The 72,089-nt window shown below is 35.5% G+C and overlaps 1 protein-coding gene across 3 annotated transcripts; it reads right to left on the bottom strand.

Annotated features, from left to right (window-relative positions):
- Positions 1 to 18,217: 18,217 nt before the first annotated feature.
- LOC110711990 (DNA-directed RNA polymerase III subunit 1-like) lies at positions 18,218 to 59,889 on the bottom strand. Of its 3 annotated transcripts, XM_021890428.1 has the most exons (32): positions 59,758 to 59,889; positions 59,026 to 59,074; positions 58,753 to 58,905; positions 57,903 to 58,062; positions 57,662 to 57,791; positions 57,018 to 57,170; positions 54,205 to 54,370; positions 52,326 to 52,468; positions 52,014 to 52,126; positions 51,762 to 51,861; positions 49,185 to 49,400; positions 48,949 to 49,097; positions 48,719 to 48,860; positions 48,486 to 48,626; positions 47,587 to 47,775; positions 44,557 to 44,779; positions 42,948 to 43,041; positions 40,757 to 40,991; positions 39,493 to 39,684; positions 32,576 to 32,674; positions 31,601 to 31,804; positions 31,326 to 31,514; positions 29,620 to 29,767; positions 29,283 to 29,434; positions 28,229 to 28,387; positions 28,036 to 28,149; positions 27,855 to 27,931; positions 21,314 to 21,518; positions 21,008 to 21,210; positions 18,725 to 18,842; positions 18,503 to 18,613; positions 18,218 to 18,308 (listed from the first exon to the last, which is right to left on the bottom strand). In XM_021890428.1, the coding sequence occupies exons 4-30, from the start codon at positions 57,971 to 57,973 to the stop codon at positions 18,791 to 18,793; spliced, it is 4,059 nt and encodes a 1,352-aa protein (XP_021746120.1). In that variant the 5' UTR covers positions 57,974 to 58,062; positions 58,753 to 58,905; positions 59,026 to 59,074; positions 59,758 to 59,889; the 3' UTR covers positions 18,218 to 18,308; positions 18,503 to 18,613; positions 18,725 to 18,790. The 3 variants fall into 3 exon arrangements, with proteins under 3 accessions (XP_021746120.1, XP_021746118.1, XP_021746119.1); XM_021890426.1 differs by having other exon boundaries at positions 18,218 to 18,613; XM_021890427.1 differs by lacking the exon at positions 59,026 to 59,074 and having other exon boundaries at positions 18,218 to 18,613; positions 59,758 to 59,877.
- Positions 59,890 to 72,089: the final 12,200 nt, after the last annotated feature.

The raw sequence follows: 72,089 nt of genomic DNA, 5'->3' as shown, positions 1-72,089 counted from the left end.
GTAATTTCTTTTAGAATTAAATAATTCGAATGCCACATAAGCAAAATTGGCGAATGAGATTTTAAAGTTTAAATTAATTAAATATAATATATTATCTTTTGAAATTAAGAATTTTATCTAAATATATATAACGAATGAGAGGAAATTCACAATTTATATTAAAATAAAAATATTAAATGATATACTACGTACAACGAATAAAATAACAAATTTTATCACATAAATGCAAAAAATATTTGTTTTAAAAAATACAAATAAATCGTGCATCGCACCGGGCTTCATCTAGTAAATTTTTAATTTTATTTTTTTGTATTTTCTGTAAATAAAAATTTACTTTTATCTTTTTTCATGTATATAAAAAAATAGAAAATATCTATATATACATTCATTCTAAAGTTGTATTCGAAGAAGAAGGATCCTAATAAAATGACTGATCTAACACCTATTAGTTTATGCAATGTGGTGTATAAGTTGATTACTAAAGTCCTTGCTAATAGGTTGAAAGTTTTTCTCTCTGAAATTACTTCGATAAATCAGAGTGCTTTTATTCTGGGTAGGCTGATAACGGACAATATTTTAGTGGCTTTTGAATTGTTTCATCATTTGAAGAACTCGGCTAGTGAGAGTGGTTATACGGCATTGAAGCTTCACATGGCTAAGGCATATGATAGGGTGGAATGGAGTTTTCTTAGAGCTGTTATGAGTAAGATGGGATTTGCAGATAGGTGGGTGGATCTAGTTATGCATTGTGTTTCCACGGTTTCTTTCTCGGTTCTTATAAATGGGGCACCTTCTGGGGAGTTTACTCCAGCTCTGGGTTTACGTCAAGGTGATCCTATTTCCCCCTATTTGTTTATTATTTGTGCGGAGGCTCTTTCTGGGTTGTTGTCAAGGGCAGTGTCGACAGGGAAGATTCACGGGATTAGAGTTGCGCAGTCGGCTCCTTCTATTTCTCATCTCCTTTTAGCGGATGATAGTATTATTTTCTCTAGGGCTGCTATAGGGGAAGTAAATGCTATCAAACAGGTCTTGCACACTTATGAGATTGCTTCAGGGCAACAGGTGAATTTTGGGAAGACTACTATGTCTTTTAGCAAGGGTGTTTTGGTGGAAAGAAGGGTGGAGCTAGCTGATAGTCTCGGGGCAAATGTTGTTGACATTCATGATAAATATCTTGGTTTACCTACGGTTGTGTGTAGATCAAAGAGGGTTATTACAAAAGGTGTTCGTGAGAAGTTGTGGCAGAAACTTCAAGGGTGGAAAGGGGGTTTTTTTTTATCAAAGGCGGGTCGGGAAGTTTTGATTAAGGCAGTGACCTAATCTATTCCGACCTACGCGATGAGTGTGTTTAAATTCCCTTCCTCTTTCTGTGATGAGATGCGTTCTTTGGTGGCTAATTATTGGTGGGGTCAAAAGAAGGGTAAGCGAAAGATTCATTGGATTGCGTGGAAAAAGTTGTGTGAACCTAAGGCTAAAGGTGGGTTGGGGTTTCGAGACCTCAAATATTTTAATGCGACTCTACTTAGGAAGGCTGGAGCTAGTTGCTTCAATTTCCTGATAGTTTGGTGGCTAGAGTTTTAAAGGCTCGATATTATGCGCAGAGTAGTTTCTTAGAGTCAGAGTTGGGAAACTCTCCGAGCTACACTTGGAGAGGTATTTGGGGGCGAAGTGGGTGGTGTTGAGGGGGATTAGGTGGCAGGTTGGGGATGAATTAAACATTTTTGTTTGGAACAGCCCCTGGATTCCGAATACTCAATCAAGGAATTGAAGGTCATTTCGCCAAGAGGTGCGGCCCCTGCGGACTTGAATGTGTGTGATTTGATTAATCTTGCTTCTGCCTCGGGGAATGTCCCTTTGATCAATGCATTTTTCCTTCCTTTTGAGAGGGAGTGCATTCTTAGCATTCCTATTAGTTTTCGTTTGCCAGAGGATGCTTTGGGTTGGGACTTAGAAAAGGAATGTGATTGAAAGAGCGTCGGAAAAGCCTGTAAGACGAACAAAGACGTCAAAGGGCCCGGGTTTGTACCTCGAGGACCATCTCCGATGCTTAAGTCAGATCTCTGGAAGAAAGAGAAAATAAAGAGAGAATGTAGAGAGAGAAAGTGTTTAGTTTTTGTATTTACAAAGTGATTTTTAATGTCTGTACTTTTGAGAGTCAACCCCTTTTTATAGGGATACTCGATGGCAGTTTCGTAAATAACCAAAACTCCAAAATGCGGTGGCATTCTCATAAATAACCAGAATTCCCGCCTACAGTCCTATTTCGGGTTTATACTTCAATACCGGGCCCTTCAAGGGCGTATTCGTAATTTTATCATTGGGCCAGGTCCAATCCATATTGGCTGGAACAATGAGCCCCATGCTTGATACTTTAGTCGGATTCGACTCAAGACTAAGTGTCAAGCGGAAAATATCTAGAAACTTTCCTTCAAATAAAGGGGACGTGGGCGTGTGAGTGCATCTTGCAATTTGGCCCTTAGTACCTGATGGCGTGGGCGTGCCAATGCATTGTTCCGCCAAATAATAAGTGGGCTTCCTTTGTGTTTTCAAGCCACATGGGATTTCCATTAACTAATTGAAATAATACCCACTTAGCTAAACACTCAGTAGCTTTTTGCTTGAGCATATTATAATATAATGGCACTAATGAGTAGGCCACCTTTGACTTTAAAAACCCACGTATCACAGCCATTTCAATGCATGCCTTTCCTTGTATAATCATAATAAAATCATTCTCTAGCCATGCAAACTCATGCATTTGGGCATCTAATGCAGCAAATGTCACGGCCGTACATACTGAATTTACTCGCCCACGTCTGAGAGAAGCTAAGGATACTACAGCAGTCAGCAGCAGCACATGATACTATATTTTAGACACTAGTCTAAGCCCCATGTTTCTTCAGCCATCGAGTATTCGGCGAGGCGTGGCGTGCACATTCTTAACGTTGACTCCATTAATTCGGCGAGGCGTGTTGTGCATATTCTTAACGCTGACTCCATTGGACGTCCAAACTCACTACATCGACTTCATCCTATACTCTCTCTTGGCATTTTAGGCAAGGCTTTTCACCCTATGTTGTGATGAAGTAATGGCGAGAGTTTGCACAACAATACAATAGCTTAACTTCGGCGAAGGCTAGAATGCCGAAATCCTTTATAGTAGTCAATTAAGTTCATGCTCGCCCATGACAAGACGTATCGTAGCTATTGTTACAGCAAGATGAATGTAAGCCATGTATGTTGTTGGCATTGGCGAGTGGCGACTCATAGCATGCACTATATATTTTACAATGTTCCGTGCAATTTTAAAGTAACCCAATATAATATATGGATGTAAATGGCGAGTCTTGCATGAGTGTAGTCACTGTAGTTTTTTGTAAACAAGAGTATGAATAAAGTGATCTTGCTTGTCCATGCCCACGCTCGAGAGCCAGAATTGGCTGAGTACCGAGTATCCGACTTATACTTGAAGGGCGTGAGTAGTTTGCCAACAAAAAAGTTTATTGAGACTTCTTATTGTGAGGATGGTGAGTTTAAGAGAGTACGTACCCCTGTGTTTAAGACCATGCTCCAGATAATTGGCGCTCATTAGCAGTTTGAGTAAGAGCAATACTTGTCTTTTTATGCTTCTAAACGAAATTATCACTTATGATAATTTTAAGGACGACGGGTGCATGGCGACTATATATGCATGCGTACTCAATATTCCATGCATTAATAAAATATGGCGAGGGCGAGGTTTGTGGAGGTTATTGCCTTTTAATAATTTAGCAAATATTGCTTGAGATGATTGGAGAACACCTCAAACAGCCACTCAAAAGCCCTGACCCCGACCTGGCACTACCTCAAACACATCCAAACTCAATACGGCCACGACCGCCTCCGGAAAACCTTTGAAACGGTGTATCACAAGCCCTCATTTGAGGTTCTCACACCCTTCAAGAGCCTAAACAAAGGATAGCCTCCTCAAAAAGCTCAACATAGGCCTGGGGGCTACTGAAAATTCTTCGCAACGATATATGGCACGCCCAAATTCGAGGTCATTTACCCTAGTGTGGAAGCGAAAAACCAAACAGCCCTACCCGGCGGCTTCTCATGGAAATTCCGACTTACTGCAAGTCAAAGTTAAGAAATACTCTACCCCGGGACGTCCCCCTTGAAGAGAGCTTCACAACGATGTATGGCACGACCAATTCCGAGGTCGTTTGCTATAGAGTGGAAGTGAAAAAGCTGAGCCTAGAGGCCCGAAACCCTAGCTCGAAAACTCAAAGTCAAAGTCCGAGTGCATCTTCTAGAATCAGCTATCAACTACTTCCTTCATTTTTTATTAGATATTATACTTTTTTTTATATTGCGGATTCCAATGCAAATTAATGGTAAGAGAGAGATATAGAGAGAGAAAAAAAAATGAGGCCCATGTGATTAGAGAGAGATAGAGAGAAACAATTAACAAAAATAAAAAGTGTAACATTTTAATTTCAAATTTCCTTTTAAGAAAAGTGTAATACTTAATTCCAAAATAAAAAAACGGAGGAAGTATGTGATAAGCAAAACAGATTAATAATTAGTTGCTCACATTTATTCCCTAGAATAAGCTCAATACCAGTTGAAAATTGGTAAAAGATTTCAGATCACAATACAGAAACAAAATTCCGGACAACTGGCGTAATATAACAACAATCCTTAAATAGCAGCGAAGTATTCCTTGCTAAGCTTGGGGTCTGGCTTCATAAATTCCTCCCCTGGCTTCCACCCAGCAGGGCACACTTCATCAGGGTTTTCCTGCACATACTACAATGCCTGCAACGCCAATTTGAAAGAAAATAAGCAATCAAAACACTTGTGAACATTTTGCCATTTTAGGACTGCTAAGAATTTATGAATAGCATGCCTATTTAAGCCTTCTATTCCTGAAGTGTTCTTAGAGTCTCATCGACACGACGACCAATTGCAAGGTTGTTGATGGTTGAATGTTGAATAACACCTTCTTTGTCAATGATAAACAATCCTCTCAAGGTAATCCTTTGGTACAATTGAACATACATAATAGGGGTTCAATTACTATGTATAGTGGGAGGCCTGAGTTCATATTTGTAGTTCACAGAAACCAATGACTGAGGCCAAACATGTCCTGTAAATTACTATATACACTTTCAGGAATTTTAGGTATCAGTTGTTTTTACCAAAAGAGACTACTGCAAAAGACCCTATGATTATAAATTTATAATACAAAGATGTGTGAAAGACAACCAAAATACAAGGTCAAAGCAGTAAATTTGAATGTTCACATGTTATCAATCCAGAAGTAAAAGATAAATTTGCATACCTGGTCACAAAACATTGTAAGCCTTGGAGATAGACTTGGTGACATCGGAAACCAAAGGATACTTCAGATCACCCATACCACCAGACTTCCTATCTGTTTGGACCCATGCAAGGTGAGAGAACTGCAAAATAGACAAGTCCAAGGATCGTAAGATTCTACAAACATTGATAATCAAATACCATACGAGGGCGCCCCCATTACTCGCTGTGAGAAACATTTTTGTTTCTCACAGTGGCAGTTTCGTAAATAAAATACACCACTTTAGTCACGGTGGTACATTTTATTTACGAAATGGATGATAAAATTGTACCACTTTAGCCACAGTAGTACATTTTATTTACGAAACTGTCACTGTGAGAAACAAAAACGTTTCTCACAGTGGGTAACAGAGATTTACTAATACCATACACAACTTTTATTGATACAATTGATATTGTAAGTTAAAAATACTAATAAATGTTGAAAATACTTGTTTACCCACTACATAGGTAGCAACTGACATTATACAAGTATATCTATTATTAGTCTTGTGAGCATGGTTCAAATTTGTAAGGTTATTGCTAGTCATGAAAAATGTGTAAAATTGATTAGAATCATAAAATAAAGTTTTTAAGATTTATATCGTGATTACTATGGAGTATGGACAAGTCTATCAATCAATACATGAAATCTGCCACAGTATCGAGGAGAGCCAAGAATTTAAATATCAAAATGAACATCTGAAAGGAAACATGACATCATGACCACAAAACCTTTAATCTAAGTGGAGTTAGGAATTGTATTGAAGTTAGAAATTGTATTTAAGCTTATTTGGGCTCAATTAGGATTGAAGTTTCATACAAGTTGAGCTACAATATACTGGGTTAGAAGAATGTAGTAGTATTTAGTCCAAAATAAGGATAGTAAAATATAATTATTTTCTCATTGGGGTAACTTTCATAAAATATACTACCTCCGTAAACGGTTATTTGCAACGATGGGACATTTTTCCTCTCTACTTTATGTCCCATCGTTGCAAATAACCGTTTACGGAGGTAGTATATACAATCTTTAATTAAAATGTATGTATAAAGTATAAATACATAATTATAAAAATATTCGTATAGCTATAATCTAATATATATATAAATAAAGTAGGCATTTTTCAAGAGCATTCGGCGCGCCACGTAAGAAATATACTTATTTCGACCAATAAGAAAAAAGATTTGTATTTTATTTTTGAATTAAAAAATTATGTCGCCACCTAGATAAAAGTAACGAATTAGATTTGATATATCTAAAATTTTAATGCCACGTAGATTATAATCCACAAATTAAATTATTTTAATGAAAAAAATAAAGTAAAAATATAGGAAAAGATAAATTTATTATTTCAATACTACGAGTATAAGAAATCCAAAAAAAATATACTAAGAAATATTTATAAACGCTTATAATAAAGTTTGATACCTATCATTATAAGATAAATTTTGATAGTATTTATGATAAGAAATACAAATTGTTCGTTAATTATAATTAAATTAAAATTTGTGATACCTACTATTATAAATTGACACATCATACAACACAAACAGAAGTTCGTATCATTAAAAAATCCCATCAAGCGAATTTTGTAGTAATTTTGTGTTAATTTTTTGTCATCAATGACCGGATAATTTTTAGCTTAATTTTTAAAATCCTATGTTTAAATTACTCCGTTCCTAATTAGATGACACGTTTCTTTTATCACGTTTGCCAACGCACAATAATTTTAACGATTCATATCTCCCATTATAAAAATTATAAAAAGTGAATATTAAAAAAAATATACATTAAGACGATTCAAACAAGATCCCACATGATAATATTTTATCGTAGCTACAAATCACAAAAGATAGTCAAAGTGTTGTTTGTGAATAGTGCAAAAGTCAAACTGTGTCATCTAAAAAGGACGGAGGAAGTATTAATTTGGGATACTCAACGATTATATGTTTAAATTTTATTTACAAAATATTTATTTACATGCAGATCTAACACATCATACGACACAAATAAAATTTCGTATTAGATGTTGTATACTTAATATATGGATGGCTTTGGTTATTTTTGGAGATGATGAAAAAATCCCATTGCATAGATTTGATTTTATATCACAACAATTTTTCATTTATTGGTAAATATATTGATTTATTTTATATAAATGTAAAGATTTAATTTATATCAATTTTAGTTTGGCTAACATTTCATGGTTCAATTTTATCCATTGATGTAGTAGGTTGGTTGGGGACAAGGTTGGTGATTCTATCGAAATAAAAGATATGATAAAACAATGAATAATGATTTAGGATTTAAATTATTAATAATTTATCATTTCACATTAAAGATTTTATATAACAAAGGAAAAAAATATTATATTTACAATTTATTTATATTTAATAAATTCATTATAAATTATAGTAAAAAAAATAAATATTAAACTTTTGTAATTTTGTCTGAAATTATAAAATACAATAAATCAAATAATTAAAAATCTTAGATGAAAACACCGGGCATCGCACGGGCTTCCATTATATAATATTTTTAATCTAAGATTGGTGATGCACGGTTTAATAAAAATCTTAGATGAAAAAAATTATTTAATAAAGATTTTATATAACGGAAAAAATATCATATTTACAATTTATTTATATTTAATAAACTCATTATAAATTATAGTAATATATATATATATTAAACTTTATTTTGTCTGAAAATATTAAATACAATAAATCAAATAAATAAAAATCTTAGATGAAAAAACCGTACATCGCACGGGCTTCCATCTAGTAATATATAATTATAAATTTACATGAAATTATGGGGGATCGTGTGACATTATGATTAGCTAAGATTTTATTTTTATCTTACCATTTTTCTTTAATAATAATGATTTTAAAAAATTCCCCTCCCTTACCCAGCCCACTGTCGGCTGCTACTTGCCATTCCCTTTCTCCTTCCCCATCCTCGGTCGCCACTCCATATCCCTCCCCAACCCTGACCACCTCATCCAACCCCGTGACCACCACCCCAGTCTTGACACTCCACCCAACACCATTGAACGACCCCATCTCCTTTCCCCCTCCGTGAAACGAACCCCCCACCCCTTCCTCCTCCGTGATTCGACGCCCCACACCCAGAACCCAAACTTGAAACCAAATCCCCATATGCCGGAAAATGAAACCCACCTTGCATGAAGGGGAGATGGGGGTATGGGGTCGGAAACAAGGACGAAAAGGGGGTCGAAAACGGGGATCGATGGGAGGCTGGAGAGGGGGTGGTTTCCGGTGACGGAGGTGGTCTAGTGGGATGGGGTGCCTATCTAGGGGGACGTTTTCCCAAACTAAGCTTTGTTTGCAAAATATTTTGCAAACTAGACTCGTGGAAAAACTATTTCTCAAACTAAGCTTCCAGGGTAAAACGATGTCTCGGACAGCGTTTTATACCCAAGTTTTTTTTTAAAAAAAAAATCAAGGTGTAAATCGTTGTCTGGGACAGCGTTTTACCTGTTGACTTTTTTTTTAAATTTCGTAATTTATAGTTTTTTTTAAAAAAAAATCAAATACCCTAAAACACTGACTGAGGCAGTGTTTAAAGTTATTAATGAAACGCTGCCCGAGGCAGCGTTTAATGTTCTTAATAAAACGCTGCGTTTCTTGCGGTTATAACAGAGGGCGAGCTTCTCCCTTCTGCATTCCAACACTTCCATTCCCTCACTTAATCTCTCTCTCTCTCCAAGACCCTTTCCTTCAGGCCGCCACCTCCACCGCCGTCTCACTCCGACGACCGGCCGCCAAAAGCCCTGAAAACCTAGCCTCACTTCACCCTGAATTTGGTATTTACTCAATCTCTCTTTGGTTTTTAAAATCTAGGGATTATGTTATTGGTTTTTAATTTTTTGGAATTGTGGTTAAAATCTTTATAATGTTGAATTGTTAGTGTTGGTAATTGTTGAATTGTTAGTGTTGATAATAGTTTGGATAATGTTGAATTGTTAGTGTTGGTAATTGTTGATAATGTTGATAATGGTTGATAATCGTTGGTTTTTGAGTGATTGTGATAACCTACATTATTGTTTATTAATGGTGATTTAGTGATACTAAGTTGTTGTAAATTGAAAAGTATGTCTACATTGTTGTTTAATTATGGCGATTTAGGGATGATTTAGTGTCTTTAAGTAAAATGTGTTTTGGTTGTTATGTAGAATATAGCTGCACAAAATGTAGTTTTGTTATGACGGTGGAGATGTGAAATTGTGTTCGATGGACCCCGTGTCGAATATAGTGGAGGAAATATGGAACCATTAACACTTGAACCGAACATGACTTTCAATGATTTGATGAACGAGGTTCATAGTAGTATTGGTTCAAACCCAAGGAATGTTGAACTAAACATTAAAATGAGATTTGAGACTGGCAATGGGGTTCAAGTGTTACCTGTTTCTACGAATAAACACTTGAAATCTTTGAGGAGCGTTGTTGCAATGAAGGGTGTTCTAACTGAGATATATGTAGAAATGGTGCCTATATGAACCCAATAAAGTACTCGGCCAAAACAACAATCTACATATATTTCCGGTTACAACACAGAGTCCTTCCAAATGCCCTCACACGACATTCCATCAACTGAATATGGGATGGGATCTTTCAGTCGAATGATGTACGATGATCAATTTCACATGGCGTTTAGTTCTCATATAGCTTCACCTGTACATGGGGGGGCATATGTGGCAATGGCCGGCCAACCTAGTCCTTCGACATCAAACACCGTCACACCTTCACCGATGCAATTGCACGGTTATTCGCCTATGCAAGATGATGTTCAAGCATCACCGTCTCAACTTGTGCCAAATCATCTTGAAACTATTGTGAATAACGAATTGTCTGTATATGATGTGTATGCGGAAACAAATGATGAGGCCGAGAGCGGAGAGGAGGAAGATGGACTTCAGAACTTGGATGTTGAACCTGCACACATGGAAGTTGGCGAGCCCCTGGTTAGAAGTCTCGTACCTTGGTTCAGTCAGGTAAACAAGAACTATGAAGTTGATCAGTATTGGGCCGAATCGGGTAGCCATACATCGTTTGTTCCCGGGGGAGAATTTGAGAAGTATATGTATTTTGAAAGTAAGAAAATGCTTCAAGAAATGGTGAAGATGTATACTATACAGAGGAATCAATTCTACACCACAGTGACATCGAATGAGAGTGTCCTTCATCTGCAGTGCAAGAAGAAATGTGGCTGGATGCTACGGGGTACCAAATCAAGTGAACACTCGCGTGGATTTACCCTAGTCACGTACAAAGGCCCGCACCGGGAGAACTGTGTCACTGAAGTATTATCTACTGATCACCCACACTTGGATTCGTCCATAATATCAGAGTATGTGAAGTCCTTTGTGCAGAAAGATCCGTCCTTGAAAGTTGAATTCATACAGGAACTCATCTCCAAGCAATTTCATTTCAAAGTTCCGTATCGAAGAGCATGGTATGCCAGGAGAAAGTTATAGCTGAAATATTTGTGGATTGGGAGAGTTCTTACGGCAGACTTCTGCACTTCATGCAAGCACTGCAACAGTCAAACCCGGGAATCGTTGTCGTATGGAAACACAAAGCTCTGGTGGATGGTGTATACTACAGCAACATAAAAATGTTTGAACGAGTGTTTTGGGCCTTCGGTCCTTGTATCGACGGTTTTAAACATTGTATGCTTGTTATCTGTATCGATGGGACGCACTTGTACGGGAAGTATAAAGGAACACTATTGGTTGCTACAAGTGTGGATGCAAGCTTCCAAGTATTTCCGCTAGCATTTGCGTTGGTTGAAGGGGAAAACGCTTCCAGCTGGTCTTGGTTTCTGGGCTGCATTCAGGTTCATGTCACGCAATGAGATGGCCTCTGTGTTATATCTAATCGACATCTTGGGACCATTGCAGCAATGAATGATCCTAACGTTGGATTCACCGAGCCGCGAGCCATTCACAGGCTTTGTGTTCGCCACATAGCTTCTAACTTGAAGACTCACGTGCAAAGCAACGACATGAGAGATAGGTTCAAGGCTGCTGTGTACCAAAGGCAAGAAAGAAAACTTCAAGCTGATCTGTGTTTCATCGGTGAGGCATGTACCAAGGCCATGGAGTATATTGTTCAAGTCCCGTTTCCTATGTGGTCTCTCTTTCATGACGTTGGTCGCAAATATGGGATATGTACTACAAACTTCTCTGAAACATTTAACAATGTGTTGAAGGGAGCTCAGTTTCTACCGATCATGTCCCTTGTCGAGTTAACTTTCCACGGAGTTAACAGGTATTTCACTTTAAGAAGGGAGTCTTTTGAGGCTAGGTCTGAGCAGGGACTTGCATACCCCCCTAAGGTCACTGCCATTCTGGAGAAGAACACCGCAAAAGCTAGATATCATAGAGTGGATGCGTATAACCGCCTATTGCATATTTACAAAGTTACAACAGAAAGGGGAGAGCAACTCAGTAGAAAAGGAGGCCATAAACATATTGTTAACTTCAATTGAGAACGTGTACATACAACAAACCAAAGATATTCCATCTCCCATGTTCTCATGTTCTAGCAGTCTGCGCGACGTAGTCACTATCAGAGCGGCTGTGGATGGACCTTGTGCTATAATCGGAGGCCTATACAAACACCTATACACCACAGTTCTAGCCTATCCCCTGTGAGACGACCTGGACACAGTATGCCGGCCCTAAACTCATTCCGGACGGCAGCATGGTACGAGAAAAAGGTCGGCCAAAGTCAAAGCGCATACGCAATGAAATGGATGAGACTCACCGGCCCCCGAGTAAATCCAGCCGCTGTCACCAGCAGGGTCACAACCGGACAACGTGTCCGTCCAGACCGACTGGGACCTAAGTTTGTATCTGTAATTTGATGTAGTTGAATAGTAGATTTATTTTGTATCTGATTTTGTAACGTCTGTAACATTTGAAACATTTGGATCATTTCTATTTTGAATGCTGTCATTTGAAATTTTTCGTCGTTGCATTTAACTCGTCCAGCTCATGTTTAATTGATGATCTAGTAATTGTGTTGATAATTGGTGTATAACGTTGTCAATGAACAGATTACATGGACGGACAAGATAGGACACCCGGACCTATTGAACCTTCTGTTCTGACACTACAGGACACACATCGGAGCATTGACATATGGGACCAGTCGGTAATATTTCATCCGTCAGTTCATGTACTTATGCATCTTAAATTGATATACTATCTGATATTAATTACATTCGTACGGTTTTTTATCAGCTTGATCCAACGAGGATGTTGGTTTGCAGGCACTACAGTACCAGGGTTATGGCGGACTGGGTTGTCGATCAACGCGTTATTGCGTACGCCGAGTTGGCTGGCTTGGGTGGTATTCATCGGATGGCGTTCAGAGAGATCGATCTAGTGCTCATCACTGCGCTCGCGTAGAGGTGGAGACAGGGATGCACTCCTTCCATCTACCGGTTGGGGAGGCGACCGTTACGTTGCGGGACGTCACGATACTCATGTGCCTTCCTATACATGGGACTGCGGTGACAGGACATGCGTTAGTCGACCCCGTTGATTTGGTAGCTCGGGTTCTCGGGGTTCAGCCAGGTCCCGACGAGATCAAGGGTTCCGGGTTGAGGACCGGCTGGATACGCGAGACTTTCCGTGTGCTGCCTGCGGACGCTGATGACGCCACGGTTCAGAGACACGCTCGGGCATACTTGTTCCTGCTCATCTCGGGCGTGTTGTTCGGCAACAAGAGCGGGAGCCATCTACAACTTATTTACCTACAACCGTTAGACCACGACTAGGATCATATCCGTGGCTACAACTGGGGTAGTGCCTGTTTGGCGACGTTGTATCGCCAACTGTGTAGAGCATCCTACCGCGGTTCTGGCGAGATCGGAGGTCCTTTGATTGTGCTTCAGGTAACTCGCCTAATTATCAAGAATCTATTTTGTCTATTACTTACCTAGTTTATACATAACCTAGTTTTGTATTTTTATGTTCCAGTTATTGTTGGAATATATAGAGTGTATGTGGAGAGCCGGATAGCCGCGCCCGCAGCTTGGGCGCGACCCGACATCTCTAGTGAGTTGGGTGGAGATGGATGAAATTCATTTTCACCCTGTCCGCACCCGCAGGTGGGGCTGCCGCGCCCGCGTACCAGGCACCCGCGCCCGCGGCTCGGAATCTCCAGTAAGTTGGGTGAAATTCACTTTCACCCTGTCCGCGCCCGCGTGTAGGGCTACCGCGCCCGCGGCCCAAGCACCCGCGCTCGCGGCCCTCTGGCGGTTGCGATTTTCGTTCTTTTATTTCAAAAGAAACGAATGAAAGAAGGAGAGATAATATCAGTTTTCTTCTTGCTCTTCCTCTCCAAGTTTATTTCTCCACACTTTTCATAGAGAAAACTTGCTATCTTCTCTTTGAAAACACTTGAAATTTAATCAATCTTTGTGAATTATTCATTGCATTTCGATTCTAGTGCTAAGAACGAAATTTTTCTATCAATTATATCAAAGTAAGAGGATTTACTGTTTAACCCAAGCACCGTGTGGAGGAAATAAACCTCTTTAGGAAAGTGTTTACACACCTTTGACAGTGTATCAAGGTTCTAGTCTTACGGGACATTGGTTTTCTCATGTTCATGCTCTGTATTATCGGCTTGGAGGAAAGGCAAGTTTGATCATCTTCACACTAGTGTAATCTTTGTAATTTTCAGTATTTCTTTGATATATTTAATACTTGATTGTGATACATTCAATTGTATTTGACATTTACAATTATATTGTAATCATATTTTAGGATTTGTTCCCCACATTGTTTTAAGTGTTTTCTTGTTTGAAACCACTGTAATCCTAACAGTTATGGGCTTGGGAGCATATCCATGTAGGCAGACCAGGTAGGCCTGTTGTACGTCGTCAGGGGCAACAGGACCAGGACGACCAGTACCATTCGTACGATGCTCCACCGCTCCCAACACCTTACGAGGCGTACGGTTGTAGGTTTTTTACAGTTGTAATTATTGTAGACTTCATACGGTTTTATTTTGCTAGTTAACAAACTAAAACATTTTTTTGGTATTAGGTGGGTGGTCCCCAGACTGACACTCGCGCATGCAGCGAGGGGTCTTCCGTACTACCGAGATGCCCTTGACCGACTCACCGAGGATCAAGTGGTAACTTAAAAGGAATTTGTGAACATTTATTTAATATGATTCTTGTCAGTGCACTAACCTATTTACGGTATTACTTTTGATGTGTTTTTGCAGGTGACATAGGATCCGTATGTAGCTGACTTAGTTGATGCCATGCCTGCTCATCTGCTGGATCATCAGGCAGAGTGGCGTGCCAGGACCCCCATGATATGTTTCGAGGTTGTGGAGAGTCACCTACCCGACCGAGTCATGAGACAGTTTGTACTACGCCAGCCTGTCCCTTTGGAGTGTGACGCTAGTATCCTCCTGCACGGCATTGACCGTCGGGGAAAGGGGGAGACAAACTGGTCAGTTGAGCATAGGTTTTACATAAACCTATGGCAATGACGGTTGGAGTTCATCGTTGAAGGTGATCCGATGCAGGGCGTTATGGATCCTCATGTTCCGTACATGGTCTAGTACAGGCAGATTACACGGCGTTTCATCAACCCCAGCTACACACCACCATCCACACATTACCATCCAGCATATGACGTCATTAGCAGATATGTGAGTTTCTTTTATTCTACTTATTTTCATCAAATTTTTAATTTCTATATCATGCAACTCACTGATCGATGATTACTGCAGGCGGCGGATATGGTGGCGATGGTTGATGCACTATCAGACAGATCCACCAGAGCCGAGGTCAAGCGGGTGCGAGATATGGGCGTGGCTACCTTACAGAGATATGGTCACGGCTATCTTGTCCACCAGTGGGACGGTCATGATGGCCACTCCGTCCATTCACAGTTCGAGCTCAGCCAGAGTAGCGGTGGAGGAGATCCTACGTCACCCAGACACGCAAAGGATTACATCATCCACAGTTCTGCGCCCACCCCTACGCAGGAGGACACATCGTCCAGCCAGCAGACTCCCCCACCGCCCCGAGACCCATTCACCACCATTACTCATTACAGGCGGCGTAATGTCAGACGGAGGGCCGACAGACAGGATAGAGAACAGTTACCCCGAATAAATGAGTCGGGATAGTATTAGCTGATTTATTTGTTGTAGCCGGATTTTCTAGAATGATGTATATAACACTTACATTATTAATATAATAAATGTTTTTTGAATGAATCTGTGTGTGGTTTGAATTTTAATTTCCTTATTTGTCCAAATTGGACTTATGTCAGTCAAAATAGATCCTTCTAGGCCGATATATATCAAACAGCAGACATTTAGGCTCCATAATGAGAAATAGGGTAGAAGCGATAGCCCGTGGTGGTTAATGTGGTGGTTCATGGTGGTTGTAGTGCTGTTGGGGGTGGTTGGAGTGTTTTAAAGTGCTTAAGGGTGGACGAAAGTCCTAGGAGGTGGTGGTTGGTGGTGGTCGATGGTGGTGGTAAGGTTGGGGTTGGTGGTGGGGGTGGTTGTAGTGTTGCCGGGGGTGGTTGGAGTGTTTTGAAGTGCATAAGGGTGGTCGAAAGTGGCGGGAGGTGGTGGTTGGTGGTGGTCGACGGTGGTGGGACGGTAGGGGTTGGTGGTGGTGGTGGTGGTGGTTGAGGGTGGTGGCTGATTGAAGGCTAGGGGTAATGTATTAGAATAACATTAACAATTTAAGATTTCTATAAAATATCATTATTCTAATATTTGTTTGCTCTAACTTTACTATTTGGCAATAAAATTTATTTTATTATTGAAAAAAAAAAAATCAATTCGATAACATTGACCAACGTTGACAACCAACGACCAAGTCAATCAAGGAGAGAATGCATGTCAAGTTGTCAACACTAATAAGTCTTTGAAATTGTTTGATCGTCTGTGCACCTTAAATAAGTCTAAGGTCATCAGAAGATCAAGTAGAGAAGTCAATGACTAACTCATATTTACGTGCTACTGCTATCAAGAAACTTGCTTGTTGGACAACTTCAAAGGGAGTTAAGAAGATCAAGGAGGTGGTCGAGTAAATCAAGGAGCCATTAACTGATTCATTCCGGAGCAACGCTACATCAAAGAGGCTGTAAGGAGGACGCCATGATATACCTATGAATACCTTACGAAACTTTCACCTTATTCTCCATAATCCACATTACATTTCATCATCCAAACTACCATATATTGTAATCCCATCTTGCTCCTCAAATGCAAGTATGTAAGCATACTTTCATAAATTGTCATACTACATCAAAATACCCATCTGCTATAGCATAAAGTCTACGTCCAAGATGCTTACATTTATTTATACTCTTTATTTTAACAAATATCGAAACGCAATGTAATTGTAATTATTGGCTTTATGCCTGTTTTATAGTGCATTGGTAGATTCATAGCCACCCACGGTTTTTTCCTATTTTCACTGGGGTTTTTGTGTCATCATATCGTGTCTTTCTTCTCTCTTTATTTTCCGTCATTTACTTTACGCATTTTATTTCATTTAACCTAAATCTAATAGCATAACAAAGTCCCAACCAAGGGTTGTCTCCTTAAGCAATTTTTTACATAAACAATTATTACATGTATGAATGTATATACTCCACTTTATTATTCAACAACAAAATATCCCACTTCTTATAAATTTAAATAAAAACCCTACTACTCATTAATTTTACAAACATTTGATTTCTATGTTAGCAAAATAAAATGAAGATAAATTAAATTTTCATGTAACATTGTGTCGGTCTAACTATATCAACAAATAGGAACAGATAAGGTGTATAGCATGAGTTCCAAACAATCTATACTCCCTAAATCTTTTCAGATATATATATATATTTAGTCTAACGCATCAATAACCATAAACCTTAAACCCTAAACCTTTACATTATTAGAAAAGAAAAATAAAACCTTGACATCGGTATAGGTAAAATAATTCAATTTGTTTTGTTTTGTTTTGTTTAGTTATACTACTTCCGTAAATAGTAAATGTAATTCTTGTTAATATACTTTCATTAAAATAACATTGTATTTCGTTATATAGTTTAGAAATCCGAGCAACTTAGCTAGTTAACACATCATGTACCCATGCAAAACGGACCCAAAAGCCAAAATGACCCAATAAGGCCAAAACTTTAAAAGAACATATATTCAGCATGATAACGAGAAAATTTATTTATACTGAAATTAACAATAACCATTAAGTGGTGATAATATTTTTTTTTTTTGTCCTTTTTTTAGGTGGTTAAACCAATAATTTAAAATAAAAAAAAGGGATAAGATTCTCAAAGATGGCGAAATACAAATTTTCAAAAAAATAAATAAGTTAAAATATTGGGTAACATCATCATCATTCATTTTCTCAGATAACTCCAGTTTATTTATTACTTTACGTATCATACTCCCTCCGTATTTTATTACTAACTCCATTTCTCCATATATAGAGTTTTAGGAGGAACAGTACAGAGTAATAAAATATGATGGAAGTGGTATTGGTAGAAGAATAAAAATTAAAAATTAAAAAAATAAAAACTAAAAAAGCAAAAGTGAATAAAGTGGGAAGGAGATAGAATATGAAAAATGTTAAAATAAGGGACCACTGTGGAAAGGAAAATAGTAAAATATTGTTAAAAAAGTTTTCAAAATAAGAAATGGAGCAAGTAATAATAAAATGCTGCTGGAAAAGGAGAGTGGAGCAAGTAATAGAATATAAAGGGAGTACTTGAACTACAGTAGATAGGATAAAACAAAATATAAATAAAAATAAATTTTAAAAATAAAGGAGCCTATCTTCTTCAAAGTGTAGCCTCATCTTCTTCGGAACTGAACCAGTATAGAGCCTGTTTCCAAAAATAGTATCCAGAAGAGAATTGTGATGATCACTGTATAAATAAAAACTCCGATTAATCAGTACTTCAGTTCTCCTATCCTCAAACTATGAACACGCTCACTAAATTATTCGGTATAACTAATGTGACACTTACAGATGTATTATTAGTTTTGTGAACTCGAGCAATAATAAGTAAACAAGAGTTCTCCTGATTAATAACATTATTAGCTACGCTAAGTTATGTACCTCTCTGATTTGGAATGATTTTTTCAGCAACCCCAAATCAGGGTTGTATGCAATCAAATAGTTCCAGATAAGATCAGGCCAATTTCAGGTCACAGTTGCTATATAACCATCCTGCATAGTGGAGAAAAAGTTCATAAGTCCTGCGCAGATTAAAAAAAATGGCAAGAAAAGATCAAATTTGAGAGAGAAGTTGTAATGAATGAAAAACATCCAATACTTTACCTGGTCTTTGCATTTTAAACATTAAATTGATGTTGCTTGTTCTATCATTGGCTCTTACTTAATCAATCAAGAAACTATCGGTTCTGATGCGTATTTGAGTGCTGGCAGAAAATCATTTCTGTATAAGGGTGAAAAAATTGTAATTAAATTAGGTTTGGATCTAAAAACTTCTGATGTATGCACAGTGCAAGTTCAAGCCCATACATAAAACAAGTACATTATCTTTCACTGGACATCAATGGACATGATGCAAGGTGCTAATAAATTATGAAATTTCAGTAAAATTCATACGAAATATTAAAATTGGTTCACCAGCAAATATTTTTGATGTACTCCCTCTATTACTAAAAGTTTGAGTCACTTACTATAGACTTTTTTATATGTTAGGAAAAATTAGAGGCTAATAAAAAGGGGTGGGGGTGAGAAGGTGGGGTGTGGGGGAGGGATAAAGTAAGAGAATTGGAGTAAACAGCTGGGTAGGGTAAGATAAAAGGTGGATAAAGTAAAACAGATGAAGTTGGGGTAAGTAGGTAAATGGGGTTTGCTAAAAAATGAAACTAATTAAAAGTGAGTCAAATCTGAAATACCACGAAATTGTGTTATCTAACATCTTCGGTTTAAAAAGGCTGCAACTTTGTTAGATACAACTCTTTAGAGCTTTCCATTGACAGTTGTAGGACATAAATCTAAGCTCATGCTAAGAAGAAAAAAGTTCACAGTGAAGCAGCACTTTACCGAGTTTTACAATATTTCATTATGCCACTTCCATAGTCATTGTGCTTTGTCGATTGATTAATGATACCCAACAAAGGATTTCATTTAGCTAATTAAGTTTTATTAACCCAACAACATGGTCTGTTGGCTTCTCTTTAGGAAAAGAAGTTTGAGTTAATTAGCTTAGAAGGTGTTTCACAGAACCACCACATCGATTCAGTATTTATCATCCCCGTTATTACAGGTTGACAGTTGAGAATAAATTTCCGACATAAGATTTCATTTTTTATGTAATCAAAGATGCTGTCCCAAACAACATATTCCAAAGTCAGGATTCAATTTCACAGAACATCTGCATTAAGTTAGTATATGCAGTTGAAAAAAATAAAAACACTGACATGTTCCTAAGTCAAGATGAAACTTCACAGAACATCTGCATCAAGTTGGTATATGCAGTTGAAAAAATAAAAACATTGAGAGTTGTGTTTCAGATTTAAATTGAAAAAATAAAAACACTGAGAATCGTAACAGGAGGAGCATGGGTGTCTACATCCAACTTTCTTTAAACCTTGGGTGTGAGCCTCTTTAGAGGCAAATGGGATTGCTATATGTTTGGATATAGTGTTCAAAGGTTGGGATGGGAGAGTAGGAAGGTTTCATCTTCACAAACCTTGAAGATACTTGTTACACACAACCAAGTCTCTGAATGGCTACCATTAGAATAGGGAATTACTTCTCTATGGTTATTTTTTATAGAAAACTGGAATTAGAAAAATGTATTTGCCCAACAGGTAAATATAAAATCAAGAGTGAACTGATGAGTTTCCTATAAGTTAGGGACGCTTCCCTATTAATTCACCATAAAGGCAACCACAAACATGTTCCTGCATTTCCTTTCAAGGCTATCTGAACTTTAACCTATTTTAAATGTGAGTGGCTGGTGTAAGACCTTAGGAGTAAGAAAAAAGCCAATCTTCTAAGCATGACAGTTATGCAGAGAGAAAGGGGATAAGTCATTTAATCCTCACGATTCTCCCTTTTAAAATTTGTTTTATGCCTGCTTTCTCTTCGGTACAACCCTTAAGGTTAACACACTCGGATCAGGAAAAGTGCAGAAGCTGGTTCCTTTCGGTAGCCTTGAGATAAAATTGAAGGGAAAGAAAATTAGATTTCTCATTGGCAAAGTTTCTTCACACATACCATTTCTCTTTCTTCAGGATTCTTTGAGCAACAGCGCACTCGTCATTATTCACAGGGCAACATTGTCAACAACAATTGGAAAACAAGACTGTCTTTAACCACTCCTTTGACATTGGTAACCACTTGGTGCTATTCAATATTTTTCTTTACATCTTGTCAATTAAAACAAGACAAATTACTCAAATTATTTCTAGTAAACATGTCCTAAAGCCATCATATATACTTAAAATTGCAGATTTAGTAGCAACACGTCAAGACATCTACAATAACACAATATAATTGATGCATGTAACACATTTATAAACCCAAACAAGCAAGGCACTTGGAACAAAAAATAAAGCCCACCACAATAATATATTGTCAACGTACCTCTGCATAATCTTCAAAATTCCAGTGCCAATCTGCATTGGTACACCCATGATGATGCATTCACTAACTCCTTCAATTTTTTCTTCCCTCCCATTCACAGAACCATTAAAAAGATGATCAGCAGTTTTTTCAAAAGATGCCAACATCAGTATACTTTCTTTCATTTTAGCAATCCCAACTCTAGTAACTGCTAAAACCTCCCCCTGTTACATGAGCAATAAAGGCAACAAATATTTAATCTGTTTTCAGAAAATAAAAGGAACCATCCCTATCAATGTGAACAGAAATCATGAATAAAGATATAACCTTAAATGTCATCACATCAGCGAGCAGCATCATATGGCGTATGTCTACATCCATAGAATGACTTTGCATGACCTTGTTAATTTCTCTGATGATAGAACTCCTTGCAGCCTCTATTCCAAGAGTTTGTTGGACTTCAATAATATGATTGCTCTCTGTTTTGCATCCATCAACTCCTTGAATCCCCATGACCTCCCTAAGCCCCGTCCTATAAAAAACTCAGAATTACATAACAAATTAGAATTACAAAAAAACAGATTTTATGAGTATTTAGTAGCAAGACATTTACAATAGCACAATATAGTTGACACGTGTAGCACATTTATTTAAGTGTACATATTAATGAGGGTAAACATGTAAATACACATTTTGAAGGGTATAATTGGCAACACGCCAATCATAAGAGCAATCTTATACTTTTTATAAGGTGTCACAACTAATTTTGGTACTTAAAACTATCGCAACAGGACACGACAATTAGCTATCAATGCTTGTTAACATCCTCAATCCACTTCTACTTCTAACGAATCAGCCCGAAACTGGTTGCAGAATTGGCAATTAAACTTTTTCCGGAATCATCAAGTCAGTAATTTTTAACAAAAAGCAATTTATAAACCTGCATTGGGTCTAAACTCTAAGGAAACATTAAGACTAAATTATATGGAATTATATCTGTCATATGTTGAACATATTGGTGCTGAACATATTGGTGCTTCATCTTTCTGAGCTTGTCAGAAATGATTGTGCTCAACTAAAATCACATAAGACATACAAACATGATAAAATTGACAGATCAGTAATCTTGGAAAGATAATAGGTACAACCATATTAAAAATCATAGACATCAACCATGATCCTTCATGCAATGCTTCCAACAAAGTATTTAATGCACAAATGTTACCATGATCATGATAATTACCATCATGATCAAACTATTGTCATCAAACACTGATGTCACCATACACAAGAGGAAGCACATAGGTCAGTAATTTTAAGTCAATAAAGCGATAAATTATACTCATCATGGAACAAAATATAGAAATTAAAATAATTTATTTGAGATTCCAGAAATTAGAAACAACCCATAATGCCATATTCCATTCAATTGGGCCAGTTCAAGCCTTGTTTTCATTTTATTTTTATTATTTATTTCAATTCATTTTACTTGTACAATTTAAGACCTTATATCAAACTATTGTCATCAAAGACTGATGTCATCATACACAAGAGGAAGCACCTAGGTTAGTAATTTTAAGTTAATAAAGCGATGAATTATACTCATCGTGGAACAAAATATAGAAATTTAAAATAGTGTATTTATGAGATTCCAAGAATTAGAAACAAACTACATCTCCCCTTTCAGTCACTACATTCAAAAGGCAAAAATTGATATATTCCCTGTCTTATTTTACTTGCCCAATTTAACATTTTGTTAAGATCATTTTGGGTTAATTGCAAAAGGTAAAACGTGACAGGAAATTGTATTAGCTAAACTGCTAAAACTATAATCCATTCATCTTTTTTTATGTTTGCTATGCACATGTTCAACAAGAGCTTGCCCCTACAAGTTTTTAAGCTCAATCAATCCAGACTTGACCTAAGTTTATGATGTGAATCAAGAGGGAAATTCTTTGGAAGGGTCTAAATAACTCCAATATAGGCTACCCGAAAAGAAATGCATCATTTAATATTTTTACTTAGTTTCTTTTAGATTTTTGCTTACAAGTTTTTACCTTTCACTTGAAAAGGTTTTTCTTGGTTTAAGCACTTAGGATTTATTTTATTATCGTATCTCTTAGTCTATACGTTTCCTTATGTTTCTAGGAGTTTGTTACTTTTCGTAGGAGTTTAAAGAACTGCAGATACGGACTTGAAGCTCAAGGAAAACATATGCCTTATAATATGTTTTTGGAAACGCCAAGATGTCAGCTAACTAATGAAAGTGGTTTCACAAGAATCAGAGTTCATTTGGTCAGTCAATGAAGGCAAAAACCAAAACCGCACAAACTGCCAAGTAGGTCAGTGTTGATAGTTTCCTAATCTAAGTAGGTTTAGTATTCCTATTCCACTTAGGTTGCTTGGAGCTACAAGCTAGGGGCTTGTCCTAGTCCTAGTAGGTTTAGAATTACTTATTTTTAGTCTATAAATAGTTGTAATTTCGCGGCTGTTGATAGACATGAAATTGAGATTAGTAAAAATTGTTTTAGTTTAACTTTGTTTAAACTTTTCTTTGCTAGTTTTCAATTCAAGGAGCTGGTTGAAGATTAGAACATTAAACACTTAGTGTCTAGGAGTAGGCTAAGAGTTTAATCTCAAAATAATTAGCGTCCAGGGGTGGGTTAATTAATTTGGAGATTCGAATCATAAGTTTCAGGAGTGATTTTGTGAGGAGAAATATCGGTTCGTTTATATTCAATCTTAAAGAAATCCTTCAAGATTGGATCTTTATTTCAAGATTGTGGGTTTTCTAAGAACTTGAATAAACAAGGGGTTAGAATCCACATCAGTTTAGGTTGATTTTAATTATCTCAAGGACTCTTAGACTATCTTGAACGACCAAAAAGAAACCTTTTGCTGTAATACAAAATCTTATAACAGGATGCCTGATATATAGCTATTTGTCAGACCACTAGCATAATTCCATCAGTGGCGTTCTCTCCCAGCTGAGCCACCACCTAGCGTCACTACCCATGACCATCACTCCCAAAAGCCACCCTAAACCACTGCACCCAGCCCCACCTGCAACTGTTCCTGTCTCACCCTCACACATTTCTCTCTCTCCCCTCTTTTTAGCACCAATTAAACACGTTGAGGTGCGCCGGCAGAATCTTCCGCTGAAATAGGTTCTAGATTTGGCAAAGGAGAGAGAAAAGAAGATGTTACAGAGATGAGGTTGGGGGGATGAGTGATGAATGCTCTAATAGATTAGGGAAGATGAAACATTGCAGGAATTGTAATCAGATATGTGAAAGAGAAAATTTGGGTTCCGGGGTGGCGGTGATAGTGTCAGCACCGTTAGGTTTCTTTTGGATGTTAATTTGTTCAATCTCCCATAGGTCAAGCTTAGTGTGAGATGAAATAATCAAAAGTTGGAATTATTACAAGCAAATCAAGTAAAGTTGGAATTATTAAAACCTAATTTGCTTAGTAATATTAGCTTACTTCTTTTATTTAAAAGTCATGGTTTTTAATTAAATAGTAAGTATATTTTAATCAAAATAACAGTTTTTCAAAATTGGAGCACTTCAGATCTTATAGACTTATGCTCTGTATTCTATACCAAAGCAATTTAAACCATTGACAAATTTAAAGCTATTTGCCATCCAAACTAGATGTTAGAACAAAACAAATTACCCAACAGCAAATATTAAACACTCACATGTTCTCCAATTTCCAGTCCTTGACAACCTTCAATCAACCACCTTATCATCAAAGGTAGATGGTATACAAATCTCACAATCTATATAATCCACACTAAATTGAAAGAAATAACATCTAAGAAAAGGGGAAATACATAAGGAATTGTGAACACAAAGCTTGATTTATTTCATCGTCATGATCTGCCCTATTCCATCCTACATGATGCACAAGGGATTCATTAATTATGTCTATTACCATTAAGAATTGAAGCTCTTTGGTTGGAGGAATTCTGAGAAAAGGGGAGATAGATGAGAAATTGCAAAAATAAATCTTGATTATTCTCATTGTCACGATCTGCCCAATCCCATCCTACATGATGCATAAGGGATTCATTGATTATGTCTATTACACTTAGAAATTGAAGCTTTTTAGTTGAAGAAATTCTGTTTTGTAGTTTTACTGGGGAGTGTAAATGAAATTTTCATCTTTGTTTCGTTTAACATGTTGAAATCGATTGGAGTAGTTTTGGAGCTGGCTTGTGGAGTGAAAAGGGAGTTAGCAAAAAAGGTACAGAGAAAGGAGAGAGAATGACTGAGAAAAAGTATTGTGGTCGTCAGCAATGACACACGAATACGCCAATCTTCAGCCGTCTCCCGTACCGGGGACTTTTCCTGAAACCAAAACTGCATTCATATTATGAAAACAGAGGAAACTTGTAATGTTATCTTTTCTTTTCTTAAAAGAAAAATGGAAACCATCAAAAACTACAATGGTCCCGAACATACCCTAAGGTTTTTGGGTTAATAGTTAGTATGGTTTAGAATAATAGTTTTGATATTCCAGGTATTAGTAATGTTTCTTAGGTTATTAGTTATGGTTTTTATTTTTCAGGTTACTAGTCAAAATTTGCGAGTTTTGATTTGTCACTTGTTTAAATGCTTTCATGATTAAAAGTTTTTTGATCGAAAATTTATGGTTATATGTATAAAAGGGGGTAGAGTTTTATGTTAAACTTATGATTTTACATCTAAAACTTATGATTCTATGAATAAAGTTATACTTTTACGGTCTTTGATTAAAATTTATGGTATGTATGTTCTGTGTCAGTTGCTGTTAATTCTAGTTTATGGTGACAGTTTTGGGTTATTTGTTGTCCTTTCAGCTAATAGTTAAGTGTTTATGGCATGTATATTCTATGTCAATTGCTGTGAATTCTAGTTTATGGCAACACTTTTATAATTCAAAAATTCTACTCCAAAACAGACGGAATAAGCACATAAAAATATTTTTTTGAGGTTTGGACTGAAATCTGTTAAAAAAACTAGGTAATAAAAGTTGCAAGGCAAAGGTGCACACCATGTGAAACACTCCTTTTGTGCAAAATTATAAATCAGTTCTATAGCATATTGGAACCATTGGATTTCATAATCCCAATTTTTGCCGATTCGCTTTTTATTAATTCCAACTTTCGATTATTTTGTAATATCCAAACTTTGAGGGGTATTCACTTTCTTTGGGACTAGTGGTTCCCTGCCACATGTCAACGCCTAATTGTCTAATTTTTTATTTTTATTTTTTTTAAAACCCTTCCCACCTACACCACCACCCCTACCCACCCCACCCCTGAAAACCACCTAACTCACCTACCTAAACACCAAAAACCATTCCCTTCCCCTCCCCCACCAAAGAGAACCACCCCAATCCCCTCCCCCACCACAATTAAATCTCCTTACCTCCCCCCCACTACCGAAAACAACCCCCTCCCCTCCCCTACCCTACGAAAACAACCCCTCTCTCCTCCCCCACCCCCACAAACAACCCCCTTCCCTTCCCTTCCCCTAGAACCCCACTGCTAAAAATCACCCTAGTGGTGGTCTCAATGATGTTGGAGGTAACACCAAAGAAAGCGAATAGCCCTCAAAATTCAGATTTAAAAAAAATAATCGATAGTTGGGATTATTAAAAGCGAATGGCATTAAGTCGGATTATTAAAACAAAATTTCCAAATTTTGTATTCAAAACAACATAATTTCACTAGAATAAATGTTTAAAGACCGAACATTCAATACTATAGCAATACCCGTGCATAAAATGAGGAATGCAGCAGATAATAAAAATGAGGCATAATTATAATCATGAACCTTGTTGATAAATTGAGCATTATCAGTGGACATACAAGTAAAATAATCTGAAAATACAGGAAAATATGAATGATGTACACCAATAGAATAAAAAGCATACTATCAAATATTAGTGGATTATTTTGATTAAGGAAAGATAGGGATTTGGGGGGTGTTTGTGTTGTTGTGAGTTGGGGTATGGGGGAGGGAGAGGGGCGTTAGAGAAAAATAAATAAATAAATAAATAAATAAATAAAAATAAAAAGAAGAAGAAACAAGAGGTCAACAAATCAAAAGCTTTATCTCTGGAAATGAGTGAAGGACGAGGAAAAGGAAAAGCATATTGAATACTCCCTCCGTCCCTAAATGATGTGCCTGTTTTCCTAAACGGGCATCCCAAAATGATGTGCCTGTTTCTATTTTTAGTTTTTGTATAATTACCTACATACCCTCACTTTATACCTTTTAATCTACTTAAATACCCTAAATGCCCTTTAAATTTCGTGCCCACATGCACTACTTGCATAAACCAACAAATACATTAGATGTACTTTCATTATTGTATTCACTAAAATACAAAATATATTACTCTTTGTAACTATTCTTAATGTACTTACATGATTATATATATACTTCACTTTCCTTGATTTTTGTGAAATATTAGAAACGGACACATCATTTAGGGATGGAAGGAGTAATAAAATACACATGACATAAGTGCAAACCCTGAAAATCTGCCTAAGAATCATGACTTGTTTGTTTTTTGATGGGCAAATAGGTCAACGGCTCGGCTTGCATTAAGATGAGCATTTTTTTTTCAAAGTGAACTATATATATTCATTAAAGCAATATCCTTCTCCTGTGCAGTGTGCAGTAAGCACTCGAACGAAGGTGATACACAACTAAATTAACGCCTTTGATCTTTCTTTTTCCTTCCTATTTTCATTTTCTTACTTCATGCTATGTATTCTTCCGGGGGGGTGGGGGTGAGGTGGGGTCAGAGAAGCATGGGCATCAATAAAAAGCATCAAAGCCACTATCCAGTACGCAATAAAGGAACTAACCCTTCAACAATCAAGTTGAGCTTCCCCTTCTCCCCTTCCACATCAGCAATAATTGCTCGTTCAATGGTATCAATACCCTGAAAATATAAGTTACTGGTTAAACTAAAGAATCTAATATTTTTGACATAACATCAAAACAGCAACAGTACCTAAAACAGCAACAGAAAATTCTCTAACCTACCTTAACAACAATAGTGGAGAGCTTATTTTTAAGACGATGTAGTACAAAATGAGCAGTATGCCTATCACAATCTGGCATGACATCCAGCTTCACCTCATCAGAAACGTTAACATTCTGCAGATAATAGTGCATTAAATGCAGATCAAAACTATGTAAAACTAAACGGAAAAAATTCAGAAGAACTTCTTTTTACCAGTTTGTCATTCTTCCGCTTCGCCAAAGATCTTTCGATATTGTCCTTGACAGTATAGGCATTTATACACAGTCGTAAAGCATTAATTTTTTTCATGTCAAGTTTAACAACGACAGAGGCTCTGCTTGAAGTCATAACAAGCTTTATGCTCTTCGCAACCTAAAAAACAAAAGAAGATGAAAAGTAAAAGGTCAAAAAAAAAAAAAAAACAAAAAAGAAGTAAACAGACACAAAAACTGGACCCACAAAAGGAGACATTGGATGGACTTTGTTACAACGGTATAAATAGCACACCTTAGCACTTTAGACCAAGGATGTAGGAGTCAAGAGCTCTTTTGGGCTACGGCAAGGCATTTTTGTAGAGTTGGAAGAGAGGATTAAAAGGCAAACTAAAGCACACAAGGTGTATAGGGATTGTTTTTACACCCAAATTTATGATACAGTAAATGCAGCTCAAACCTACACAGAAGCTCTAGAGCCGTTCTATTGCCTCTGGGAAGCTTTATCCTTATTAAGCACAACAAGGTAGTGTTAGCACGAGAAAAAGCTTTTAGAAGGTGACATGAATAACAAAATAATTTACAAGATAGATACATATTTATTTATTTTTTTTACAATTAATGCATTTCATATGTACCCCCCCCCCCCTTCTATTTTTTTGTTCTTTTGGTATGTTTCAAATACTTCTTTATAAGGATTTTCCTACTAATAGCGTAATTTTGGGACAAAATTAACTTTTAATTATTTTCAAATTCTGATTATTCATGTAATAAATGCGAAGTTATTTATGTTTTCTACTATTTCAAATTGTATTAATTGCACAATAATTATTGCTTTCCACTATCCCAAATTGGACTCTCATTTTTTTATTTTTTATTTATTTATTTTTTTTGTTTCTTTTGTAATATGATATGGGAACATTGCCTGTCTTCAATGTTTTCATTGATTCTTTCCTCATTTTTTAATAAGAAGAGCAAAAGAAAGCAAAAGGGAGTAGTTTCTAAACATCATTTCTTAAAAAGAATAAAATAGTACACCGTAGATATTTACATACCTGGCCCAACAATGTCTTTTCAATTTGACCCTTTACAGTTTCCGCAATCTCCATACAACTATCATTCTCAAGTTTTGCCATGATAATTGGCGTGCTTATCTTTTTGCTTGCATTAATAATTTCTTTGATACGAGGAACTCCAAGGGTAACATCTACAAAAGTTAAGGATCAAGCCACATAAAAAATAAATTAGGTAGCCTTCTTCATCTTCTTTTTCTACGTTTTCACTTTACATGACTTAATTAGCCCACGGGGGGTGGGGATAGAGGTTGAGATTGAAATTGGGGATTGGGTGAATGGAGAGGATAAAATGAAACTTTCAACAATGGATACTTACTCATGCTGGCAACCCCAGCAAAATGAAAAGTTTTCAAAGTCATTTGCGTCCCTGGCTCTCCTATACTCTGAGCCCCAATTGCTCCAATAGCAGTTCCAGCTTCAATCCTTTTTAAACGAAGCCGAGAAATGCAAGCATCCAAGAACACCTTCACAATGTTTGACCAATAAGAAAATTAAAAATATATATATTAGAAATGTGTAAACAGAGAAATGTGTGAAGCCAAAACAGCAATATATACCGCAGCTCCTTTTCCGTATGTTAATATTAGTACCAAAAACATGGCACTTGAGACATACAATTATACCATACATGAATACACCCAAGTAAAAATAAAAAATATGCAAATCTGACAAGCTTCGGTGCTACTGTCAATAGCAGGAATTAGGAACAACACCCTGCATGTGTAGTTTTATACGAAGTACATAATCTGCAAGATTACCAACAGAAGAGTAAACACTTCCTGGTTATTTTTTCCTTGGAAGCTGTAAGCCAACATTCTATGTGAGTTCACCTTGACCATGAAACAGCCATAAATAACAATAGAGATTTCTAAGCTAGATTTCTGGTTTAGCAATGCTATGAATAAAAAGACAATAGATATCAAGGTTACAAGGGACGAGGTTCAATTGGATACGTGGTACAAAACGGATATGCAGAATGCTAACTTGGGTGAATCCGGTGTGATGGGTCTGGTTTCTCTTCAAAAATCTGCTAACATATTATCTATATAATGATGTAGTACCTATCTGATGATGAATAAAATTTAAAGTACTCCTAAACGAAATATACTGTACATTAAAAAAAAATAAAAAATAAAAAAAAATAAAGGAGTGTAGGTCCTATTAAATTATTACAAAGAAAACAAGTTAATCGATTGTGGGTCCAAATAAATTATTTAAAGGGAAAAGAGGATAACGGAGTGTGGGGACCGAAATTTAAGCCCAAAAAAATTATTCCAAAATTCAATTATCTCATTTCTCTCTCGGCTATCCTCTTGAACGGATCGACCTGTCTTCAACCTTCCCTTATCCACCCTTTTTGAAACTTCACAAAGCTTAAAGCCAGTGACAATTTAACAATCTCTAAACCATGAAATAGCAAAAACATAAACTCAAGCTTTGAAATCAGGTTTCATTTTCAGAGGGGTGTGTGCCTTGCTCTAGCGAAAAGTTCTAGGCTTTGAACGCTTGGCAACACTAAGATATAGCATTGTTTTCGTCAACTACCCAAGGCGTAAATTTTTCTATAATCGGTTTAGATCCGACAAGAGCTAAATCTCTTTGACTCAATGCATAGCCCACTCATGTGGCTCAGCCTTGCATGTCCTTGCACCATAGTCAACGATCGAGTGATAGGTTTCTCTAGGTGCCCAAAAGGTGGTAACACTAGTAGGAAAAGAGAACAATTAATGGAATAGGATCTAGTATATCGACCGAAAGAGAAAGGAGGATTATTTGTTTAAAAATCGGTTATAATTTTTATTTGTTAAACAAATATCGACCGAAAGAGAAAGGAGGATCTAGTATATAGACCGAAAGAGAAAGGAGGATTATTTGTTTAACAATAGTATAATTTTTCATAGCTTTCCAGATTTTTCATAGCTATTTGCTCATTTATAAAGAATCTTTTATCACACAAAAAAAAAAAAAAAAAAAAAAAAAAAAAAAAAAAAAACCCACTCAGATTAAATTAAAAAGTATTACCTGCAGTTGCTGCTCAGAAACATAGCATTTTCTTTCAGATAATTTATTGAAAAAATCTAATAACTTCATCTTGAAGGCACCGGAGCAACCACCACCAGTAGTCATATCATAATCTGAAAGCCTCTTATCTATGATTTCAGAGATTACTGTATGAGACAGATTCATATTTCCCCTTGCAGGGCAAGTAGCCTGCACAAAGTAACTTGTTAGATCAAAGTTTCATATCTTAGATGCAACACTGGCTTGACAATCTGGAAAGCTATGAAAAATTATACCTCCACTTTGAATCGCAACCGCTCAAAATCCAGCGGAAATCCTTCTGCCCCTTCCATTTGAGCCGGATCCATACCATCATCACCATAAAAAAATTGAACAATAGTTCCATTAGAATTTCTTACAGTCATGTCATAATGAACTGCTAGGTCCTCCAGGCATTTCATCAGTCTACGTGACATATAACCAGTGTCAGCAGTTTTCACCTGCAGCAAAGGCCATTTATTACATATACCACTCATTACATGAATTAATGCTGCCAAAATTGAAACAACTATACATAGTAGACAAAGCAACAAAACTTAAGTAAAGGAAGCAGAAAGCATAGATCTAAATCTCATTTACATATTAGATTATAAAATTAATGATTGGTATTAAATAACCTCAGACATATACTCCGTATTTACCTAGCAAACTGTGACAAGTATTTCAATAAAAAAATTCAATGTTCTCAGAGTACTCTCGTTGAACATATACTCTGTGATTTAGATTTTGGCCATGGTGTCAAAAAACTTCAAAAACAATGTACTGCCTCAATTTCATCCCAGCTAGTAAAATTTACATCCAGTCAAATTCCCATCATATAAAGTAAACTACGTTTACAAAAGCTACCATTTAACAAGTGTATACATGGAAAAATATGTATCCTTTGCAAGTTATCATACAATAACCATAAGTCTAATTGCTTCTGAGATCAGAAGAAACAAAGGAAAAAAAAAAAAAGGAGGGGGGACAATCCTTTATCATAGTAAGGAACTAGTAGTTGCATGAACCAAGAGGTACTGGCCCATGTTTATGACACTCAACTTTTGTAAACAATTGGACTACAAAATTTTTGCAACGTGATAAAGAGCTATGTCATGGTTGACAGTTTGAAAACTTTCGATTTTGTAAACAGGGTGAAATAAACAGACATGCAAGCTCAACAATAATACAGTAATCAAAACAAATATACACATTTAGTAGTTTCAACATACAGCTGTATCCACAAGGCCTTCTCTCCCTCCCATAGTATGGAAAAAAAACTCTGTAGCTGTCAAGCCGCTGTAAAAAGAATTAGCCACAAAACCCTTAGCCTGCAGAAAGCAGACAATGAATTATTTCTTGGCACAAGGCATGCTCAAATCTACTACGTATTCTCTATAATCCAAACTGTCTTGCCTACTTTTTTAATATTTTTATTCCATGTTATCTGGCCTTTATAATCACTGATGACATACTTGCAGTTCTAAATACCAGTACTATAACACATGTTTGTTTTGAACTTGTGCAGTACTTTTAATAGCACTTATAATTGGCGTAGGAGTAAAACATACAAATACATGCATAGTATACATGCATATGCAAGGGGCAGTCAGTAGAGAAATTATTAATGTATCGGACTAGGCCAATTTCAAACAAGATCCCTCATATGCAACTTTCCAAAACATGCATTTTTGTTTTTATAAAAAATATCAAAATTGAGAAAATTTTGTCTCAATGTGAATACATTACCCAGCCTCTAACAGACATACTGCATTGCAGGAGAAGTTTAAAACATATTTCTCTAATGCATCTCTGAAATCCATTAAACTCCCCATATCAAGAACAGGAGGAACTCCTCATGAAACCTGAGAGGTGTGATGCTAAAACTAGATGATATCAGGATTCTATTTTCTCAGAAAACTAATCCCAATGCAACAAATAACCTCAAAAGTGATGTTACTTTCCTTGGTGCCCTACAATAATTTCCTTATCATATAAATAAGTCGCTTAACCAGCATCCCAAGCATTATCCAGGTAATACCAAACCGTTTGCTTAATGTAATAAGTAGCTCAACCAACATACCTAGTTGGTCATAGGACCCTAATTTTGTTCCATTATCATTCAGAAAGGGTGATTCAGTGCACAGAAGAAGCTCGAGGTGACGCTAGATAAAAAAAAATGGAGAACATAAAGTTCAATGTTCTCAATCTAAACCCTTGACTGTCAAAGTTCAGATCAATTAAATCCTCCCGTTCATTTTCTTGTGTCGTAATCACAACTCATATCAATGAGTCACCCTAGCAATATAGAGTGCAGATGGCCCATAAATCAGATTATCCAACACAGTTCACCTTCAGCCTGCCACCTGCTACCTGCGTATCATCATCATAGCTGAAAGCATCCCATATTAACTCTTTATATGAAGGAAAGGTTAAAGCATATTGATATGTTGGCATCTTATCCCAAAAACTTGAGTAGATTGATACAGAAAATGATAGAGTAGACATCAAGGCTGTAATAGAATACCAGAAACTAGTTCATCTCATATGATCCTCTTTTGACTAATGACGTACTTAAATAATATAATTCTTCTGTCCTGAAATATAAGTACCAAATCACCCAAAATATTTGTACCTAAAAAGTCTCATTTTTCCTTTATTGACGATATACAAGTAAATTTCCTGATTCTATCATAGTGCAAATTTCAGTAGTTAATAAGGGTGAAAGAGGAGATATGGAGGCTGCAATATAAAACTAGAAACTATTTATGCACATATGATCCTTACAGAATTAATGACATACTGAATTAATCCCTCTTTCCCAATATAAAATATCATTTCACTCAAATTTTGTCCCTAAATAAAAGTCTCATTTTACCTTTATCTACTTTTTTATTCATTTTAATCAGCCCACCCCCACTATCTTCTCTATTTATTCAATTTAAATCAACTAAAATTTACTATCTTGTTTTTTAAATTTCCATTCAGTCAACCAACCCATCTTTTTTTTTTCACCTTTCCAAAAGGCTGTGTGAAAGGCAAACGGGACTCTTATCTGGGTACAAGAGTAAATAAAATTAAACAGGTATCATGTGTCATAATTAAAAGCATTCAAAATCTATCATTGATGAAAAACAAAGGTGAAGCGATGTCTATATGACAAGAAAATGTTTTCATTTTATCCCAAAACGCAGGTGACTAAATATAAATTTCCAAATATCACAGAGAGAATCTGAATGCATTATCCAAAAAAGGAAATGAATGGAAGACGAATATTGGGTGTATATATATATATATATATATATATATATATATATATATATATATATATATATATATATATATATATATATATATAAAGAATTGCTAGAATGAGAAATGAGAAAATGAGAGAACCACTAATAAACCTGGGCACGGGCCGGGTTGGCCCGCGTGCCGCCTGGCACGGCCCGTCGTTCGGAGCAGCCCGGCACGGCCCGAAGTCAAGCACGGCACGGCACGAAGTTCGACTTCCGTGCCACGGACACGGTGGAGAATTCCCAGGCACGGCCCGGCACGAGCACGGGCATGGCCCGCCGTGCTGGCCTGCAGGCACGGCCCGCGGGCCAACGGCTAGTTAAACGGCTATAAACGGCTAGTTTTTTGCCAAAAATTCTATAAATACTCACCTCCATTTCATTCCCAAATCACAAAATCACAATCTCTTCTTCTTATCTCTTATATTCTCTAAATCTCTAATAATCCTTATTTTCTTAAATTCTCTAATTATTCTCTTAAATTCTCTAATTATTTTCCTAATATCGGAAAAAATTAAAAAGTTCGTAATCGTAATTAGTGGAGCGTTGAAGCACGGTTGTAAGATCTAAACTAATCTTAAATTTATTATTGTTTTATTGTTATTATTAGAATAATCTTGTTTAATTATTATTGTTGTTAATTGTTATTGTTGTTGTTATAATTGTTGTTATTAATTATTATTATTGTTACAATTGTTGTTATTATTTATTTTTGTTGTTATTGTTATTGTTATAGTTGTTGTTATTAATTATTATTATTGATATTTTTATTGTTAAAATTGTTGTTATTAATTATTATTATTATAGTTAACCACTTTTTATTAAAAAATTAATTGTTAATTATGGCATCGAACAACCCATCATCTAGGTCTAGGGGGAAAGGCCGACTTATCCGTAGTAGTAGTTCTAGGGAACCACCAAATACAACGAGCCCCCAAATTACGAGTCAAACCAATGACCCCATTTACTTCCCCCCGGACTATGAGCCATATAATACGTCGGGATTTCCAGCACCACCACTAAACCAATTTCCACTACCACCATACCAATTTCCACCTAATTATATCGGTAATCAACAAAACTATTGTTCTAGCCAAGGTAGCCAAGAAAGTACCCGAATTCCCTCCGGTTCTACCCCTTCTACTGCCACTCCCACTAGTCCCCCTACTAACCATCACACACATCATGAATGGTTAACCGAAACTGAGATGCTACTTTTGAAAAACCGAAGGAGTGAGGTATGGCGTTATTTTGTCCTAAGTAAAGATGGTGAACAATGGGCAAAATGTAAAACATGTAATAGTGTATTCACGGCAGTTACCAAAAACGGGACGGGACACTTATCTAGACACATGAAAGCTTGTGCAAAACCAGCTAGTGATCCAACCCAACCCAAAATTTCCCAATTCCATCCATACGGCTTTACATACAACTATGAGAGGGATAGGGATGAACTAGGAAAAATGATAGTACACGCCGAACAACCTTTTCTTTTCTCGGAAAGTGACGCATTCAACACCTGCATTAACAAAGCACTACAACCCCAACATAAAAGAATCTCTAGGAAAACCGTTCGTTCCGCCGCAATGAAAAATTTCCTAGAGTACAAAGTCCGGTTACAAGCCGAATTGAGTAACCTTAACTGTAGAGTATCTTTAACAGCCGATTCTTGGGATAGTGGTTATAAATATCACTATTTATGTGTGACTTGCCATTGGGTAGATGATCAATGGATGTTACAAAAAAGAATAATACATTTCAAAATGCTGGAATACCCACACACCGGCATTAACATTGCTCACCATTTAATGCAAGCAATAGACGAATACAACCTTCGAGATAAAATGATGTCTATGACTTTTGATAATGCAACCTCTATGACATACACAGCTAATCTTATCAAACAAAACTTAACCGATGTACTATTAGACGGTGAAGCTCTTCATACTAGATGTGTTTGCCATGTACTTAACTTATGTGTACAGGATGGAGTTCGGGCAATTGGCCCATACTACAGCAAAATCAGAGATGCTATTATGTCTATTAATAGCTCTAACATGAGATACCAAGAATGGAAGAGTTTTCTAAAACAACAAAAGATAAGAGCAATAAAAATTAGAACCGATTGCCCAACTAGGTGGAATTCCACCTATGACATGTTAACAAAGGCAATTGAGTACAAGGGCCCGTTAACATTATTTTACAACCAAAAATTTCCACAAAATGCTTTGTATGATGATGATTGGAATAACTGTGAAAGATATATGCAATTTTTACAGTTATTATATAACATGACGTATTGTTTTTCTACTGTTTACAATCCTTGTGCTCAAAACTTTCTTTCTAATGCATGCTTACTCGCCCAACTTTTCGCTGATCATCGCGATCAAAGTGATTATGATCAGTATCTTCCAGCAATGGAAAAAAAGTGGCGTAAATATTATAGTCAGATTCCTTTGATTTATATTTTTGCTTCCATATTAGATCCTAGGCAAAAGTATGAAAACACATTTATGTTAGTTGACATTTACTTTCAATGCATGTTTCTTGACGATGATGTAGAAAACTATAAGACTAATGTGAAGGATCAGTTTTTTGCTTTATATAGAGTCTATGAAGCCAAATATGGCACCGTTCCTTGCTCAGGGCCTTCCCAACCATCCAAAAACGTAAGTAAGAAGGCCAAACATTTATTTTCACAAGCTACTAACTTGATTTCAAGGTTTTCAGGTGATTCATCAATCAGGAGAACGCAAAGCGACGTCTCGGAGTTGCAGATGTACCTGAGTTACGACTTCACCAAAGGCATGGACGACGATGAGATAAACAGCCTCGACCTCCTTGCATGGTGGAAACAACAAAGCTCGAAGCATCCAACTTTGGCGGCAATGGCACGAGACATTCTTGCTATCCAAGTTTCCTCCGTCGCCTCCGAACGAGCTTTCAGCGCATCCGGAAGGGTTTTAGACGATAGAAGAACAAGTCTAAAACCCGAAACACTAGAAATGTGCGTGTGTTTCAAAGATTGGTTGGATGCGGAAAATCGCTCACAAGACCGTTCTTACGACCACAACGACAACGAAGAAGGAACCTCCGCTTCCGGTTCGGGTTCGGCTAGTTCCCAATCTATGCAACTAGCCGATGACCTTGAAGGCGAAGGCGAAGACGAAGACGAAGACGAAGACGAAGACGAAGACGAGGACGAGCAAGAAGAAGGAGAAGAAGAATAGACAATTATTGTATATTGTACGATTTTAAAAATATCAATTTTATCATTTTCCAATTTTTGTTTAATACCATTATTGTATGATTTTTATCATTGTTATCATTGTACAATTTTCTCAAACTCAAGTAATAATAATATAAAGTACGCATTATTCACATCCAAAGTCCAATTTGCCTTTTTTCCCCGTTTTGTTACAATTTGTAAATTCATATTAAAAAAAAATAAAATTATACCAATTACTAATAAATCATAAACATTAAATTTTAAAGTAATAGTATAAAGTAAATATATAAATATAAATATTGAATATACAAATTATAAAACATAAATATTCAACTTATAATTATAAAATTCATAACTTAATAACTTATAACTTATAAGTTATAAACTTATAAGTTACCTTATAAAACTTATAATTATAATTTTATAACTTATATACATTATAAACTTATTAATTAATAATGTTGTCATTTAAAAAAAAAAAAAAAAAAAAAAAAAAAAAAAAAAAAATGAAAACTGCACCAGCCCGCAGCCTGGCACGTGGCCGGCACGGCACGAGCCCGCCAGGCACGAGGGTCGTGCCGTGCCGTGGGCTGGCCTGTGAAAATGGCCGGCACGGCACGGCACGAAATCCTGGGCCCGCCGGCACGACTGGCACGGCACGAACCAGCCCGCGGCCCGCCAGGCACGGCCCGCGGCGGCCCGGCACGGCACAGTGCCCAGGATTAACCACTAATCACTTGACACATCATCTTGGTTTAAAATTCAAATTATCTCTTCTTTTTATTCTTAACTTTCTCATATTTTGACAATGACGTGTTAGGATATTAATAGCTTTCTCATTTTCTCATTTCTCATTCTATATATATATATATATATATATATATATATATATATATATATATATATATATATATATATATATAAGTGGTTTTTCTACATAGTAACCCTGTGGTATTCACTTTTCCAAGCTGTGCCCTCCCCTTTTCAAACTTCTACACTATAGCCTCAAGGTACATTAAGTGATTACGTTGTAACCTTGGCGTTAACCTTCCGTTAGTTGTTGCCGTTAGTGGGGTCCACTTTACACCTATTAAATTTTTTTCTCGATTTGTGTACTAAAAAATGTTCCGTTAAAAGTTTTAGGAGTCATTTGGCTCTTAAAGGTCCAAATTGAGCTCGGATTTGGCAAAAAAATAACGTAAAGGCCCCGTTTTGTGAATTTGGATTTCCGTTGTTAAAATTAGAATTCACAAAACGGGCCTTTTACGTTTTTTTTTTTTTTTTTGGTCAAATCCGATCTCAATTTGGATCCTTAAGGGAAAAAATGACCCCTAAAACCTTGAACAAAATATTTTTTAGCACGCAAATAGAGAAAAAAGAATTAAAAAGTGCAAAGAGGGTCCCACTAATGTTGATCGTTAACGCTAGAATAACGGCAAGGTTACTATTAAGAGCATAATTGTAAGTTGAAGGTTACAATGTGTAATTTTCAAAAGGTGGGGGCACAGCTTGGAAAAGTCAATACTTGAGGGTTATAGTGTAGAATTTCCCATATATATATATATATATATATATATTTTGAAAGTACATCAAATAAATTCATCAAGAAAAAGATGAAACATACTTCTGGAGTCTTGGAATTTCTAGGAAAGTGTGGTAGACTGCGATCAATGAAGCCATCAGGTGCTCTGCGCCCTCCAACTGCTTGCTGACCTACACATGCAACCATTTGGCTGATATTGATTGGGGAACCTTTTGAGCCACATTGTGACATGATTAATGGGCTATTCCTCCAATGGAGCTCTTTCATGCAAACCTAGAAATGTATCCATACAGATTAATTATTTTGATAAAGTTAATAATCGGCAACCAAAGGAAATGAAATATAATATTTAATCAGCTCCTTTTTAATAAGATACAAAATGAATGCAATAGTCCTATATGGTTATAGTCGTCCACATTCGGCAGGAAAGAGGAGGCAAGGTTGCCGTACTTTGTTTAGTAAGGATATAGTTGTGCATTAACTCTGCAAGTGATCAAAAGTCAATGCTTCTGGTTCCCTGACCTTGCAAGTAGACCAGGCAACTGCTCCGACATCAGGTGGGAGATAATGCCTCCTGAAGAAAATGCCTTATCCTAGTTCATTCCTTTGACTGTGCTCGCCTCTCCCAAGCTTGAAGCTTAAATGGAATCGAAGAGGATATATGCTAACTCATTAGTTAGAAGTATTCACTCCGTTTTGTAATAATTGCGACACTTTCCTTTTACATTCGCTAGATAATAATTGCAACACTTTCTTATTTAGTAAGGACTCACTACTACTCCCTCCGTGATTAAATAAGTAAAACGTTTTGACTTTTTGCACTATTCATCTAATACACTTTGACCAATGTTTGTGATTTATACATAAGAGTAAATATAATCTTGTGGGTACTTATTGGAATCGTCTCAATGAATAGTTTATTAATGTTCACTTGTTATAATTTTTACTTTTTAATAATTAAAGATATTATCAATCAAAGTTTTGCATTGGCGTATGTATACAAGGGAAACGTTTCATTTATTTAAACATAGAGGGAAGGAGGGAGTATTAATTATTTCTCTCTCCTACAAACCCCACTTACACGACATTTATATTAGTTTCTCTCTCCTTTTAACAATTAATATCCCCACTAACTATACTTTACGTTATAAAACTCCCCACCACCATATAATTTTCCTACAACTCCATATAATTTTAACAATTAATATCCCCACTAACTATACTTTACGTTATAAAACTCCCCACCACCATATAATTTTCCTACAACTTTGTGCAATGCCTAGTATCGCTATTATTACAAAGGAGGTAGTATTAATGATACATTTTAGTGGACAAAAGTCATTACCTTTCCTGCTATTTCACGAATTTCATTCAACACTTTAGTTATTTTTGCCTCAAGAGTTTGGGATGCATCACATCCGGGCATGCAAGCCAGCTCTCCCTCGTTGAAGGATTTTATTAACTCATCACATGTTTTATATCCCTTGACTATATCAGAGTGTTTTTGCTCAGCCAATTTTTTCCCTGGTTGAACATCATCAATGCCAATTGAAAACCCATGATTACCAATCCATCTAGCACTGCAAAAATGAAATAAAAATAAATTAAATTAAATTATATATTAAAAAGGTAACCACAATTTAAACATTCTCATCTCCAACATCTAGGAAGGGCTCCGAGCATACAAAAATACACTGAATTGAAACTCATGAAGACTATAAAAAACATTATAAAAGATATTCTGGAAAAGCTACAGCACACGACATCAAAAAGTACACATATCCAGTAGGACAGCTGGCACAGTAGCCACCTTACATGACCACCAAGTAGTCAATTAAGAAGTACAAAAGCGACATAACAAATTCATTAGCTGAACATCATTAGTCTAGCTTGAGCTTTCTCACCTGACAAATGCTAGTTCTTCTGTCAATACAACATATTTTTTAATGTGAAAACATAGAGTGTCACATGCACTACAACAATAAGATCATATGAACATCAAGTATGGTAACTTGAAATATATTTGTGAAGTGATTGAAGTCGTTTATCCTGAAGGAGAACCATATAAACAGAAATACAACAGGAGAATAAAGAGAGACAGTTGATGAATAAGATATAAACAGTTAAGCTAACCCTCTAAAAGAAATTAGAACACCTCCCCCCCCACCCTTCTAGTTGATCTCTTACTCTCTTAGAGACCTGGATTACAAGATTACAAATATAGATCTTTGTATGATTATTTCCTCTAGCCCTCCAGGGACTTCAAGGTTATATATTAAGATTCTAAATCAAATATCCTGTCAATAAACCAAGTCTAGTCAAGGCTGGAAGACCCAAATTACAACCAAAGATACTAGACTTGGGTTCATCCTATTGACATAACCAAGTTCAAACATCTGAACTAGAGTTAGCACATTCATCTAAATGTTCTAGTTATTAGGAATTGAGAAAGATGAGACTTTGGCACATTAGTTAAGGGACTTTCTATCATCATCATAAACAAGTCTAGTAACAAGAGTAACAAGATTAAACTGCCAACCGTTATGAATAGTGTCAAAAGAAAAAATTACTTTAACTACTGCAGAACTCATGTTGGTTTTAGTCTAAGTTTGAGCATGTGGAGTAGCATAAAGTCAATATTGTATTGAAGGTAGCTTATTAGTTTCCGATTTCCCGCATAATTTCTTATTTTAAAATTTTCTTTAAGGATATAGATTACAATACCAAGATGTTATGAATAGTGTCAAAAATCAAAATATAAAATTAGTTTAACTATTGCAGAACTCGTGTTGGTTTTGTAGTCTAAGTTTGAGCATGTGGAGTAACATAAAGTCAATACTTTATTGGTAGCTTATTAGGTTCTGATTTCCCGTATAATTTTTTTATTTTAAAATATTCTTTATGGATATAGATTACAATAGATTACGACATGCTTAAACTTACCTAAATTTGTTCATTACTATCTAAAGAAATATGTTAATAAAATTTAATAGTTGCATTAATTAATCTTTCAATGAATAAATATATGATAAGATCGATTTTTTTTTTTATTTATAAGAAAATTACATACACATCTTATAATAATAAATCATTAATTATATCAAAAAGTTACTTGCTTTCATATGCGTAGTACATCTTTTAATTTATCTTTTTTTTCCTAACATATATTACTATGTAATTATAGGTGGAGATAGATACTAAAATGTTATTTAAGTAGAATAATTTTTAGTCACTAAATCTTATCTTGTGTTCTGTAAAGTTGTAGCTCCATATTACTTTTACCATAGTATGTCTATATGATATACGTATAAGTAACACATTAATAAAGATACTTGACACATCAAATAATAGAATAATATTCTAGTTGAATGTATATGGAATAAATATAATGGCCAAATAGGATGGAATATATAAACTCTTTACAAGTTTAACTCAAATTTGACATAGCGTACCAACTTTGCCAAAATCATAACAGAATTTTCTTGACCTGAAATAAAGCAAAAGAATATGCACTAGCAACATTGTTGAGAATTTACCTCAGTTTTGCTAATCGATTCATGCAAGCAGCAGCAGCATGCGCATTATAGTCTCGAACAAGGACAGAGAAAAGCCCAACTTTATTGCCATTTCCTGCATTAGTTTAAAAACAATCTTCAGAGTCATCAAGTTGTTGCAATGTCATATCTAGCAACTCAGGTATTCCTACAAAAATCAGGATCGCTCATGTATATTGAAGCCAACATGCTGGCTTCAGAATAAAATAGCCATCCAATTTTCAAAGCAGGCAATAAGAATTATCAAAACTCGACTTCTTAGAGGCTTGTATTACCCTTTTAAAAAAATTTGAATAGCAAACAGGTTATAGAATATGGCATCATCTTCTTTAGGCTTTGTTCTTTCCACATCCAAAAGCCTTGTGTGAACTTAGTTTCCCATATATGAGCTCATCTGAACTTATTTTCCCTTATGAAGGCTTACATGAACTTATTGGCCTTTATCTCAATTTTGTTGAAAATTGAGCTTGGGTAAGGGTAACCCTTATTAAAGGGTTCTTAACCTATTGGCCCCTTTTTAAGTATGTCTTAAACTTTTCAGCATATAGTTAGGAACGGAGAAAGGTTAGGGATTTTTTGTATGTAAAAACTCTAGATTTGAAGATATTGATGGTTTTGTTCAAAGTCCATTAATAAAAGTTGTGATTGAAAGCAAGAATAAGGGTTTCATACTGAAGCAATAAATTTATTAAATATTCACAGATGGAACTCTTTTAAACTCTACATTTTAAACTTTTATTGAAAAGAAAACACAAAATAATATCAAGTGCCATCATCAAAGCCAAATTTCTTAATGACTCTGCTCTACAATTGTTACATGGAGTGATTTTCAGTCAGCTTTGGGTCTCAAATATTAAAATTACCACTTACCACCACAAGACATTTGTAAGTTCCTCATTGAGAGGCCTTAAAGACTTTTTTTTTCTTTTCTAGGGTATATATCCCTCCCACTGCCCTCTGTAGCTCTCAACTATTTCGTTTAACTAATTAAAATCCTAAAGTTCTTATTTGATAGATAATTATAGTTTTGCGTTTTAAATATATAAATAACTGGAAAAAAAAAAGGAGGGGGGGGGGGGGAGTGAGGGGAGCTAATAATCATTCAATACAAACTAAAGGAAAGGGCATCTAGTCAAAGCACTACATAATCTTTATCAATCATAATCAATCACCTTAATAAGACAGTCTATTTTTCCTTCACACGTATTACACCTAAACACTTATTCTTAGTCCTCATAGTCCAAAGGTAGGACAAGGGCTTCCTATTTCCCTAAGATGATATAAATTGTACTAGCTTAGTTTCACAGTGATCTTAACATTTGCCATTTGCAGAAACTATGACAAAGGAGAGAGGGTGTGTGTGAAAAAGTAAGCGGTTTAAGAATAAGGCACATAGAGTATGGTGAATGCGCGGAAATGTGAAATTGTTGTGGGACATAGCATAAGATAGTAGATGGATGTGGAAAAATAGAATAAAATATATTAAAAACATTTTGAAACACACCAAAATGGAACATGTTAACTGTGAAACGGAGGTAAGATATGATAACTACAAATATAAATAATCCAATAGCAAAGTTTAAAAGCTGACCTAAGGTAGTTTTTCCTAGTTGCCCAGACATTAGTTCACTGTTGCGGAAGTAAACAAAACCATCGTTCGGACACATGGTTTCCTCCTTGCCGTGCTTAGGATCTCTACCTTCAATTTTGCAATATATCTTCTCTTTCACCATAAGATTTACAAAGACTTTCAACTGTGCATTTGGACGTAATAGAACATTAAATAATTGTTTACCCGTCCAAAGCTCAACTGGCTACAAAACAGCGAATGCGTTTAAGTCAGTAAGCAATACCAAAGAAATGAAAGTTGCATCACATAAATAATAGTAAGCTCCATCAAAGCTCATTGGAAAAACACATCATTGTTATATATAATTTTTTACCTTCTCTACTTACAAAATATTATTTTTCCAGAAGAAAACGTTCTTGGATTCTCATTCGTTAATTAGCCACAACCCACCCCCACCAACACCCAAAAAAGAAAAAAGAATATTAATAACAACTCCCAACTTTCCTTTCACATCAAGCACCCATGTAGCATACTCAACACTCACACATAATGTTATGACACTAAGACTCGACACTTTGGGCCAAAGTCAGACAAAGTTTTTGTAAAATGGTTATTTCAAACACTTAATTTTGTGCGCAACACTTCTAAACTAGTCTGACCAACATTTTACAAAAATGCATTCGACATGACCTCTCTGATAGATTAAATCATTTATTTGTTTAGAAATAAGTTTGGGGAGCCTCACAAACCCTGTTATTGCAGACATGCTGAATAATTTTCCAGCTAGGGGGTTGTGGTAAGGAATTCAATTCTCCTTTTTATATTACTTTCCGTACTTAGTACAAAGATCTCTATATGCTTGTCCTCAAATCTTAGCCACCAACACTTGGAGATCCAAGACAAGGTAAGTGGTTTGAAGCTGTCTGGGATAAAAACAGTGCACCTTGCATCAATTTAGGGATACCCTATGGGGGGTATGTCAGGCGGTTGCTCCATCATACAGGTATATTCAGCATGTGTATATTGTATACTACTGTTGATTTTTTCAGAGTATTCCTTATTTTCTAAGTATTAATGAAATTTCTATCTAAAGAGCACAAGGGGTTACAAGGTATGGTTGTGATAGTAACAAAAAATGCAGCCCCCATCCAACTCTGAATGTCTAGCTTCAACAAGAATTGATCTTCAAGGTGGAGAAAAACAAATGAAAATGATTTACTGCTCTCAGTCATAATCAGAATCAATCAAATTCATCAAATGCAGAAAAGAAGTGTAAAACAACAACAACAATCAAAGCCTTAATCCCAAAGATGGGGTCGGCTACATGAACCAAAAAACTATTTTACCAAAAATGATCCTATCTTTCTATTCATGGTCCAGCAAACCCAACTTCTTCATGTCCATTTAAACTTCTTCCATGTAAGTGTTATGTTTTATCTTTCCTTGCCTCTTCTGAGATCTCCTTAATCTAACCCTCTACTTTCCTTACGAGCACATCTTTCAATCTCCATCTAACATGCCCAAACCAACACAGTCAGCTCCCCCTTATTTTTTATTCTCAATCTCCACAACTCCAAATTTCCGCCTAACATCTTCATTTCCAATTCCATCCTTTAAGGTGACCCCACACATCCATCTCAAAATTTGCATCTCTACTACTCCATCTCTTAATATGATATGTCCTGTGAAGCTACTAAAAGGTGGATGTCCAAAAAAAAACTCCCATCTACACCTCTTAGTTTCCTAGGGCAGATGGACAGCAATGCAAGGGACGGACCATCACCTGAAACCGACCCACTCCATCACCGCCTGTCATTCGCTTATTTCGGGTTTTCATCCATTATTTTAAATTGGGTGGATTAGACAACCAGGTTTCCATTTAAACTTCCATCCTACAGATTTGGAAATTACATTTAAGCATTCTACTTCGACGTAAACATGTCTTGTTTTCCAATAAGCAACAGAATCTAGGGGCGAAGCTACAATAAAACAGTTGCATAAACTTTTGATTTGTGCATTATCAAGCTTTTTTTACATAAAATATGATGAAATCAATCAATCAAATATCAGTTTGGCTCATGTCATGGGATGTGACAAAATTTTGTATACTGGCATAAAATATGATGAAATGAACCCACTAAATAGAGCTATGTGTATTATGGAGTAATAAATAAATTATGTCAGAGATGTAACTCATGCAAGCCTTTTCTCCAACTAAGATGTAAATTGTAATGCTTTTGCAAAGCTAAATATTCAAAGTTTATGTGTAGAATATAATTCCAAGAACATTTGCTAATTGCTATTATAAATTTGTTTACTTTTTTTTTATTAATGTCTATTACATCAAAAAAACTAAAACTTCTTAGGTTTTTTTTTTTTTTAATTTGCAAAGCCTTTATATTCGAACATTCATTTTTTGTTGGGCGCTTAACCCCTTATCTTTCATCTAGAAGAATTTTCTTTAAATTTATCATTGAGACCAGGGAAAATAAACAATAGTGATACTTCACAACTTGTTAGACAAACCATGAATATTTCTATTCAATTGTGATATAATAAAAAGCTTTAGTGCACTGTCATTCAATTTATAAACTTCCTCTGTTTTTTAATACTTGCAACACTTTACTCAAATGGAAATGTCATAATACTTCCAACACACTATAATTGGAAGGTATTTTGGGTGAAAAGTTGTCATATTACCCTTGTTTAAAGCTCATGGCCCACTTAATAATACTCAAAACAATCTCTCAACCCCATTTACGTTTATTAAATAATGTGAGACCTACTTTTCTTAGATACCGTGAATAAGTGTGTGTTACAAGTATTAAAAACAAAGGAAGTATTTTTTTTACATTTAACAAGGTTGACAGTATAGTATTGTATACTTTGTATCTACTTATGTCAGTTACAAAAGACAAAAAGAACATATACTTCATTCAACTCACTTAGAAATATTATATCATCCAATTATAAAGAACAAATTCATAGAACATAGATATAGCGCCCACAACAAACCTTAATTAACTCTAGTAATATTATTACTCAACTAACCTTAATCAAGGCTGGTGTTGGCAAATCGATGATTTCCATTCCATCTCCCATATAAGAACACATAAGAGAAAATGTTGCACGGTCATAAAATGTGTCCTTTCTAGTAATTAAATAAGACGAAGTCAAGAAATCCTGAGTAGAAGCAACCAAAATAGTTCCATTTTTCGGTGTACATAGATTGTTTTGAACCTGCAATGAGGACAAAATATATAGTGACTATTGATTAACTACTAGTGCAGCACCATTAGACAAATCAAAGATCATGCTAGAGCACCATTACCACCTACACCACCGAAAAGGCAATAAATTGGGATACAAATCACCTTGTACATAGTAATACAAGATATAAATCACCTTGTACATAATTACGCAAAATACAAATCATCCAGTACATATTAACGCAAGTCATATCTCATTCAGGAAAACCACATTTGGGTAAAAAAAAATCAGTCTCATTGATGTTAAGTGACATGATAAACTATGTGAGCAAGATGATGTCCTGGACCTATAAGAAACAAGAGGTAGATTCTATAAAATTCCAAGACTAAACTCATTACCAGTTACGAACACCTAACATAGATATTATTGAACATCATTCATATGTTCCTGCTAAGTTTGCATGTCATCTTAGGCACGGAATTATTTCTTACACAAACATTTGGCACAAAGAACGACTGCCAAACAAGTAACAAATAAACAGATTACAAAACTATTTACACATCACAATAACTAGCCACATGATAAGGGAAAAATCACAATTCACAGCACATCCAAGAATTGTGAGTATGCACTTAACCAACCACATCTGACTATATAAGATAGTTGTAACTAAATTCGTCTGAAAGCAATTATTGGGATCAATAAAATCTAGTAATTTGATGACTAAAATTTAAGTTTACCCCCATCAACAATAAAGCCTCTGCTCGGGCCTCCTGTGTTTGTGGGACATGCATATTCATCTCATCACCGTCAAAATCAGCATTGTACGGATTGCAAACAGATTCATTGAATCTCAAAGTTCTCCATGGCATTATTCTAGCCTACAAGCAAACATATAGAAGTCAACAATTAGCCTCAATGATGTAAATGAAAATTTTAAAGCATAACATCATTGTTGAAAATATCCCATCACCCTGTGGCACATGATAGACATCCGATGCAAACTAGGTTGCCTGTTAAAAAGAACAACATCACCATCTTCCAGGTGACGATGGACAATGTAGCCAAACTTCAACTCATCAGCAATCCGTTTTCTAGCAGAAAATGATAAGTCCCTGCAAAAGAAATATGTTTCATCAGATGGTCTAGTAAAAAATAGTGTATATTCAGATATATTATCACATGTCAACAATAATTTCTCACTTTTTGTCCCCATTGGGCTCTATGACAAACTTTGCACCCGGATACTTCTTTGGCCCATTACGTACACACTGCCTCAACTTTTCGATATTGTGATGGTTTACACATTCAGGGTAAGTCAAAATCGATGCCATTAGCAGTGGAACGGCAACCTGCAAGAAAAAAAGTTTTTTGTTTTTAAACCCAAACAAAAAGATTAATTGAAAAAAAAGAAATTGCTGAAAATAAAATTCTTAAACCTCCGTAATTTTCAAATTAGGATCAGGTGAAATGACAGTCCTTCCAGTAAATTCAACACGCTTCCCAGACAGATTTCCACGAAAGCGTCCCTGTTTCCCCTTTAGACGTTGAACAAACCCACTCAATGGCTTTGTAGGTTGTTGGGATTGTAAAGCAACACGTACATCGCTGTTTATGTATTGAGCCACTTCAACTTGAAGGTAATCCCAGTCATCCTGATAAATGTCATAGTTACTATCAAACTTTCATACATGCTTGCATGGTTATTAAAATTAAAAGCAAAAATATAGTTCTTCATGACAGGACCATATCTACTTCAAACTGCTCTGAATCTTCCAACCAAAGAAAGCATATTACGACATATCATAGAATCAAAATCAGAAATGTGGAACTTGAGTAACAGTATCAAAATCAGATTTCTTGTTTGCATGTTAGACATATCTAGTTTCAACAATTTTTTAAGCAGATTTTTGTAACTCAAATAGCACATCAATGTTGCCTAGGCTAATTTGGAACAGAGATGATGACAGCTTATACTAAAATTCACATAGAGTAGATAGAACCTAGACTCATAGGTTATATCACAAGGATTTTGTGTCATTATTTTGTACACCCTCCATTCCATATTATCATTCTTTAAATTATATATCAATGGTTTATTCAGTCATCAGATTAAATATATATGCCATATTACAAGTGAGTTTTGAATACCAAATTGCCAATGCATAACTAACGTTGCCTTAACAAATATACATGCCCTTAAAAGACACTTATTTTAGAATTGTAGGGGTATAGTACTGCATACAAATATATTGTTTCTGTAGGTAATTGGAATATGAGACCTTGCATGGACATTAATAATTGACGTAGGAAAGAGAGAAGGTATCAGATTCAAGAGTTATATAAGAACAAAAGGATGAAGAGAATTGTAATGAAAAAGGAGGCCATCAGCTTTCTACTCATGGTGAAGGCAATTGTGTATATATATGGATTTAATATGCATCATTTTAACTCAAATACAATGTGCATATTTTTTTAATTTGCAACTTTTTGTAACTCAAATATGATGCGAGTATTTTTCATTTTCTCATCCTTCTCACTTTAAGAAACTTTTAAAATCATTGCAAGTCATACAATTATTTTCCGCCTAACATGCTTCCTGCCCCTTCTCCCTATCCGAATTTTTTTTTCTTGATTACAATATATGGGTTTCTCATTAGATAAACTGGTTTTGTGAAAATTTTAAGCTTAATATTTGCACATTTTTTGTACAGTGGCTATATTTGTTCATAAGATAACCCTAATTAATATGACTAACCTCAATTTACATGCAAATGCAAACCCCATAAACATCTAGAGCTGCAACCATAGAAATTGAAGATCTCATGCTAAACAATAAGTACAAAAACAAACATATAAATAAATAAAAGATGAGATCCAATGAGAAGATAATTAAATTTATAAAGATGATAAAAATAGATGCGCCTCGCATTAGCCTATACAAGTGTGCCTCGTATTTTAAAGGCATATGCCTGTTGACTAGGCTCTAGGGTCCTTTAGGCTTAAGCGTCCCACACATTTTAAAATTAAGATGATTATTGGAGAAAGTTTAGATATAAAGGTAAAGGAAACCTCCGAAAGAATGCAAATGGAATTGTATAGCATGTTAATCATATCTAACAACATTAAAGAAAAGCTCAATAATACCACCATAATACCCTTACATCTTCCTAAATACAAAACCCAGTGAACCATAATACCCTTACTTCTTCCTAATTAAAAAGCTTACAAAATCAATCACAAACTGCAACAATAATATAATGTGTAGCAAACAAACCAATTAAACAGTTAACAGCCATGATTGCAAACGGCATATTCCAAACCTACAGGATACTCACAATGCAAAAGTGGAATATCCATGGATGTACTATTATTTTGGTCCTAGTTTTACAATCTCCAACATCAAAGGAAAGAATTACAACTTCACAAAACTTATTCTCTCTTCTAATATACATGATTTCCAATAAAACCACTTAACTTTTGTTTACCAACAAGTTTGTTTTTATAAGAACATAAACATGCAATACATATTATTGGACAATATGAACAAATGCTAGGATTTAGCAACTAAGTTTCCATCTCCATCCTTCATTTAACAAATCCTTATAAGCTCATATAACATGGAATTCTCATGTAATTTTCTTTTAGTATTTGTCTCAGATTCAAAATTTAAATCCTGAACACAGTGACATGTTTGCCAAGAAAAAAACTCATACACTAATACATCCTCCGTTTTTATTTAGTTGCAACATTTTTACTTTTTAAGTTTGCCAATGCACAACTCAACCATTAATATCTCTTATTATCAACAAGTAAAATCAAATTTATAAAAAGTTAATAGTTTGAAAGGGTACATTAAGACAAATATAACAAAATCCCACATGACTATGCTTTTTCTTAAAGGTGAATCACCAAAGAAAATTAAAGTAAAACGTGTGAATAAATGGACGCGTTGCAACTAAATAAAAACGGAGGAAGTATATATAAAACGAATGAGTCAATCATCAGTATCTTACCAGAATTTTAGATGAGCTGCTAGGTTCTTGCAGACCCTGATGAAGGCAAGCATTTGCTTGAATAATTCTCTTTAACCTTTCAGTTATGTCATTTTCGTTGCTGCAAGTGTTAAGAAGGAAGAGGATATAACATCAGAACATGACTTGAAATGCTGATGTAGTGTAAGTATTTGTCTTAGGAAAATTCTTTTTATAGAGCATAATTGGAAGTCAATAAAAAAAGACACAAGTAGATAATAACAGAGGCTTGACCTTTGAATTCCTCCATCAACAAAAACAGACGGACGAAGGGCCAATGGAGGAACAGATATGTTGGTAATTATAAGATTCTCCGGTCTATTATTTAAATAGAGCAACTCGCAATCCTGCAAGATGATAAAGACATATACTTGAGCTATTTAAGGATTTAATACTTCCATCCATCAACCATCTCTATTTATTTAATTCAGCTACATTGTATATACAGACTACACTTGCACACACGCACGCGAGCACATATTCACACAAAGCAAGAGAGAAAGAAAAGTTAAAGACAGCATAAATAATAGCATTAAAATCTTTCACCTGATCCAGCATTTGATTAAACAATAATAAAGCATCATGTGGATTTATGAGAGGAGAGGAGTATCCATTATCTTCTTGGGTTTTATCCTGTTTTGGACGACTATGAACTATTTGTAATGCAGTTTTGCCCTTCTTGACCTTTCCTGAAATACATCAGTAACTGCTAAGTTTCAGCAAATATTTCAAGAGAGAGTAAATAGCACCAGACCAAAAACAAGAAGGATACAAAGATTACAATGAAACAGCTCTATTTACAAAACATGTATGCTTCACTAAAACACTTGTCTTCACAGTTAAGTGAGGCATTATTTTTAACCCAAAATCAGCTGTAGGCCACTAGCTTGTCGACAGAAGCTAAAATTAACACCAATAATGTTCACACCAAGTTATAGTGAAATTTCCACTTTTTGTAAAACGACGAAGCTAATGGGAAAACAGGAATTTCTGTGTAGTAACAATTCATAGATGAGAATACCCCTCTTAATCACAGATACTTACACACCAAGTTAAGCAGTATTATACACCAAAAGAAGAGTAAAAAAGTAAAGCAATAAAATCGGACATTTGGCCCTCAAATTATAAAATCAAGCAATCATATCCTTCACAATCTTTTGCAATGTTCCTTAGTATCGTAGTGCCGCAAGTCCCGCAACAGATATTTGAATCGCTAGTAATAGTAATAGTAATAGTAATACTAGTAACAATACTAGTAATACTAATACTAATACTACTAATAATAACTTTAATAAATGTAAGGTGGCCCATCAATAGGAGAAGAGGTGTGAGATACCGCCTTCAACGTTGGGAAAAGAATCAAACCCCAGACCCAATTTAAGGGATTGGGTACAAGACCGCCATGCAAATCAAACATTTGATGATGATCAATATTGTATAACTAATCACTCAAGACTGCATCAGGGTGTAACAAACTAGTAGCGATGTAAAATAATATAAAAGAAATAAGCAGCAAGATTCAATCTTTAATAACAGAGTAAGCTTTGAGGAAGGAGGGGAAAACTTTCATTTAGTCAACCCCTATCATACTTGTCCTTTGGTGTCCTGCTCCACAATATCCAGCCAAGGTGAGGATGGGGGCTTCAATTAAAACACATCAACATACCCTCTCATTCGACCTGACAACCAAGTTCAAACTCTCACCAATTATAACTAGAGAAAATCTAGCATTCCTTCTTAAATTTCATTTAGAAAGCAAATTTCTACAAAATTTTCAGATAGTGTAACTCCCTTAAGAACAGCAATATATAAACCAAGTATTTTAGGGCCTTTATCTTAATTACAAATTCAGCAAACACCAAGCCATTAAAAGAAAGCTAAATACCTATATACTCCATGTAAGAGAAACATAACATGTAACATAGTACATTGCCCAATTCAATTAATTCCAAATTGTTTCAATGTGTTTTCAAAAAATTCCAAATGAATGTAAAACGTTTGGCTTCGAGAAGTTATCAAGGTGCCCAAGTGACGAATCTTCTCTTCTCCAATGTATTAAAACAACTCAAGATAGAAAAATTCAAATGGCTAACACGTGGAAACACTTGCCATTTTCAACATAGCCACTTACAAAGAAGCATTTGATTCACAATACTTGCTTTATTTAATCTTAGAATTTACAAATAATTTGAAATTTTTTTGCAGAAAAAGTCAGACCCCAAATTCAAGAAGAATTTATCACAAGTAGCAGCAAAAACATATCCTAAACAATTTCTGGATTATTGATGAAGCCAAGAGGCCACTATTGTACAAAAAATATATTAAAATTAACATAAAAGATGAAAAAGAGATACCAGATACACAATAGGACACAAACAAAAGCAACTACATCAACAATTGATAGGAAAGGGAAGTTAGACATTACCGTTCAAGGATCCGCATCTCAAACACTGCACTTCCACTTTGGTGGACAGCTTCTTTATGATCTTTTTCCTCAGATCAGTTTTCTGCAGTGAATCAAGCTTGGTATTTCTCATCTTCTTTAAGAAATCTTTACGTTCTTTTTCTGGTAGCAGGATATGTGAGCAAGACTGGAGAGTAAAGGAATATCAGGTTTAGATGACACAATAGCCACAAGTCAGACTAGCAGTTAGAAAGACAAGCAATGAACATATCAAAACATGATCTTAATGCATTCATCTGTTGAACAACCAAGCACACATGAACAAGAATGAAGCCAAGAGCCAAAGCCAATTTGGCTATGCATCACAAATTGTCAAACTATCTCGGAGAAACAATGACATTGATGTATGGAGGAGATAAGATCAGGAAAATAGATCATGCAAACTTTATCCATGTAGTATAAGCTTATAATGACTTTAGAGAATATTTTCAAATACTAACTTTTTATAGCATGAATTTGTAAAAAATTAGAGATGTAAATGGTCACAGTTTTTCATTGGCAAACATAAATTAACACAGTACAATTAAAACAAGTCTGGACACCATGGTTGGCCTTTTTCAAGGAGGTTTGACGCAGTCTACACCTAGTTTAATGATGTTGCTTCTATAGGCAGTGCAAAGGCTCTGATCTGCAAGAAAAAGCTTCTAAACTGATAAAAGTATCTTCTTTTTTTTTTTAAACTCATAAAGTATCTCATTTAACCCCAAAAAAAGCCATTAAAAAAATAAAAAAAAATAAGGCAGTTTTCCACTGTGCAAAATTTATTGGCATCAAGGACCTCCTCCACACCCTCAATCCTCTTAGTCACCCTCCTAAGCACCTTAATAAAGTAGTCATGGTTTTCGAAATTGTTACCAACTAAGTTTATGCTTTGAACACAGGTCTCAACATCTGAGGTGGGTCCTATATGTCCTCAAAATCCTAACTTCCCAAGTAGATACTATGATTCTAATTATAGCCAAAAAAAAAAATATTAAGGAATCAATCAATCAAAGCCTTAATCTCATAAGTGGAGTCGGCTACATGAACCAAAATTGGAATCATAAAAGCAAAATAATTGGAAGTAATTTTAGTAACGACATTATATAAGGAAATTCAGACACAATAACATTTAACTCTAATTTTTCACAGCATATGTCAACAACTCACATCCACCAATAACTCACCTTACGCTACTTCTAGCTTCTCATTATACTATATCACTTAAGTTCAAAGCAACAACAGAGCATTGCATATCTACTACTTCTATTTCTTGTTATCACTTCTTCTCTCTCCGTATTATAGTTAGCCATGGCACAGAATAACTTTTCATTGTGCAATCAGACATGAACACATAACATCCATATCCAATACATTTAATATGATCAAAGTGTAATTCAATTGAAACTATTAATAAATCAATTTATTTTGCAAATTATTATAGAAACTCAAACATTTCACATCGATAATCCTTAACTATTTAGAACCATATTACCTAGTCAAAACTATTGGTTACACTCGGCATATAGCGTAACTTTTAACTAATTTGAGCTTAATTTTTAACCTGGTTTGGGGTGATATATAACCCATTAAAAAAATTATAAATTACAAAGTAATTATTTAGATAAATTTTTGAAAGGGTAATATGGTTACTTTATGCATTAAAAGTGAATTTTTACGGTTCAATTTCTTGGAAAGAGAGTAACTTTGTCTATAAAAAATAGGTCACTTTTATATTATTTCGAGGAAATTGTTGTTTATTTTAAGATAGTTTCACCTTTAGTATACAATATCTATATATTATACACCCAATTGATTTAACATTTTGTATTAGTTAACAAGCCTAAAAGTCCACGGTTAGTAACGACTCGAAGACACAAGGTGGGTTTCGAGTTCAGGTAGTAAAGAAATGAAGTAGATGAGGAAGAAGAGGCTTTTAGAAGGGGGCAGCCTAGTCTGCGACCAACCAAGATGCGCCACAGCCTACCCGCAGCAATGGACAAAGTAGGATTGGAGATGCATTTATTGCAAATGAAATCATATCTTGCTTGCTTGTTACTTAAAATTTTAGTCTTATTAGTTTAGGACTAGTATAATTATATAACATATAATTGTATTTAGTTTAGAAAAATATTTTATTTCAGATCTAGGATAAAGTTTATAAAGACTTGTAGACTAAAGTATGACTATACTCTATCAAAGGGTTATGGGTCTTCATCTTTCGCACTCACAACAACAGGATGAAATTACAAACGCTCTTAGGTTTCAAGATTAGAGTTCTAGGGAGGTGTAGGTTGAAATTCAAGGGATGCTATGAGGGTTGCTAATAATTGTTAATCAATTAGTGACGGTTTGTGGTTTTTTCTCTCACTATTTTGTGAGGGGTTTTCCATGTAAAATATCATTTGTCATTATCTTTTAATTCGCAACTTTATTGTATATAATCAGTTGTATTGTTCGTGTTTAAGCTTCCATTATTATCAAAAGTTTTAGTACCCCAATACTTCTAAAGACTCCCTTTAGGATATGGAAACCAATTATACGCAATCTAACCCTTAATAGAATGACTGTTCCAATTGATCCAAAGCATCATAAAGACAAATTTCTGAAATATATATGCATTTAGAAACATGTATCTTGGTTGCATCAGAGACAAAACCCAGCAAGTTGGCAACACACATGGGATTCACACAGCCAAAGTGACTAGCTTTCCAAGCATGCATCATGAAATCTAAATATGGATACTTTAGGAGTTTGGGGGGTAAAGATCAAGAGGGTAAAAATACAGAACATACCTTGCAAATACACTTCAAAACATCTAGAATGGCACCAATATAGCCAATATTAAAAACAGGTAGTGCTAGAGTTAGACATCCATAATGGCCCGGACAATCTTCGAATTTTGCATGGCATGTCGCACATAGACCACTACTTTTGTTTGGAGGACCCTGAAATCAAAGAGTATATTATTGAACATCCATTGGAAAGCTATACATGAAGCGTATCAAACGCTACAGAATTGTATGCAAAAGCGAAGAAGTTAAAATGCATATTACAGAGTATTATTCTATTCAGACTATTCTACCTCAATACCAAACCACAAAGAGCAATTTCTTAATGAATCAGAAATCATTATCTGCAGTACGCATGCATCATGTCATAAACCACATAATTGTTGTAGATTAGGGAAAAAACACATATTTCTCTTCTCTTCTCTACGCCACCTATAGCATTTTCAGGCTTTCAAACAATTCCACAGCTCCATTTATTTCCAATAATTTAAAAGACAATTCAAGTTCCAATAAATGGTGAAATCAATAGTTATCACAGTAAAATTAACACTATAACTACCCAAGAATCCGAAATTCCAATTGCATTTCTAATAAATTGGTGAAAATCAATCAAAGTTGAGAGCAAACAAATAGGAAAGAAATTCCACCATTTTGGGGTCCAATAGACCATTGGCAATAGGCCTTTTCTGGGCATCATAATAAAGACCTTTGAAAACTTCAACTTCCGATATTTTACCAATCTCTGATGCCGAAAACATCGAAAACTTTATGCTATCACTACAAATATCAATGAAAAACAAAATCATAACCCATTAATACATAATCCGTATGAAAATCCAATCAATACAAAAATTTAATAAATAATATAAAAAATAAAAGATCACTGACATTCGGCGAGGCTCATTGTCCTCGATATATGGTTGCTTAGTGAATTGTACATTGTCATGAGGCCTCAACATCTTGAAAATGCGGAGACTTCGTTGAAAATTAAAGAAGTTGTATTCTTGATGTTGTATACCCGGTGGAAAATAGCAGTCCGTCGAATATGCTGAACATGGACAACAGGACAAGGTAATTATTAGCACACTACCATAGTACGAGAAGAGAATAAGGTCAGCATACAGCAGGGTTTAAGAGAAGTTTAAGAACATCTGTGTTTTGTGTTTTTGTTCCTCTTTTGTCTCTCTTATTAGGAAAAACTAGGTTGGAACCCGTGCAATGTACGGTTTATATGAAATCTATTTTTATAGTTTGTACATTTAACAAATATTGATAAATATAAATAAGAATTATGCACCTTGTAAAAATATTTGTAATTGTTTTATTAGATAAAGCCCATGCGATGCACGTTTTATTTGTATTTTTTCAAATAAAATATTTTACTAAATATATATTTACCTAATAAACTTTGTGATATTCCTTTGCTTACTACTTGAATTTTATTTATTATAAAATGAATTATTAACTTTGTATCTCATATTTAGATAAATTCGTAATATAAAAAGATAATGGCTGTTCCAAGTGATCCAAAGCATCAAAAAGACAAATTTCTGATATATATATGCATTTAGAAACATGTATCTTGGTTGCATCAGAGACAAAACCCAGCAAGTTGGCAACACACATGGGATTCACACAGCCAAAGTGACTAGCTTTCCAAGCATGCATCATGAAATCTAAATATGGATACTTTGGGAGTTTGGGGGGTAAAGATCAAGAGGGTAAATACAGAACATACCTTGCAAATACACTTCAAAACATCTAGAATGGCACCAATATAGCCAATATTAAAAACAGGTAGTGCTAGAGTTAGACATCCATAATGTCCCGGACAATCTTCGAATTTTGCATGGCATGTCGCACATAGACCACTACTTTTGTTTGGAGGACCCTGAAATCAAAGAGTATATTATTGAACATCCATTGGAAAGCTATACATGAAGCGTATCAAACGCTACAGAATTGTATGCAAAAGAGAAGAGGTTATAATGCATATTACAGAGTATTCTACCTCAATACCAAGCCACAAAGAGCAATTCTTAATGAATCAGAATCATTACCTGCAGTACGCATGCATCATGTCATAAACCACATAATTGTAGTAGATTAGGGAAAAAACACATATTTCTCTTCTCTTCTCTAAGCCGCCTATAGCATTTTCAGGCTTTCAAACAATTCCACAGCTCCAATTATTTCCAATAATTTAAAAGACAATTCAAGTTCCAATAAATGGTGAAATCAATAGTTATCACAGTAAAATTAACACTATAACTACCCAAGAATCCGAAATTCCAATTGCATTTCTAATAAATTGGTGAAAATCAATCAAAGTTGAGAGCAAACAAATAGGAAAGAAATTCCACCATTTTGGGGTCCATTAGACCATTGGCAATAGGCCTTTTCTGGGCATCATAATAAAGACCTTTAAAAACTTCAACTTCCGATATTTTACCAATCTCCGCAGGCCCGTCCCTAGGCAGGGCAGGAGGGGCGGCCGCCCTAGGCCCAGGGAAAAGATATTTAATTTCATATTGAATTATCTCGAAAAATACATAATTTTAGGGATATTTGATTCAATAATCAAATTACGCTCATAATTTTCTTTTCTTTTGGATATGATGTTTCATAATCTAAGAATTTTACGAACACTAAACTTAAAGCAGTGATAATTAAATTAGATTACATCAAATATAAACCATAGATTGTGAAATTGATGTGATGATAACAACAACAAACAACTTACCTTAGAAGCTGCTTCAATGGGGGATATAAGAATTAGACTCAACGGAGAACGCTTCAGTGTAGAACGTTGAGTGCGCTTCAATGAAATAACTCAGAGAGGTAGGAAATAGAAATGGAGGCCTTTAAATGCCATGACCCGCCATGTATAATATGGGTCTGATAAGTAAATGACATGGATCTTCATATGGTCGTCTAATTACAAGACAGGGGGGCTTTATAAAGGTTTTAAGTAAAACATGTTTTAAATTTTAATAATAATAATATAATTATAAACTAAAAAAAATTAATCATAGAATAAATTTTTATACGAAAATAATTTATTATATATGTTAATAACAAAGATAATTACTTTAAATATAAAAAATTTGATTAACCTTTTCACACAAACATTTATGACTATAATAGAAAATATTAATATGATTTACGACTATAATGATTTACTACACAAGAGTATTTATATTTTTTTTCCCCTAAAGTTGTTTATTTATTTATTAAAATTCACAATAGAGTAGTGCATATACTTTTACTACCCCTTGAATGATAATAACCCCGCTCTTTCCCTTCTCTAAGTGAAAATGAGTTACTATATTAAATTATTTTATTTTATTTATAGAAACATTACTATTTACTACCTTAATACATAAAAATTAGTTAGACTATACTTCATAATATTAAAATAAACACATATGAAAATCTCATGAAGATCAATATTACAATATTATTTATTGCCCTCATCCAAAACATGTTAATACTATATATAATTATATACTTGAATACAATATCTACACATCAATATTTCAATTACTTAATAGACGATTTTATTACTTTGTATTTAAGAATATCAAATTATTCAATTTATACTTACTGGATGTATCTCACTTATCTTTCATATTTTAATCAAAGATTGTCCATAGTATTTTTAGATTTTTTGTTTTATTGTTGTAAAATAATCAATTATATTGAAAAGTTGATATTAATTTTTTAAAATTGTCGTGCATGGCACGAGACCTAACCTAGTTTTTAATATTTCCATACACCAAAGCTTGTATCAATTCTTTGTAAGTTTTTTTGATATTTTTTTTTTTAAAAAAAAAAAAACAACTGAAATTACATTAATTAAACTGAGTTTACAACAAACGAAAGGACACTAAAGTAACATAAGTTACTATTGGCATAAGAAGTCCTTACACAATACCAATTAAGGTCATTAACGATATTTAGCTTTAAGATATTACAACGAGTGAGGACAATGCATATAAGGCTCACCAATATACATTAAAAACATGCGATGGGACTATTGATAGAACAAGGGAAGTTGGTCATTAACATACAACTAAAAGTCTATGAATGTTGCTGAAATGACGGAGACAACCCATAATCAGTATGCCTTACCCTAAGGGACACCAATAATTCAAATGGATAAAATTTTCTTGAGAACTATGCTTCATACATGTCAATCACATTTCTTGCGATCTGACAAAACCATATCTTATACTCCCTCCGTCCCATAATATAGTTCTTATTGTGTTTTTTTCACGGTATTTAAGAAATGGGAGAAGAAGTGGAAAAAAGCTAGACAAAAGTACAAGGCAAGTGGATAATTTAAGGGGAAAAAAGTGAAAAGTACAATTATATACAAAAGTTAGAGAGAGAAAGTGAAAAAAGTACAATGCAAGTGGATAAGTTAAGGGTAAATTAGGAAGTTCAATGAAAAAAGTCAAAAATAAGGGTATAATGGTCTTTATATACTATTCAAAAATAGAAACATGAACAAAATTTTGGGTCTCTAAAATAGGAAAATAGAAACTATATTGTGGGACGTACGGAGTATATATTCTCATACAAAGGTCATGATATTGTAATGACTTTTACCGTTATCACGTATAAATGGGTTTAACAACACCTACTACCATCCTCCTTCAACAAGGGTTTATGTAAATCTGAAATTGAAATTTTGCTACATCTCCCAACAAACATAAGTAACACCACTTCCATTAAAGGAACACATTAAAACTAAAGAGATTAAAAAGCGCAATTCCAAGAGTCAAACAACTCCATTTCATCCTCCAATTAACCCTGAATTCGACTTGTCTTCGCTTTTCGATCTATTATATTGGGTGCTTCCAAAATCTAAGTTTTATTTTTAAGAAAAATTCACTTTTATTTATTAATTCAAACTTTCAGCGATTTACTCTCAATAATCCCAACTTACATTTATCAGGGAGCACTATGAACTTTTGGGTTGATTTTCTTCCACTAGGTCGATTTACCAGTAACTTGAAAAAGTGTAAATATTATTTTGTAAAAGCCATGTGTGATGTGTCGCAACATAGTTGGTCCAAATTTTTTTTGTAAAACAAGAAAAAAAAATAATTAAAAACCCTTCCCAACCACCATCCTTCCTCCCCTTAGCCCCAACCCCAGCTCGACCGAAATTCGACCGCCCGCCTCCCCTAACAACCGATAACAGCCGGTCGGCCCCTCCCTACCCCTAAAACCACTCGGGCGACCCACCTACACCATCGAAACCGCCCCCCTTCCCCCATCCCCAAAATAGCCCCTCCCTTTTCAGGTCGATGAAACCGCCCCTCCTCCTTTCCTTCGTCGTCGAAACGACCGATTTTTTAGCCCCCTCAATTGGAGATTATTTCCAAGAAATTAAATGTAGTTGTGTTACTCAAGGTTTTTATGGTAGATTTTTTTAGATTTTTTTTTTTACAAAAAAATTAAATAAATAAATGGTAGTTATTGTTCTCAAAGTAGTCATTATAATGGTAGTTGTTGGTAAAATTTTCTTAAATTTTCACAAAATTACCCTATATCTAAAGTGTAATACTCCCTTTGTCCCTTTTATTGGATATGTTTTGACTTTTACACGTTTGTCAATACACCTATTTGATTATTATTCATTACATACTTTTTAAAATTATAACGATTGAATATTAATAGAGCATTCGTTGAGATGAATCAAACATGATCTCACATGATACTTTTACTTTTGTGAGTAAATTTGAAGATTATCTAATACTCTCTCTATCTCAGAATACATGACACGGTCAAAATTGCACACATGTCAATGCACTACTTTGACTTTATTTGTATATAATTAAATATTAATGAAAATTATTTTTATAATTATATTTTGAAACTATATATATACATATTTAACAACATATTTTATGATAAAATATGTTTTTATTATGTTAGTAAAAAATTATGATCAAAACTAATACATGAATAGTGAAAAAAGTCTAACGTCTCATATATTTTGGGACGGAGGGAGTATTATGAATAATGTTTAAAATCTAAACATAACCAATAAAAAGAAACGGAGGAAGTATTATGAATAGTATTTAAAATCTGATAATAATCAATAAAAAGAAACGGAGGGGTACCCTACAAAATTAATCATCCTAAAGTTTTTGTCAAAAAAAAAAAAAAAAATCATCCTAAAGTAATTGAAACACTTATATATACATTTTTTTGATACATAAAATTATTTTACCTTTAATAATTTTGATCGTATATTTATTATAATTAGTTGATACTATGAAATTTTATACAATGTATCAATTTTTTTGTGCATATTATTTATGAATTCAAGTCAATCTCCTACAAATTATGCCGATTAAAGTGATGCACACTTTAAAAAATGGAGGGATTATTTTCTTGCACTAAATGTCTGAATTTATTATAAAACGATTTATTATAATTGTAATTAAATAAAGATATCTTAATGAATGTTATTTTTTTATAATAATTATTTATATCAAAGTTATCAAAATCGAGATTCCACTTTGAATTAGAAGGGATTTAGATGTGTATGTGTTACTGATGATAGTTGTTTTGGGGATTTTTATCCCCGCCACGTGGACCAACCAGAGTCTAACACGTGTCACCCTAAGGAGAGCCCAAAGTGGACCTACCAGGGCTCGACACGTGGCAGGTAGATATCCCACGTAGGATTGGCGGCCTTCAAGGCCCAAACTCCTAGGCAGCCCATCAGTCCTAGGTTTCCTTAACCTAGGACGGGCACGAATCCCAAGACTCTATAAATAGAGAGACTTTCCCACCTAGGGAGGGCTGATATGGAATACATTCAATCCACACAAATTACGAGAGTAAATACTCAGATATTGAGGCTGTCTATGATAGCCGGATGATCACTTCTCACCATAGAGAAACCCGATCCCACTTTACATTCCGCACTTTTTATCTTCCGAACACGTTCTAACTTGATTGTCGGAGGCAGAACTCCACCCAAGCGGAGTGTCCGTTATTTTGCAAGTATAGGCGTCCGGAGTCCAGTCTTGGTGTTGTAACTCTCCCGAGGGACATAGAAAACCTCCGAAACATTTGGCGCCGTCTGTGGGGAGTGTACCTCTAAGATGGCTTCACAACAGTCTGTACCGCCTCCTAATGAGAAACGGCCTACGGCCGAAGCTGAGGTCTATTCAGACCATGGTGCCGAGGGCTTTGCTTACCATGTGAACATGGCTGGATGACAGGCTTAAGTCGTATCACCTAATCAAAAATATTACCTAAGTCCTCTAACTATAGTAGATAGGGAAGTAGGGTCGAATCCACAAGGAAACAATGTTCTTCTATTCCTAATAAATTATTATAATCTAAATTATCAAGTAACCAAAATTGTGTTTGTGTGAATCAATCTAATACTAACTAAGCAAACAAGTTTAAGGGAATAATCAATAATAAAAAGCTCTAGGGTATAGGTTCACCAATAAATAACACTCCAGGGTAAAACATACGATCAATCATCAATGCATAAATTAATCAGATTATAAAGGGTTGTCGCTACGTATTATAATCACATAATTAATCTACTGGTATTAAATCTCATCTCTCGAATCTCGACCTAACCATTAATAGATTAACATGCCTATTGAAACTAAGCCTAAACATCGATTCTCATCTCTCGAATCTCGAATCAATATTGCTAAACTCATACAATTAAATCTGCGCAAATCTAATTGCATAGCATTAAATCAATCAATAGGAAATTAATCAATCATCAATTAATAAACAATAAACAATTACCCCTTCGTACTATTCATGGATCCCCACAACCCTAGAATTAAACTACTCACACATATTTAAAATTAAACTAAGCAAAGCAATTAAAGAAAGCATAATTAAATCGAAGCAATTAAATATTGAAAGTAGAGAGGGAAGAAATCGTTACCAAAATTAAAGGAAATAATGAATTGTATAAATCAAGAGTGTGTAGAGAGATAAAGTGTAGAGAGAGAAAGTAAGAGGGAAGAGAGAGAGAGAGAGAGAGAGAGAGAAAGAAAGGTCGTCCGTGTCAAAGACCCCCCTAAACTCACTTAACAAAAGCGTATTTATACTAAACTCTTAAAGCTAAATAAAGAAAAAGTTAAAACAAAATAAAAATCCTAACGTAAACACGCGCCCGGTCGGGCGAGGCACCGCCTGGCCGGGCGCGCCTTTTTCCTATAATGTGCGTTGCTCGCGCCCGGTCGGGCGCGCATCCGGGCGAACCTTCGCCCTATGGTCTTCTCCTCTCGCCCGGCCGGGCGCGCCTCAGGGCGAGGGCACTGCCCGGTCGGGCGGATGCTTGGCTTACTCTTCTTCGTCCTTTGGGCCTTGTTACCTTAGCCCAATTCGTCATCCTTCTTGGATCGAATTGCCCAAGCTCCAAATTTCCTCATTGAGCCCTTAATCACCGGATCGATTCCTCAAATGCGGTCTTGGGCTTCGGAATACGATCATAGAAATGCGTCTCGTCTCCAATGCTCGCGGTGGCTCCATTAAATGTCGGAAAATGTTCCAAATCTGCAGTTTCCTGTAGAATAATACCTACGAAAACACTAGAAAACGCATATTAGTAATAAAATTGGCTCTAAAGAGCCAAAAATACTCCTAACTATGATCACGGAACGGGGATAAAATACTATATAAAATGAATACATCAAACTCCCCCAAGCCAAACCTTTGCTTGTCCCAAAGCAAATAGCTCATCAACGAATAAATAAAACATACTTCACCCCAAAAATCAATCAAAACCAACCATTACCGATTCAGGGCAAATCCAACAAATATGCATCAAAATTAACCAATCAAATTCATCTAACTATTTATCCTTCCTAACAATTGTCAAATAGAGCAAACCACAAGAGTATATAGAATTCAAGACTAGTGCTCACACACTCAACTCTCATTTATGTGGCGGATATAAAATGTATCCGATTGCTCTCCTTCTTACCCCTTTATTGTGAACAGTGCCCTCCCAAACTCACAACACTCGTGTGTTTAAGAAAAGCAAGCACTCAACTTAATAGTCGACTCGAAATATGTCAAATCATTCTTTGCATTGATAAGCAACTAATTTCACATTCACACAACTCTATGCACAAAGGTCGGAAGGTCTTCAAAACTTGTAATGTAAGGCTTAGGTAAAGGGTAGGAAATATTTGGGAAAATGTGAGAGTAACGCTATGCTTAAGGGAGCCAGAATCCTAACAAATAAAACCAAGGTCAAAAATAAATAATGACCAGATCTATAATAGAACATTTGAACATCAACAATTTTTTTCTCTTTGCTCTTTTTTTTTCACAGTACTCACTCGGAATTTTTCAACTTTTGAACACTTTTTCTCAATTTTTTTTCAATCCACAAAAATAAGAACAAATAAACAACTTCTCAAATCCACCCAAAACTGTGCAAATAAATATGCACACTACAAATTCCCTCACCTCACTCACTAATAGCTCCCCCAAGCCAAGCTTGGGACTAGTAACCAACGGGGCAAAATAGGCTTGTAATGTGGCTAATAAACAATAAAAAGGGCACAAGCAACAACATGGGTAGCAAGAAGGGAACAAATGTATCTAAAAACATCTGAAGGCCACCTAAAAGAACAAATGCCTTCGTCCTCCTCATTGTGCATAATAATGAGTCATACAAACATTACTCAAAGTTATAAACCAATACTCAACTTCATTGACATTCCAGGAACTAACACACATTCCTAACCAAATCAACTAGTCAAGCACTATATTCACAAGCAGTTGGGCAAAATTGACTCATGTTAAGATTTCAAAGCAATCAAACATCAAATCATGGCTAACCTATCCACAATACTCATCATCATATACCAAGAATCAAAACAATTTTCATGTATGGGGCACAGGGAAGCATGATTTATCATTCATTGGAACGTATTTTTTTTGTATTTTTTTTTCAAAGCAATAAATCTAACCTAGAAATAAATAAAACTAAGCTAAACACACCAAAGAACATAAAGAGAAAGGGGAAGAAAGAGTACTTGTATATACAAGAAATTCCCCCCAAGCCAAACCAGACAATGTCCTCATTGGGCTCAAAGGGAAGAAAGTAACCCAGGCGACTACCCCTCATCATCAAACTCATAACCTCCACTATCCCAAGCATTGCTATGCATCACCTTGTTACAATTCTGGACAAGAAAGAAACAAAATGTTAATAAGAAAAGAGGTAAAAACAAGTTAGCTTCACTATTTTGATCATAACTTTTTTTATAAAAATGATAATGCAGTGATTCCAATTGCATTGGAAAGTATACTTGAAGAGCTTTCCAATGACAGGTCACACGCAAAATGTCGTAAAGAAACGCAAAAGTTATGGCATTTTGAAGTTGGCCGGTTTTGTTGACGCGATCTCGCGCCCGGTCGGGCGGATGTTCGCCCGGCCGGGCGAGCTTAGCTCTTTTCTCGACCTTTGTTATCGCGCCCGGTCGGGCGGATGTTCTCCCGATCGGGCGGATTTTGGGCAAAAATCCTCTTTTCTCTCGCGCCCGGTCGGGCGGGATCTCGCCCGGTCGGGCGAGTATGCTCGTATACGGACTTCCTCTCGCGCCCGGTCGGGCGGGAGCTCGCCCGGTCGGGCGCCCTACAGCACTTTGAGTCCGATTTTTCTCAATTTGTTCCTTTTTCTCCACTTGTTCCTCGTCAAACCCAAGCCCTACACAATTTAGAGCCCTTTCTATAGCATCCACTTCATCCTTCCATGTAGTAGTTTTTCCTGTGGAAGATGTAACACAAGATACCGCCTCCAAGGGATCTCTAACGAGAGCTTGGGGCTTATTAGAAAAATTATATACATCAACCACATCAATACTATAGCACTTTTCTTCCAACATGGGGCTTTTGGGGGCATTATGTAAATTAAAAATTATATTTTCATCCCCTACACATAACGTAAGTTTACCACTTTTCACATCTATTATTGCCCCTGCAGTATGAAGGAATGGTCTACCCAATATAATTGGAATTTGCAAATCTTCCTCCATATCAAGAACAACAAAATCAACAGGTATATAAAATTTACCCACTCTAACAGGTACATCCTCTAAAACACCTAAAGGATATTTAAGAGAGCGATCTGCCATTTGTAGAGTAATGTTGGTAGCTTTTAAATTACCCATATTTAATTTAGAGCTCACAGATAATGGCATAACACTTACACTAGCTCCCAAATCACATAAGGCTTTATCAATCACCAAATTTCCAATGTGACAAGGAATAGAAATCTACCCGGATCTTTTAGCTTAGGTGGAGATTTATTCTGTAGTATAGCACTACATTCCTCAGTAAAAGAAATTGTCTCTACCTCACTAATAGATCCTTTTCTAGTCAAGATCTCTTACATAAATTTAGAGTATGCAGGAAGTTGAGTAATTAATTCTGTAAAAGGAACTGTTACCTGCAAATTCTTGACAACCTCCAGAAACTTACCAAACTGCTTATCCAACTTATTCTTAAGATGTCTATTTGGGAATGGTAGTTTGATAACTGGTTTCTGTACATCCCCACTCTTGTCTTGATTTTTATCCTTCTTTGGAGTTACAACCTGCAATGTATCATCAGAAATGTTAGTTTTACTTTGGAGCCCTGCAGGGCTAGTAACAACAATATTTGGTGTAACAGAATCATGATTAACAATTTTTGTAATTATAGGTTCATCATCTTTGGGCATAGGAGGCCCATCGAAAGTTGAACCACTTCTCAGCGTAATTGCATTCACGTGATCTGTAGGTTGCACCGGCTGCGATGGTAGGGCTCCCTGCTAGCGAGTTTGTAGAGCAGAGGAAAGTTGCGCAATTTGATTGTCTACAATTTTATTATGTGCTAAAAGTGCATCAATTTGCGCATCCCTACTCTGCATGTGTTTTTGCATACTTGCCAACATAGTTCTAATTTCGGACAAGGCCGGGTCAGTGGGTGAAGGTGGATTTTGTGGTTGGCCCCTTTGGTTGGGAGGTTGATAATATTGTTGCTGTGTTTGTTGTGGTGCTTGTTGCTGTGGTTGTTGTGGAGGTGGAGGGTTTAGCACATTGGTACTCCGGTAGGAGAGATTTGGATGGTCTCGGAAGCCAGGATTATAAGTGTTGGAGTATGGGTTATTTTGCCTATAGGTTTGGAAGGCATTAACTTGCTCCATGAAACTCCTACAATCTTGTTCCCAATGACCTGCAATTCCACAATTTTCACAAAAAGCATCATTAGAATTTTTCACAGTAGAAAACATTAGCTACGGGAGCAGGAATAATAGTACTAAGACTATCAAGTTTCTGACAAATAGAGGTTAATTGAGCCTGAACAAAGGATACTGAATCAACACTATGCTTCCCCTTGTTGGCAAAACCTCTAGGATTCCCATATTGGGAGTTGTGTATTGTCATCTCTTCAATAACCGTTCCTGCTATATCTTCATTCAGATTCATAAATCTCCCATTAGCTGCCGAATCAAGGATTGATCTGGAAGAATTTCCAAGCCCGTTGTAGAAGGCTTGAATAAGCTGCCATTGTTGCATCCCATGGTGTGGGCACTCTCTCTGCAAATCCTTGAATCTTTCCCAAGCCTCATATAAACTTTCATCAACCTCTTGGGAAAAATTTGTGATTGAACTCCGTAGTAGAGCTGTTCTCTCTGCAGGGTAATATTTATTATAGAAATTCAAAGCAAGAGTATCCCAGTTAGTAATACCAAGAGCAACTCTATTCAATCCATTATACCACAATTTTTCTTTACCACACAAAGAAAAGGGAAAAAGAATCTCCCTGATTTGGTCATGCGTGACCCCATTTTGCCTAATAGTATTGCAATACTGGCAGAAATCTAAAATATGAAGATTTGGATCTTCACCCTTAGCTCCGCTAAATTGCTTCCTTTCAATCATAGTGATAAATTGGGGCTTGATTTCAAATTGTACTCCTTCGAGGGCAGGTGGAGGAGTAAGATGTGGGAAATCTGTCAGGTCGGCTACGAATAATCGCAGAGCTTGCGAGGTGGTTGGTGCGTCATCTCTGCTTCTAATTCTGAATGAACCTCTGTATCACTAGAATCAGATGGTGGTTCCAAAGGTATAGTACCCTCGGAAGTAGCTCATACCTGTCTAAAAAGATTCTTTTGTCTATGAAAAGAACGTTCAATTTCAGGGTCAAACGGAATGTAACCTGCTCTAGAACTCCTGGGCATAAACACAGAACTAAACAAACAGATATGAGAAACTGTCCCAAAGAACTTGCGTTCTCTGAGACGAAAGAAAATAATTTAGACTACAAAAATAATCAGAAATAAAAAATATAACCGTTTCCCCGGCAACGACGCCAAATTTTGACAGGCTTAAGTCGTATCACCAAATCAAAAATATTACCTAAGTCCTCTAACTATATTAGATAGGGAAGTAGGGTCGAATCCACAAGGAAACAATGTTCTTCTATTCCTAATAAATTATTATAATCTAAATTATCAAGTAACCAAAATTGTGTTTGTGTGAATCAATCTAATACTAACTAAGCAAACAAGTTTAAGGGAATAATCAATAATAAAAAGCTCTAGGGTATAGGTTCACCAATAAATAACACTCCAGGGTAAAACATACGATCAATCATCAATGCATAAATTAATCAGATTATAAAGGGCTGTCGCTACGTATTATAATCACATAATTAATCTACTGGTATTAAATCTCATCTCTCGAATCTCGACCTAACCATTAATAGATTAACATGCCTATTGAAACTAAGCCTAAACATCGATTCTCATCTCTCGAATCTCGAAACAATATTGCTAAACTCATACAATTAAATCTGCGCAAATCTAATTGCATAGCATTAAATCAATCAATAGGAAATTAATCAATCATCAATTAATAAACAATAAACAATTACCCCTTCGTACTATTCATGTATCCCCATAACCCTAGAATTAAACTACTCACACATATTTAAAATTAAACTAAGCAAAGCAATTAAAGAAAGCATAATTAAATCGAAGCAATTAAATTATTGAAAGTAAAGAGGGAAGAAATCGTTACAAAAATTAAAGGAAATAATGAATTGTATAAATCAAGAGTGTGTAGAGAGATAAAGTGTAGAGAGAGAAAGTAAGAGGGAAGAGAGAGAGAGAGAGAGAGAGAGAGAGAGAAACAATGGTCGTCCGTGTCAAAGACCCCCCTAAACTCACTTAACAAAAGCGTATTTATACTAAACTCTTAAAGCTAAATAAAGAAAAAGTTAAAACAAAATAAAAATCCTAACGTAAACACGCGCCCGGTCGGGCGAGGCACCGCCCGGCCGGGCGCGCCTTTTTCCTATAATGTGCGTTGCTCGCGCCCGGTCGGGCGCGCATATGGGCGAACCTTCGCCCTATGGTCTTCTCCTCTCGCCCGGCCGGGCGCGCCTTAGGGCGAGGGCACTGACCGGTCGGGCGGATGCTTGGCTTACTCTTCTTCGTCCTTTGGGCCTTGTTACCTTAGCCCAATTCGTCATCCTTCTTGGATCTAATTGCCCAAGCTCCAAATTTCCTCATTGAGCCCTTAATTACCGGATTGATTCCTCAAATGCGGTCTTGGGCTTCGGAATACGATCATAGAATTGCATCTCGTCTCCAATGCTCGCAGTTTCCTGTAGAATAATACCTACGAAAACACTAGAAAACGCATATTAATAATAAAATTGGCTCTAAAGAGCAAAAAATACTCCTAACTATGATCACGGGACGGGGATAAAATACTATATAAAATGAATACATCACTGGACAGCTACCTGGTCGAAAGGCCGTTTGAGTGATTGTCCAAGTCAACAATTGTCATTATTCGTTCGCGAGAGTAAGGTATCCGGCTAAGATGTTGAGCATTGTGCCGAGAGCTCACGTTTATACAGCAAAACCGATCCACTCTTTGCTTGAGAATAAGTAGAACCGAATGATCATTATAGCTTGTTGAAAGCATACTCCCTCAAATTCTTGTTCGAAAGTGGTTGATGAGTTATAAGCATCCGGCAATGGTGATTTGGTGTGCCAACTTG

Source organism: Chenopodium quinoa, unplaced genomic scaffold (genome assembly GCF_001683475.1).
Source record: "Chenopodium quinoa cultivar QQ74 unplaced genomic scaffold, ASM168347v1, whole genome shotgun sequence".
Taxonomy (NCBI): domain Eukaryota; kingdom Viridiplantae; phylum Streptophyta; class Magnoliopsida; order Caryophyllales; family Amaranthaceae; genus Chenopodium; species Chenopodium quinoa.
Note: the sequence above shows the minus strand (reverse complement) of the source record. Positions and strands in the feature narration are given on the sequence as shown.

What these genes read in the sequence shown, in the direction of transcription:
- LOC110711990 (XM_021890426.1), bottom strand. Translation starts at nt 57,973, where the DNA reads ATGTTGAGGCCTCATGACAATGTACAATTCACTAAGCAACCATATATC. An exon ending in TTTCTGAGCAGCAACTGCAG is followed by an intron (nt 29,768 to 31,325) that starts GTAATACTTTTT and finishes AACATTGTGAAG; the next exon opens with GTGTTCTTGGATGCTTGCAT. An exon ending in CTGATGTGATGACATTTAAG is followed by an intron (nt 21,211 to 21,313) that starts GTTATATCTTTA and finishes CTCATGTAACAG; the next exon opens with GGGGAGGTTTTAGCAGTTAC.